The following is a 63,014-nucleotide window of genomic DNA, read 5'->3' on the forward strand; positions in this document are numbered from 1 at the left end:
GAATCAACAGGATTTTAACCCTTTATCCTCTGTGTGCTTTGTACTTGGGAAGGAGTACTCAGGAACCAGAGCATGGCTCACACTCAGCTCTGTGCTTGTCTGGTCTTTGTTTGGATGTCAGGCTCCAGATGTTATAAAATATGCTTGCTGACAGCTCACTGCATCTTCACACTGAACTGGAGCCTCTAATTTAAGTCCTTGCCATGCTGACCTCCCTCTGAAATCAGAAACAGGCACTGTCAGCATTCACATCAGTTGCATGTTTAAAATAAGCTAAACTGAGTTGTCTTTACTGAATGCAGGAACTGCAGTGTTTTTATTGTGAATTGTAACTCTGAGTTACCTTTACCACTATGCCTACACTGTATACTGTACTCTTATTAAAGACTGGCTACCAAAAAGCCATCCACGTTTATCTACTTCTTGGCTTATCACATCTGCACTAGCATGCTGTGCCAGTGATGGCTGCTTGTTATTTTTGCTGAAAACTTTTTAATGGATCTGTGGTAACACGAACACGTCCCTTTTTTGATTTGGAGAATTCCAGTTTCACATCAACCCTGAAACACTTGGGACAGCAAGGATCTGGAAGGTCACAGACTTGTCTGAAGTAATATGTAAGGGTCTCACCTTTCCCAATAGAAACATAAACCCCAAGGTCTTTAATTTGACATAAATTCTTACTTTGTGCACAATTGTTCACTAGCTGAACAGGCAGACCAGGGAACAGAGTAGAGCTAGATGCAATAAAGTCTTTAGGCACCTGTAAGGTGGATTACATGCTGTCCCATACCATTTCTCCATGCATGCCTAGGGAGACCCCTGGGATAAACACGAGGGCAGCCAGAGCGATGCTTGGGGAGAACAAGAAAACAAAGCAGCAGGTTGATTGCAGTGACTCAGTTCTGGAAAGGTAGATCTTCAGCACAGCCTAGTTCTGACTTTCAGAGCCTGTGCTGATGCCTCAGATTTCTCTACTCAATCTGGTTTTGTTCCTGCAGTGCGTTCCTGGGTGCCAGCTCTCTGTGGAAGCAGAGGGCAACCTTTGCATGCAACACCTTCCACACAACACCTTAGTGGCCAGGGTGCCATCTGAGATGTCACCAGGAACTTTCTGGTTCTCCTTTTGGAGCTGAGCCATGTGAAATACATAGTTTTTGGGGGTGATACATAGGGCGTTGTAGTGTGTCAGCAAGAGCAGGGAAAGGCAAACTCTCTGCAGCAGAGACGGTGTTGCAGCCAGCTGTGCCAGGTACTGTCTGCACGCAGCTCAACCTGGCTTCTTCAAAAAATTTGCATGCCAGGTTTGTCTTTGTGTTGAAACCAGTCCATGATGGGTTTTTATTGAAAGTTTAAAAATTATACATGGTCCCTGATATCCTCCCAGCAGTGAGACTGTGGATCACAAAAAAGCTATATATAACAGTAATCTTGGATACAACTACAGATCCTTTTCAAGTATCTTCACAATCTTTGCTGCCAGTAGTATTTTCCACAGTATTCAACTATTTTGCAGAGTTTAAATTACTTCTGTTAGTTTCATAAGAAACTAATGTGCTACAATTATGTTAGGTGTCTAAGCCTCTAAATACACTTTTAGGTATTTCTGAAAGCTTCTAAGTATTAAATGTCTAGTTGGTGACACACAATGTAATTGGAGACATTTAAGTAATGACAAAATTACTTCATTAACATACAGCATAAATAATTTAGAGTCAACTTTGTACATTACATCTCCTACAGTGACAACTTTTGTCTCAGTGTGTCACATCCTCCTGTGTGTTCAGTGCCCTTGGATGTTAAATGAGTATCTTCTTGGCTAGTTTTGCTAAACCTGTCAGTAAGTCTTTAGTAGTTCTTCTGGCCAAGGGCTCTTGCAGATCTGTCACCTGGTGTAATTTGGCTCCTGAGCGACTTTGTGCCATGCCATGCTGTACTTACTGCTGGCGCTAAACTTGCTGCTAAAAAATACCCCACTGCTTAGCACAAAATCTAGTGCATCAGAATAAAAGGGATTTCTTTTTCCTGTGGACCACACCTGCTGGTACACAAGAGAACATAAGTGTCTTTGTTAGGTTTTTCTGGTTTCTTTTAGTGGTTCTTTGGTAATCTGTTTTTCCACACTACATAGTGGACTATTTTATCATCACTTCTGGTCTATATCAAATCCAGACAGTGTTCTTATTCCTCAGAGAATCAGCCAGAAGGGTTAGGATGTTTTGATTCCAGCAAGAGTTGACGTTGCCCTCAGAGGAAGGACAATTCTGGTTTCAGGAGGAAGTTCAAGCTTACATATTTAGGCAAGGGCAATGACAGCACTTCCATGGTCCTTTTCCTTTTTGGTACATCCCAGTTTGAATAGGCAGGACAGCTAGATGTGGTTAAGTATCCCACCCGGGAAATCTGCACTCAGCGTCCCTCCTGCAATGCCTCAAACAGCAACATTCAGAGTTCTCTTCAAAGACAGCAATTTTTATTCAAAAAAGTGCTATATTTTTACCCTCAAATGATTTCCAGCTCAGGTACTCACAGGTATTTCTGCAGTGTCTGCTTGTGGTCAGAATAATTAAACTCTATTTTATTTTTTCAATCTTTTCTGTCACAGCCAAAATATTGAGGAAGGATTTCCTACCCTCTTGTGGAGCCCACAGGCAAAAGCAGCTTTAACAAAAAGGGTCAGCAACACCTTATATTAAGACAGGGGTAAAAAACCCAAGAAACCCCTAAATCCTTGAGTTGCAAAAATACCATCTTAAAACTTCAAGAAATAGATTGGTTTACTTCTGTAAGCTCTGTGTTGATTTTGATTTTACACCTTAATACTGCAGGGCACTTAACAAATATTTTGCATAAAGTTTCAAAATGAATTCATCAAGATTTAAATTTAAAATTTTTGTTTACAGGCATTAATTTTTCCACTCAAAACTAAAATATGCCAAGAGAAGTCTGATAAGTTCAGGTAAATTAGTGCTTAATAGCATCCATTTTTCAGCTACACTGTTTTTTAACAAAAAACCCTACAACATTTTAATCAGCTTTAGTGAAAATTAGGTAAAAGAAAATAACTGTTTCAAGAAATTCCTGACAAAAGGCCATATACCGCTATGAGAGTAATATATTACAGTAATTTATTTATTCTCCTGTTTACAGAACCTAATCAAATTATCTTCCTTCCAGATCAGTTGTGTGTCAGCTTTCATGTCTGCACCAGCAACAGAGCATTGATGAAGCATTACAGCAAACACTGACGTTAAAAAGGATGTGCAGTTTCTCAAAAGATAGTCATGAATCTTTTTAGCTGTATATAAACCAAGAACATTCCAGTTTTTCCTGTAAGAAAGGAGGAATGTTTTCACTTTTATTTTTAATTAACCACTTCCATCAAAATGCAGGATGGAGAAAAAAGACTCAAAGAAGGGATTATGTACTAAAGGACATCTTTTTTCCTAGAAAACTTTCCCTAACAGACCTTTTCCTTCAATGTGTAAGTAATTTTAAAATCTGGTTTTCTTCCTCAGGACTGACTGTGCTGCAATACTTTGTTGAATATCTCAAGCTACCAAATCATGACTCTATCCAGGCTCTGAAGCTCACAGCTGTTGTAGTATTGGTCTGACTTTGTTAAGATTTCAGGGCCTAGAAATGCAAAGCATGTGCTTTGCCCCTGTGCTACGTGCCCATACAGGTGTGGAACTATCCTGTGTAAAACGCAGATGGGAAATATGTCTGTGAGTTCTTCCATCCATCATCTCCAGAAATTCGCTCTCCCAACAACTTTCTGGTCTGCTCCATCGTCAAAACTGACTTTTCCCCAGTGTCATGCCATGGCTGACAGCACATCTAGCTCCATGAAATTCTGCCAGTACCTTGGGGCTCCCTCCTACAAACCCTGCACATCCTGTAATGCAGTCGTGTGCAGCACCTCACCTTCCTCTTGGATTTCTCTCTCTTGACTCTAATTATGTCATCTTTCACCCATTCCCTAGATCACCAAAACCACCATCCCTGTGAAAGAAGATATTTTCTTAAACAGCTTTTCAATTTTATTCTTGTTCACCTTTAGTTTGGTTTTCTTAGTATTAAATAGTAGCTGGTTTGTATAGTTTTGGTTTGGCTTTTTTGCTGTTGTTGTTGGCTTCTTGGTAGGTTTTTTGGTTGTTCTTGACCACCTTTCTCCAATAGTTGATATTTTTACTAACTTTTCAGCACCTAAGGAGTGACACCTTCTGGATGAATTATTTCACCTCTGCTGCAGGTATATAATTTAGGCTTTATCATTTGATTATAAAACACTTTGAAAATAGTCATTGCAGTTGCAATACTCAGACTGCTATTTTCAGTGTTGTCAACTGCTTTCCTGTTCTATTCTTTATAAATCAATTATTAGCTCCTGGAATTCCTTTCAGAAAACTTTGCAAATATTTATATAGGTTCCGTTATCTTTTCAGTATTTGCATTTACTATCAGATATAGTAACAGGTAACATCTGAGTGGACTTAGATACAGCAAGATAATACAATAACCTAAGAAATCGAACACTGAAACATGTACAGGATACATTATCCAGATTCTCTGATGTGTGTGCAGAGTCACAAGTTACATGGCTAAGACACTGAAGAACCATTGTATCCATGAGACAGTGGAAGCACTCATGCTTAAAACACTGGAGGTAGTTATTAAGATATCATTGTCTGAAAATCAGGACCCTAGTTACACCAATCTTTCCAAATGAGCTAGGGGATGAGAATGGAACCAAAACTTTTTCCAGCTGAAAACACTCTCATCTTCTTTGCCTACTCACAGGACTGCAGACATGGTAAACCAAACTCAACTGCTTTTATAAATATAATTTTTCATTATGTAGCTGAAAAATATTTTAAATGTGGGTTGATTTGCAGTATGATGGTCTACTTTTTGGAAAAACTTCCTGTCTTTCCATGTGCTATTCTGCATTCCTTATGAAAATAATTTATCTTTTAGGAAAGTGGGTACATTCCCTCAGAGAAATTAAAGGTTAGATTTTCAAATAAGGAATAAATGAAAAATAAATAAAAACCCTATCATATTTGTCAAAGGCTGCATGGGCAAATCATCAGCTCTGTCAGTGGTTGCTGCACTGTACCCCTTTTCCACAGAGAGGACACCAAAGTGATGGCTGGGTGCTGCTATGCAGCTATTTTAGTGTGTGATGCAAGACCTTCTGGTGCATCTGGCTTTTCTAATATAATGGGCTAATAATTCTTTTTATCAGCCCATAATAATAGCGATTTTTATTTCTTGCTGTGACAATTTATCAGAAATCAATATCTCATTCAGTGACCAGCAGTTCACTGTTCATGGTTCACTGCTGGGAGGAAGAAAATGTTTCTACAGAGTTTGAAAATTATGTTTAAAATCTGTGGAGCAGCCCTGGAGCAGAATATCACCTCTAATCCCCCAGATCACCCCTAGCCAAGCAAGGAAGGAATTGCAGGCTATTATATTGGCCATTTCCACTTCCTTTGGTGGGAATTGCAGGGAGTGGTATCTGCACAGCCTGGGACCAGAGGTCTGGCTACAGGTCAGGGCTGCACAGATGCCTGGAACCAGCAGAATTTGGGATGGGGAGGTCAGATTCAACCTGCCTTGCTCTCTTCTACCCCTTGTCTATGCCAGTTCAGCCACATCTGCCCTTTTTGTAACACTAAAATATTGCTCAGTGTAAAAAGGCAGCTTTGCTTGGGCCATATCCAGGTGGCTGAAGGCCATCTAGTCTGATGGCCAAATGGCTGAAGGCCATTTTCCACAGGCTGGACCACTTGGTGGCTTGTATTTCAGTGTATTAATTCTTCATTTATTTTGTTCTGCCACTGCCAAGAAGCAACTCACCCCACCTTCCCCTCTTCCTTCATTTTCTATCAGCTTAAAACAGCCTAATTTTCTAATGCTTCTTCTGAAATGTGAATTAACACCTCTGTTAACACCTTACTTGTTTTGGTTAGATTATTCCCACCTGACTTGTGTTTTGCTCACTGCAAACAACAGCAAAGGGAATTGGGGACTCTGGAGAAGGGCTGTATTGGTTGCATCTGCAGAACTCTTGTGCAGTTTAGGGATTATTTTTAACACGTGTTATCGATTAATTCTTCTGCAGGGAACTATTGATCCAAAACCTGTCACGTTCAACTATTCAACTCTTTTCTGTGTGTATTTAAATGTTTTCTCTCAATATTTTGCAATTCCTCGACTTCATCAATAATCACAAAAAACCTGTACTTTGGGATTACAATCAGAAAAACTTTTGGACAGAAAAAAGTATGAAATAGAATGTTTTGAACATGAAGAGCTATTAGTATTTTTCACTTTATTATGAGATTAACATCTTCAAATTTTTCATGAATTAAAGAAGAGACAAAGGATAACAAGATAATGAAATTGAAAGAAAGAATATTTTCTTTTGTATTAAGACAATCCTAGAGTGAAGTAAATATACAAGGGTTAATTTCAAAGATAAGAGACAAAATATCTGAATTTCTTCTTTTCAGTGACTTTCTGAACTAAATTTTCCCTTTTTTAATCCTTCTCTCTTCAGCTGACTAATTTGGACAAAGATGCTACAGTTGGGGAAGGCAGTGGTTTATTTTCTCTCTATGCTCACTTTTAACATGGTTTAAGTTGTGACAGTTAACCTACAGAGGTACCACTTCTAAAGCTGATCATATAGGTGTGTCCTACATGACCAGTTGAATAGATGGAAGACAGATCAATATAACTAAAAGCAGGAAAACATAAAAGCAAAAGTTACACAGAAATAGGATGCAGCTGGTGGAGGAATTTATTGCAAGTCTTTAGACTAGAATTTTCCATCTACAAAGCTTAAGGTCAAATCTTTACATTTGTGCAAGAAATATGAAGAAAAATTACACACCATATCCTATGGAGACCCCCTGTCTAGGAGGTGAGTGCTACACTTAGAAGGATCTTAGAAGAACTGAGAGAGTATTTACCCTACAAACATTCCCACAGCTCTGCATTAACGATAAAACACTCAACCAACTTCCTCAGAGGTGGTCACTGCTCACTATTAAGGGAGAGCAAAAGCCAGCACTATGGGCTGTAATATTCGTGATGGAAGATTTGAGATATGAGTGTTCTAGCTCTGTGTAGGTCATTTTAGTAAGCCTATAGCCTTCTCAAGCTATTATATCCTATTTAAAGATCACAGACTGGCTCTTTTAGTAGCTGTGAGGAAAAAAATTCACAGCAAAGGGGCATAGATGATGGCCCTTTTAGAAAATCAATAATCCTCTGAAATTGTCTTGTTCTATTTTAAGGGACTCAGATTCAGAGGTTACTTAGAGGTATTTAGATCTTAGATGTTGTGTGCAGCAGTTTCAATAAAAAAAGATGTTGGTTGTGCATGACTTCACTGCAGATTGAACCATATCAGATAGCACACTTATCCTATTTTTTGGGTTTTCCTGTGGATTGTTGGGCTGCATAGCACATTCAACAAAAGTTCAGTTTGAGATTTGTTTGAAAAAGGGAGGGTAAAGAGAAGGAACAGCATGATGGGCATTTTAAAATTTTGTGATAGCATTCTTAACATTATAAGTTAATGTATGATAAAAATATCTTCTTGTTCCAAAGTAGGAAGACATAAATTTTCATTATTTGAACCTTCTCTTAATTGTGAACGGATGTCTTTTTCCATGATCAAATGAGAAGAGAGGGGGAAAAAATACAAAAACTAGAAGAAAAAGCAGCTGTAGGAAGCATGCAGCTAAGAGCAGCAAGAGACCAGCAGATGCCTGACAGCCTGTTGAAAAGTGGTTTTTCATAACATGCAGCAGGCAATTGAATCAGGCCCTACATGTGTAAGAACTAGAAAAAGGAATGGCACAGTAGATAATCTGTCAGACATCAGTGCAATACAGTAATTATTGTAGCTGCTACATATTTTAATAAAAAGATAAGTAAGATAGTAAGATAAACGGTAAAACTCTTTCCCCTCTGTTTTATCTTTATTTTTTTTAACGTCAAGAAGAGTTTCCTTTCCTAGTACAAATTAGTCCCAACTTTGAGATGATGTAATCTGTTTTGACATCTGTTTATTTCAAATCCTTTTTTGTTTTGTCCATAAGGTTAAAACTCTGGTCAGAGAAAAAATATTGGTATTCAAAACATTTGAAATTAGAGCAAATATCTGGAGGAAAGAGACAAGAAAGAGGGCTTATTTTATATTTTTGGGATTTCCTGAATAGAGAGTGATCACAAAATTTTCGTGGTTTTAAACTGCAACTTTTAGGAAGCCCTGTGCTTGCAGTTGGAGTTTAATTCAATCCTTCTTCATTCTCCACAACTGTCCTCCCAGTTTGCTAGATTAATATTCATTGTTTCTTGGAACAGAAGCCAAAGCTGCTTCTACTGTCTATTCATGCTGCAGCAGAAGGTAAAAACCTGTCCCATACTGCATATAGTTGCAGATTTTCTATAATAAGGTTACCAAACCCACAGGATCAGGCTGAAGAGTAAAGCGCAGAATAGAATTCTTATAGAAGTTCTTGTGCCGAATTACCACAGAAATACATAGGAAAGCTGTGGTACACACTGGAAGACCTAGACTGTGGGATGAGTTTTGAGCTTAATACTCTTAAATTTATAAGTAGGGATTTGTAATTCTGGTAAGTGTCTAAGTTCTGATTAGGTACAGTTGGAATGGCTGTTAAAGTTCCAGCTGTAGTGGTCAGTGGCTATTCAGAAAATTTGAATCATTTGCCAAATGCCACCTAAGGTGTAATAAGGAACCTGAGATGCCTACACAGGTGAGACACATCTGGGCATCTAAAATGATACTAAACGTTTCTCTGTGGGACATCAGTCTTAAGAAAGGCACATAACAGAAGTTTTGACATTTAGCTGTACAGAAATCTGCAAGCCTCAAACTGAGTCATGTCCTAGGGGCAGCTTAACATCATTGACACATTTTTTAACATGTACACCTTTTGCTCTGAACTCACTGCAGCCAAGGCTATTGAGAAAGGGAACATCCACAAAGTTACTAATCGTTTTTTGAGATGCTTTATACCGGTCATCAACAGATTACAGAGGATATATGCCATGGATGCAGTCCATTAGTCACTTTTTTTTCCTTTTTTTTTTTTTTTTGAGTCCCTTTGCATAATCTGCTTTTATAAGTTTCTTCTGTGGAAGTGGATGAGCTTTAGTCGTCCCTCGGTGGGTGACCACCATCTATGCTGCTATGTGAGAACTGTGCCATAATATTGATTGTTGCTAGATCTCTTTTTTTGACTAAACTGCAGGCTGGAATGGTGGAGAAAGGCAAAAGCAGAACCCAGAGTACTGATGCATACAGTAGCAATGGCAGAGCAGGTAAGTGAGGAGGAAATACTGCTAAAATTCTGGGAGTAGCCAAGATTTCCTGATTTTCTGACACTGCATTTTGGAAATATCATTAAACAACATTTTCCTCACTTTTATAGCTCTGCTGTGTGTCCTCTTACCTTTGATGTCTGTTTGGTTTACTTAGACAAATTCTGTCAGGATCCCTTTGTGTGAGTTTCTTCTTTTATTTTGCATGGTTGCAGAAAAAATTAAGGTGATTATGAATTGAAAATTAAGAGGAGAACACAGATGATGGTGAGCTGTAAAATAATGAGCATTAATTGCTTAACAATGATGTGATTTTCCAAATGAAGACCTATTGGGTTCTATCAGAGCTAGTTGCTGAACTTGTTGAACTTGCATAGATTCTTTTAATTTTAATATTTTTTTCTTCTGTAGGCTTGTATTTCTATATCTGAACAAAATAATGATGTTTCATTTTATGCCTTTTATAAATGTTCATTGTTTCAAAGTGGTCTGTCTGAAGTTAGAGAAATTACGTATTTTCAGGTACTACTTAATTAAACATTGGCCTCTGAAATAATAATGTCAGCTCATTTCACTACTGCAGAGGAAAGTATAATATGTCTGAAAATTAGACTGTTAGGCCAAGAAAGATTTGAAAATAAGTTGATAGTGAAATTTTTTCTCTTTTTTTTTTTTTTTTTGTAGGAAACATTATCAATATCGGGAATAACTGTGAGCAAGTGCCAGCCTAAATAGCATGCAATTGGTCAATGCTTTTTTTTTTTTTTTTTTTTTTTTTTTAATAAAGAGTTTTTACAGGTTCTGCAGTATAACCCATAAATATGTTCAAGCTGGAAACCATCATCCATCATAATTATGTACAGGACTGGGTATAAGAACTTAATCTCATTTCAGGCTTTGGAATGGATATTTTGATCAAATTAGCAAACAGAGATGACAACGATAATAACAGGAATTCTTGCTGATGGTGGAATGCATCAGTAATGACTGTCTGGGAAGCTCTGCCAGACTCTGCCAAATACTGAAAACATTACTCTTCCTCTGTAAAGCTAGAGGTACGCAAGTGAGATGTGATAGCAGAGAATGAAATTGGCCCATATGGTAAATAACGCATAGCTTACGCACTACTCATGCCTTGGAAAAGGACACTCATCAAGAACATGAGGCCAGGGCTGGGCTGCTCCCCTTCATTTCATCATGCACTGTGCTGGCCCAGGGAGATGCATGGAAATAAGTTCCTCGTTTCTGCGTCACTGGTGGCCCTGGAGCTTGTGCCACCCATGCTGCTGGGTGTGTGTCTGCTCATTAGGGCCCAGGGCAGGAGCAGGAAGTGGGAGGCAGAAATACAGTCAGGAAGGTGAGTCCTGATTTGGATACTGGGCTAGGAAGAAGGTGCTGTTTTTCAAAATCACACTATGTTAGTGTGGCTTAACTTCCAACTCTTTCATAAGTTATACAACATACTGGGCATGGATCCCCAAACAGGACATACTTTCATTTCAGTTTTACACATATGACAAGAATATAAATGGTAAACACTCTGACCTTCAGTCAGTAAATATCCAGAGCATCCTCCATGGTACGCAGTGACTGTGCATAGTGGGGGCTCAACATTCCCCCTTTTCTTTGCCCAGAGCTTTCCCCATTTAATTCAGTCATTCGAAATCTGATTATGTTCCACAAGAAACAGGATAGGTAGGTAGGTGAATAACGATTCTTCACTCAATCCCCAGGTAATGCTGGTGTGAGAGCTCTAGAAAGAAGCCAATGGAATGCATTTAGAGGCACAAACGGATCAGCATCACAGATAACACTTAGACATGGCTTCTTTACAATGTCCATGCACCATTGCTAGAATAGGAAACTGAAGGAATCTTCCTATTTTATTCAAAAGGGTGAAACACGGCATGTTCTCCCAGTTAATAGTTTTTCTGTAGGAGTTAACAAAAATATTCTCAGGACATACTGTGCTCTTAGCAGTTCTGATCAATAAATACGATCAATAATCTAATAACTGTACATTCATAATTATTTTATGATTCTATTACAAAGGCTATTAAGGTATTTTTATAGTACAGATATTTTATTGAAAAGCTTGTTTTATAATCCATTTTTCCCTCTCAGACTTTCATATTATTCTTCAACTGGTTACTTTAAATAATCATATGACTTTGAGACATTTAACAGTAAAAGGTGGGTACTTATGATAAGTGAGCTAACAGCAAGCGTGGAGCAGGATTTTCTTCATAAGCACAGAGCTTCAATAGGAAAGCATTTGGACACCTTGTTTCCGTAGAATGAGAATGAGCATAGATCGGCCATGACTGGGTTTTACCTAAGCCTAAAACAAAAGTGACTGGGTTGTGATCTGCAGCAAAAGTATTCTCACTGATGAAGGGTCCTTTTTTTAAAGAGAAATACATTTTTGAAATCGTATAGCGAAAGATGTAGCGTTTTCTGGAGGAAAACTGACAGTGATCTCTGCTGAAGTTTCATAAAGCTGGAGTGACAGAGATAATCAAGGCAGGCCCTTAATTTGGAAGGGATGTGCATTATACTCTCATTAGTGCACCACCTAGTGGGATCATGGGGGAAACACCCGCACACGTAGCAATGCCAAAATCATCACTAATAAAAATAGCCTGGTAAAAATAGATTGACTATGTATACAGCATTCCTGCAGCAAAAAGGCATATCAGAATGGCTTTTTTCCTCAGTAACTTCAATTCATGAAAGTTAGAAAATGACAGTTCCAACCATCAATTAACACAAGAACTCTGTGTAGGCATACAAGTCTCGGAGTCTATGTTGTCTCTCCTTTCAGCATGCTTTGAGACCCCGCAAGAAGCATGCATGTAAGGTAAAGGGTAGTCTTGCCTGTTTCAGACCTTTAATATAACACTCCATTGTGTTTGCAGTTTATTAGACTTCTCTGTTATTGGGTTAGGATCCTAGTAAGTTTTCCACTGCTTTAGCTATTTCTAGATCTTAGCAACTACCAAGATCTATGATGATGCAGAATTAAACCTGCACTTCCTAGTTCAGTTCTTCCTCAGGCGAGGCTGGGCTGTGTGGAGGAGGCGGCATTCCCAGCAACCGGAATTCAATGCGCACGGGGGCATTCTGCAGACGACGCAGCTCAGCCCCGGGGCTCTGGGGAGCGTTCGACCCTGTCATTGTCCCTTTGAAGAAGTGGGGAGGATGCAGGAATGCTTCACATGCTGTGCAGGCAGGCTGGAGGCTTGGCTGTCACTTCTCAGGCAGCTGGGCCAGGAGCAGCCCTCGTGCTGTGGCTACCGCATCCTCCCTGTCCTCCCGAGCCCGGTAGCGGTGCCATGTCAATGGATCCTTCATTTTTCGCGCTCGTGGCATCGCTTGCCCCTTCTCCCAGCTGTATATTGTGTATTTCTGCATTCAAAGGCACCTCTAAAGAGATCTACAACTTCCCACTCACTCTCTTTGAATTGTGCATTCCCCTTTAGAGAAGAAATGACACATGCTGGCAAAGCAGCCTATTAACATAGTAACGTCAATAATATTGTATCCTTGCCCATGTTTTCTCCCTGCTTCCGGATGCAATAGCATCTTTTCGCTAGATGACACTCTCCCCACCCCTCATCCTCACTTTTTTCATTCTATAGGGCTGCGGCTGCGGGGGTGCCCCGTTCCCCTGGGCAGCCCCTGGGGCCCGTCAGCAGCACGCTTCCCCCGCAGGCCCGGGCGGAGCCGCCCGTCAGGGACCGCCCGGCCCCGCTCTCGCAGCCTCCTCCCGCCTCTCCCGTCACGGCGGGGCGGGCAGGCCCCGGCCCGGCCCGCCCTTCCACGCCCTGCACCGCCGCCGCCCCCCGCCGCACCCCTGGGAGCAGGTTCGCCGGGGCCGGGTAAGAGCCGCGGCAGCTCCGCTGGGGCGCCGGGGGTGCCGTCTGCCGCAGGCTGGGGGGACAGGGCGGTGTCCGGCCGGCCGGGAAGGGGCTGTCAGGCGGGGGAGGGCCTGCCTGGGGCCGGGGCCGCGCCCCCGTGCCCGGCCGTGGGGCGGCAGGGCGGCTGTGGGTGAGGCGGGGGTGGCGGGGCCGGGGCCGTGAGGGGAGCGTGGTGCTGGAGCGCGGTCGGTCGTGTCAGCCTCAGCTCCTTTCCCCGCACCCTTCCCTGTGGCACCCACGGTACCGGGGCTGTGGGCTTGGCGATGCTCTCGGGGGAGGGTCGGGGCCTACAGCCGGTGTTTTATAGTAGCTGGTGGGGAACTAGAGGGTAGGACGGGCACTCCCGGCTTGTGGAAATGCTCCCCTTGCTGTTCCCGGTCCGAGGTGAGCATGTCAGCGGGAGGAGGGGACATTATAAAAGTGAATGTAAAGCCGATGTAAACAGTGAGCCGGGCCTGGCGCGCCGGCCCCCGGCCCGGCGTTATCGCTGTTTGCCTGGTGAATCACTCGCCGCTGCATCGGGAATGGGCGCTTCTTGGAACTCAGCAGTTCCGTGGAAGGTTTCACTCCGCTTTGCATGCAGTGCAGGGCACCACATCCTAGTCGAAGAAGCCCAGTGATAAAATCTCAGGATACTTGGCCAGAAGCAATGTGCTCCTGTGCTGCGATCCCCTCCGCAAGCTGCTCAAAGGCAGAGGGCTGTGCCAGCAGAGTGAGTGGAGCCCTCCTGACGGGTCTTTATACAGGCTTGTGCTTTGCCGGCAGTGCAGCCCTTCTGCTTGGAGCCTGGGGATTGTGCAATTGCTCTTAATGGAAAAGAAAGAGAAGGGGACCAAAAAAAAGAGTTAAAATATGTCAAAATTAGAAGAAAGTGGTGCTGAATGGTGACATCATTATAACCTGTGTCTGTGTTTGCTTCATGAAGATGCCTTTTGTAGTCCTCAGAAGAATATGAGGTAGCACTCTTCTTGCTGGCTTACACTGGAGTGAAACTCTTGAGAGAGGAGAAGAAAAGAGACCATGAGCTATATGTAGTCATTAGCACCCTGGTAGGCCTCAGAGACACTCGGCATGCGTTGCAATCAGATTTTGTGCAAAAGTAACTTCTCCTTTAGTGCTAGATCTGAGCACTTGGCTCAATGTGAACAAGGTACCATGTGAGAACAAACAACACACCAGATATACCGGGCTTCTCATCCATCTTCTTATTTCTATGAGATGTTGTTTGCCTACCAGCTGCACAAGAAACTAGACACATTGAAGTGGTCGTCTCAGGTCCGTTTTCAGACTTCCTATTCCCTCTCTTCCCCCACATTTCCAGTCCCCAGTGTTCATTTTCCTATTTCTTACTTCATCATAAAGCCTTTAAATGCATTGTGCGCTCCTAGGAAACACAATTCTCTTACTTAAGGCATTTTGCCAAGCACTAATATGTTCTCTTAGGCTTGTGAAAACTATGTGCTTCCTTCACCTAGTTCATCATAAATATCAGTGTGGATGAATCAGACAACTGCAAGCATGTTAATTTTTATCCATATATGCTAAGTGTTGGTGATGCATTAGGCCTAATAGAATTTCAGGCTTCTGTAATCTAGTTTTTCATGCTGAGCAGTTTAAATACCACTGCTTTAAATTGCATCTTTGTTCAACAGAATAATTTTTAGGAAAAATGACTGAAACACTGACCAGTGGCACAATCTAATAATTATTTCAGAAAACCCCAAACATAGAGCTGTTAGATGATACAAGCTTGGTTTTGATGGGTTTCACATGGCAAGGCTAAGGGAATTGTGCAGAGTAGGTAGGAAGTTACCTTTTGACATCTCTTCTATTAGTGTTGATGCAGTTTTAGATAAACTTTGTTTTTTCCTACCATATGTGGATTTAAGTTTGACTTCTACCTGAAACTATAGGATAAAAAAAATCTAGAAACTTTTCTTTTAAGAAGGCAAGAATAATTTAATTTTACTGCCACTTTGCATATTTGTTATGCTCCACAGTTGTTTTTTTGTTATGGGGGCCTACAGGTTGCCTGTGGACCAGGATTTCAGCACATTAGGAACTGTAAAAAGAGAAACTGGGAAATGTAATGTCAGTCTCTAAATATTTTAGCTAAAGTATAAAGGAAAAAATATGTATATCCGGGAAAAAATTAAACCTCCCTCATCCCCTAGCAAAAATAATGACAGATTTAATGCTCACCTGTATCTTACTCAATTGCTGTGAGTCACTTACGAGAATCCCTGAGGTGCTGTAGCAGGAGGTCCTTATCTTTTCTGTAGCTAACACTGTGACTTGCTGAAATTTTTCCCCAAGTTTTTCAGCAGTTCTTCACCTTTGCCTGTGTTTTCATCCTGCTTGAAGAATTTTGCACCTCTTTTTTTGGGGGGAGAGGTAGTTTGTAAAGGAAAGAGCATATTGTTTAGGAGCGACTTTGTTACTGTGACCTTTATTTAAGAAAAATACATCCCATAAGGAAAGCCCCATGACTTGTTTCTGGATACTTAAAGGCATAAAATCAGATTTAAATTCAGATCAGATTTAAATTTTCAAGTGTTCTATGGAATTCAGTATGTACTTTTTGCTTTCTGAAGGTTAAGGGTCCATGTAAATATTGCTAGGTCCTATTGCTATAATATTACTCAAACAGTAAAACTATTGCTTAAGGGTTTTTATCCTAATGTATCTGGGCTAGATTTCGGGGAGAAGGAGGATTCTTCAAATATCTAAATTACAAAATACAAAATAGATTAGGTGCTGATTAACTGTAGCTGACTGGAGTCTTCAAAATATTTGCGTGACTGCTGTGGAATCTGACGTGTAGTGCTTGTCATGTTGTTTCCTTTTATCCTGATAGAACTTTCAGGAATGATACTGGGGAGCTGCTTAGATGTGCAGACTTTCTTGTCTCTAAATTCATTTTTTTCTCATGCCTGACAAACACCTTTCAAGAAAGTTTGTTGATACTAAGGTTCATTTTTTTGTTTTGGTACAGAGTGACCATGTGATACAGGAAGTAGTTACTGCAGAAATTATGAAAAATATATTCAGTCCTTTGAATTCTTTAAACCCTCAATGTACAGTGAGGTCCTGTCTCAGTTAGTGTTAACTAATATTTAACCTTTCTGATTTTTTCATTTCATTTGTGCCTGTAGATTCAGTTCCTTGGACTTTCTACAGTAGCTTGACGAGCTGAATTGGCACTAGTATACTCCCATTCAGAGGCAGAGTTGTTGAACAGAAGATAAAATGTACAATCAGAAACTCACACCTGACTGAAACTTTTAGAGGAATTGAAGACTACCACAAGTGCAGCTGTGTTCCAGTTTGAAGGCGAAGTGTACTTCCTGAAACTGCAGCAGGCTTTTAACTTCCCTGTTTTGTAAGTTGTGCAGCCAGTCATACCAAACTATATCACAACAGAGTAGTTAAATGCTGTGAAAGTGAAAAGGGGTGATGTCTTTGGAAATTCAGTGTCTTGATGAATGCTCCTATCACCCTGGATGGAGGGAAGTGCTTGGTGCATGCCTGTTTTGTTTCCTGGTTGAAACCCTGACCTTGTCTAGGTCATTAGCAGTTGTCCTTCCAAGGGCTCAGCTTATCTGTTATTTTCAGAGGAATTTGAGTAACTCAGCACTAACAAGTGAAGGGGTTGTGAGTGCAAGTAGGGTGTGCATCTGGTTCAGATGCCTGTGTTCCTGTGAGAACTAGGGGGAGAAAGTGGTGAAGACTGGGAGGTGATTACAGCTGATGGCTGTCCTCTTACCTCTTTCTGTCTGTTCCCCAGACCTTACTCTGTCACCAACCTGTATTACTGAAATACTCAGGAATAGTTCTGTTAGCAGAAGAATGAGCATGGAGTAAACCAGCTGTGCTTTACTGGTTTACATGGTTTACAACCATGGCTATCCTACAAATTTACTATACATCTCAGTTCTTAAGTATGTGAATTGATAAAAAGAATTGTGTCAACAGTCAGAGATCTGCATGTGCAGATGAAAACCTGAACTACATCCTGTGGACTTTGCAGTCCGTCATCTGGACATTTTGCTATCTGTTGTGTTTGTCTGTAGTAGAAAGTTGAAAAACCCTTATACGTTGAGCAATCTGTACATTTGTTAGTGTAGTGGAGTGTAACTTCTTTAAAGATACAGTTAGCTGTAGCAATTTGCAAGACAAAGAAAAGCAGTAACTGTTTTTGTCAAGACTTGGATGAAATATTCAGTGTATCTCTCTTGATTGTAAAGGTATTCCTGAGAACAGTGTTACAGGCAGCTGTTTGGTGAATACAAACGTGAAAGAAGAAAAACCAATCATGAAAACCTATTTCAGTTTCTACACAAGATAACTTGGTCTTTTTGGACTTTTGCCATCTCTTCTCCTTACCGGTGGCATTTTAACATTACCATTAAACATATGATTAACTTTTAACATTAACTATAATATTTAACTAAAATATTTTTCAGTCAGTAGCACTGTAGTTAGCATTCTACTAAGGTATCTAGAAATAGTCGTAACTTTAAAAAAAACAGTCTGCAGTTCTGAGAAATCTTTTTCAAACTTAGTTTTAAGGTTTCTTTGGTTTTTATGCCAATGATTGTATTTTTTACTGAATTGGTAGATTTCCTTACTTAGTCAATACACCAAGGTGTAGAACCATTTATTTGCTGTAAAGTTTGAGTGGGTTTGGTTGTACACTACAAGTTCAGTGCAATGTTGCCTGGAGTTTCCAAAAAGATCAAGGGTTGTAATGCCAGCCTTGGCCCAGATAAGTGAGATTTAGGCTGGCTGGCTGGCTGACTCCAGACTTAAGTCAAAACAACTTGAATCTGCATGTGGTACAGACAAAGACAGGCAACAACACTGCAGACAGCTGTCATGACTCTAGGGCAATAGTGCAGCAAGTAGAAGAGTGAAAATACACACCCTGTCGCCTCTTCTGCAGTCAGGTTGTCCATTAATAGGGGATACCTCAGGGCTGGAGATTCCAAACAGGGTTTGGGATTGAAGTGAAGCAGCCATTTTGAAATCACGCAGAGTTTGTCTTCATGGTAGCAGCGGCTTTTTCATGAGGCACAGATGATGTTACCTGCCGGGCAGCAGGACTGGACTGATCACTGTAGTTACATCCCTGGTGAAGTTTTGATGGGATGTACAATGTCAGGACCAGCACAGTGTCTTGGCTTCACTAGAGATCACTTCATGTTATGAAACCAGTCAAGTTTTAAAACAGCCAGGGTATTGCTGCCTGTGTTAATACAGGCATTTCCAAAGGTGAAAGGAAATATTTGGCAACAAGGACTGTTAATTACTTGTATTTAATAAAAAGTTTGAGGGCTTGCCTTTCCAAATTGTAGCACAGCTGCTGTGATACTTGACAAATCAGTTGGCCTTTTCATTTCCTTCTTTCCACACAGTATGTGCTTTCTTTTTCTCTATACATGAAACTGAGTTTTAGCCATGTCTCTTAACCAGAAGCTGATGGGCCAAGAGAAGAGGACATTGCTTGGAAGGCAAGTGATTTGGATTGAACAGTGGAAATGCAGGGAAGTGGTGAAGTTAAAATGTTCAACCTGTGAAGGTGATGTGCAGGAGAGTTAACCTGGATGAAATTGTGGGATTGTGTTGGATATGTATGCTCTTGATTATTCTGCATTCTTACTGTAGAATAGATAAACTGCCAGTTTTGATTTGCACAGATATGGTAATCTACGTCTTGTTAATTACAATTTAGGATATGAGCTTGTGCTGGAATTTGGTCTGCATGGATGGAAAAACACCCCTAAAAATGTGTTTGGATACCCAGGTTATTGGAAGATGAATTCATATTGACAAATACAGCAGCTGAAACAGGATAAAGTGCTAATTCATAGAACTTAGGTAGCACTGAGTTAAACTATAACTGAAGTTGATGCAAATGATTGTTGTTTAGAGGAAACTGGGTGCTGTCTTTTTTCTGATGTCTTGTGTGATATCTGCTGAGGTTTTTTTTCCAATGATTACTTATACTGAATTATACTGGTGGGATGGGTGATATATGTTATGGTTTGGGATGTAATTCTTCAGAGTGTTTGGCATTTTCAGATTAAACATGCATCTTTTTTTTCTGGAATGGCAAGAAATGAAAATTACACTCTGATTACAGTGGAGAAAATACAGAAGAAGTTTGACAAAGAATAAACTCTGTCTTCGAAATACAGTGCTTTCAGAGAGGATAAGCATTCGTGTATAGAGTCTTCTTTAATCTTCTCCCCTGTATTCATTTAGAAGATGAGGAACCTTTATAAACCAATGACCAAAACATAGCTGTTGTTTTCTGTAGGTGGAGAGTATCTATCATTTTCCTGTTGTGGATGACTGTGACAGCAGATCTACTCAGCCATGTCGTACGGACCAGGTTTTGGGGATCCCAATCAACTAGCCCAACGCATAACTTCTAACATCCAGAAGATCACACAATGCTGTAAGTTGCATTTGTGCATGTTTTGTGTAAAATTTTAGTAATGGTGGTCCCCCCATTCAAGGCGAATTTCTCAGATTCCTTCATGGAAATTAACTCCAACTCTGCCTATTCATTTGGCACGTTTGTGGCAGCCCACAGAGCTTGTCCTTTCCTTTCTTCATGTGTATGGTTAGCAGTGATATGCCATGGCAAGTGCAGATAGTATCACTCTGTATTCACCAGTTTTGCCCTGACAGTTAAAGGGCACTTTAAGATGGTGGTTTGAGGTGTTTGCTGAGCAAGGATTGCATCAAGTATTCACTGAAGCTTGAATTTTTTAACAGGGACAGAAGCTGTGGCCTTGCAGCTTCCCCTTGTCCCTTGTACATCTTATATATGTAAATAAGATTCTGTAAGTATTAATGTACCAGTGCTTAGTTTCAGGCTACTTAATATTTTTTAGCTGCCTAACTGAGGTATTCAAGCTAGAGGTTACTTAGGCTGTTGGTATATTCAATCCTTTTTCCCTTTTCGACCATTTTCCATTTTCTTTTTAATGTGTGTGTATACGAAGCAAATACAACTTGATTCACAAATTATGTAAAGACCATGGTTCATCAGAAGGGAGGTAGTCATGAACAACACATGGCTAGTTTTGGTGCATGTGTTTTATGTTGTGCAGAGTGCATGCAGAAGTGAGTATTTTAATGTTAAAACTTCAGATGAATTTTGGACAGTAAAGTATGTCAGTTTTTATTAAAATTTTGATCTTTGTTTCACAAGACGAGTTCTGGAAGTTGGTATTTGTAGCACAGGTTAGTGGCACAGATTGGTTTTTTCCTATTTTTTCAGTTACATTTTGTATTTTCTTCCAGAAAGAATTTAAGATCACAACAGACAGGAACAAAAATTGCAATTTTGCGTTATTGAAAAGTTTTTGTACTTCAGGGTTGTATTTCCACAATCTAAAGTTAACGAAACAACTCTATAAAAAATCTATGTATAATTTATTTCCTAAAGTCTACTCAGTGAATTAATTCAGTGTGATGGCTTCTAACTTGGTCTCCCAGAGGCAGCTGCCAACTTGTGAAAGACACTGAGGCTCCAAGATATTTAGATGTTCTGTCAGGTGAAAACATAAAGCCAGTGATTGAAATTGAAGTATTGTGAAAGTTGCTAAACATAATGAACCATCTTGTGCTGGACTCAGTGATTCCTTAATCTCATTTTCTCCCTTCTATCCCTTCTTTTCCTTCTGTGTTTCTTCCCCAGGGCATGCTAACAGCAAGCTGCCCATGTGTAGATAGAAGATACTCCAGAAGAGTTATCTGCAGTCCTGCTGTCTTTTGTATTTTGAAATTTAGATGGCTAAAGTCTGAGCAATAGATAGGTGCTACTGCCATGCCAAGACCCAACTCCAAATGTCTCCTAACCCCACAGCTGCATGGCTTCAGAAACAGGAGCATTGCTCTGAAAAATTTCAGCCACGCACTTTTCTAGTTCTGATAGGGACACAGCTGGATTCCATCCCTTGCTCTTCTGTAGATCTGACTGAACTGTAACCACTCAGTTACTCTTGCAGTCCGTTCTGTTAGTTTTTATGAGGGTCTGGATCCTATGGACATCATGAATGTGCTTCCTGAACTGAGGCCTCTAAAGACTTAGGAATTCTTTTCTAGCTTTTTTTTCCCCCATGTGTAATACCTGTCCAGCTTTCTATTGGAATATGTGAGCTGCAGGAACTTCCAGGTCAGATGGGAAGAAACCTGCAAGCTTAGGCACCTATAGGGCCAGTGAGATGCTGAACATGTCTCTTAGACTGCAATTTATCATCTTGGTTAAGAAGAAAAGGGGAGAGACACAGGAATCTTGACCCTAAATGCATGGGTTTCCATCTCAGCAATTGACTTTGTTCTTCACTTCTGCCCAGAAATGCTAAGCATTTGTGAGAGGTGTCAACACACTTGCATTTTTGGTTAACCTGGAGGTGTGTAGATACTCTGGTTTTCAAAGTGAAATTAATAGAGGAAGAGAATTTCATTTCAGATCACCAGGCTACTTCAGGAAGTACCTCAAAACTAGTTCACACTTCTGCTAACATGCAAGCAAAGTGGGAATACTGCTACAGAGATGGAGATGAGATACAGATTAGTTGAAAGGAAACTGGCTCTTCCAGCTACAAGCTGGCCCTTTAACTTGGAGAAATACAGAACTATATTAGCGCAGCCAAGATTTCATAATACACCAGAGTTTATAGGAAGTAGCATGGGTGCAAACAATCTTTAGTATTTCTTCAAGGTTCACTTATTACATACTCATCTTTCAGGTAATAAATCTGATTTCTTTCAAGATAAAATATGTATAGTAAATACCTAATGCTTCATAATGCATGGGCAGGATGCTGCTGTTCTATTAATACCCTTGTTCTTTCCTAGTTCATCTAGCCCACTGTTACTGATTGATTGGGAAAGTTCCTCTCTATGCTGGTTTAACACACTACTTCAATGATTATATCAGTTGCAAGATAGTGTTCTTTCCAGTTTGGTTTGTTCTCTGGTGTGTTCTTTCTACATTTGTGTTTGGTAACATCTTGGTTAGCCTTTTTACTTTAAAGAACAGATTTTTTTACCTGTTGATCCAATCATGCCATTGATTGTTTTGTTGAGGACATGTAGAGAGGTGTGAATTACTTCTGCCTTGTACAAACCTTTGTTCAACTACTGTAATAAATGCTGTTTATAAACTGTTTGAGTTTCTTCGGAGGAGAGGGTGTTGGTGAGTCCTTTTTAGGACCTTGAAGATTGAAATTGAACTAGCTAATGGGAAAGCAGCATATGCTGCTGTCTGTACTGTGGATTCTCTTACAGCTGCCTGTGTTTGAGGTCCCCAACCCCAGAACATTCTCTGTATAGAAACTTCTCAACTGGTGCTTTGTTTCACATTTCCAACACTTCTGCAGAAATAAGTGATTATGACATTACTTAATCACATCTAGAGAACAGTCTGCTTTCCTCAGCCTGAAACTCACGTTTTATCAGTGACATCTCCGAGCTGAGATTTAGGGAACTAGTTTGTGGGGTATTTCTCTATTACTTTTGTTACAACTGTTTCATTGAGAAGCTGGAGTTGCAAAATTTAAGGCTGCTCTTGACATCTGAAGAGCCTCAAGCAGGAGAGAGAGACGTAGGCTCTCAGAACCCACTCTTGGAGTTTTTAAGAGTATCCATGTGACTGAGCAGTGCTCTGAAGTCTGGGGAATCTGAATCACATGTGCTCAAATGAGCTGCAGTGTTGTATGCTGAACCTCGCTGAGGTCAGCGATGCCTGCAAACCATGTCTTGCTGGTTTGGTTTCGGGTCTGTTAATAGTGATGAGAAGCAGATCTGCAAACAGCTAAGGGAACTTTGGATTTAAATAATAAAGCCAAAGAAGTGTATAATGAGCTAGACTTGGGCAGCTGCTGAATTTATGTCTTACTAGAATGCAACTGATGGTTAAGGTTTGATGGTCTGTCTGGATTCCAGTCCAAAGTAACTGTTTCTCATTCCAGGCCTATATTGTATCAGTTTATAAAATCTGGGTGACCTACATTTCATATTTTAAAAGTCCAGTGCATTTGAAGGTGGTTGAGGTTTGTCCCTAACTTTCTGAATATGAAGAACAAGAATATGGAGGAGAGAATATGTGGAAGAATGTATGTAGGATGTAAAGCTCCAGCCTGTCTGGCCTTTGCAGAGAGAACCTATTATCAAGATGGTTTAATCATTATTTACTGAAGGAGCAGTTGTTCTAGAACTGGGTTTCACAAGTAGCACTCTCACTTATTTGGCAGCTTAATGGCAGTGCTGTTAACTTGAGACAAAACTAAATGCCTTCTTTCAATATTTCCTTGAAATATTTCCTCTTGATTGCTTGTTTACAGCAGCTGGATAGTCCAGGAATGAGTGTGATACACAGATACAAGATGAGCTATCAAAATATATTTCTCTGTGACAAAACAAATTCTACCTGCTTACAAAACTGTATTTCTACCAGGCACGTTCATTTACCCTACTGAGATATGCCTGGGAGGATGAGTGCATTGAATATATATGTGATTGTTCGGGGGGGGGTTTTTTGATTTTTTTTTTTTTCCCCCTCGCTTTTGGAAGGGCATACAATTGTATAAATCTGATCTTCCAACAAGAAGACAGATGAAAGTAGATTAAACAAAACAAACAAAAAGCCTAATTTAAAGGCTTTAAAATATATAACTTTCAGACTTCTTAGGACTGAGGATGAGCAGTTCTTTGAAGTCTGACAGTTTTCTGTGCTTTAAAGAACTGATTCTCTTTGTGTGGTTAAAAGAGGTAAATAATTTTATTTTAAAATATACTCCCAAGAGGGAGAAAAATGGGAGTTGCATTCCTCTACAGGAGCAATTCCACGGTTACAAATGTAGGAAGGACGCAGTTAGAGGAGTAGGTGTCTCTTCTGCTCAGCTGGAAAGATTTGACTTGTCTCTCTGACAGGAACTGTGCAAGAAATAGCCAGCCATGCTTTTTCCTCCCCCACATACTTAAATAACTCTGCTGTGTGTGGGTAATTGAGGAAGCAGGCTAGTATGCCTTTGTTTTGCTTTGTATTTGGTATTTTATTTGTAGCTACCAAACATGCTACTTGAAGCAGTTCCTGAAGAAAAGCAGGAACGTGTGGGCTAGATATGTTGCTATCAAGTCTCCACTGGCATCTTGAGCTGGGCTTTGGGAGCCATTTAGAAGCAGTTTAGAATGCTGCCTTTTGCTTGGGAGCACAGAAGAAAGTCTAATATTGGTAAAATATACCCAGTCTTTGGATTTTAAAACACTTCTTTTAAAACACTTTGTTTTGTTTTTTGTTTGCTAACAGTAATCAAGCAGCTAAAGAACCTGCACTAACTGTAGTAATGCATTCATATTCCTTCCCTACCCTTCCTTTGCTTCCCAACTCCAGGTGGTGTCAGCACTTTGTGCAGAGTTGGTTGCAAAGCCTAATAATGGTATAGTCTACCCTTGCTCAGTACTGGCGCGGTGGGTCACTGATAGAGTATTTGACTTGTTCATTCACACTGGAGATCAGCCCAGCTCAACAAACACATTCTCTGCATGCTGCAAAGTAATAGAAATAAAATAAAATAAAATAGAGTAGCCACAATCCACATATGGTAGCAGGGAGTCTGCCTGACTTTGAGAGATACTTTCTCATAGGTTCTTCTGCTTTCTGCTGACTTCTTTTGCTGTTTGTTAAGGCAGCATAAGCATCAATTCATATAGAGCACATTCCTGAAAGGTCAGCTTAAGCTAGCAGAGTTCCCCTCCATCATGTGATACCTGTCCTGTGGCAACAATTTTGTTCAATGACTTTTACATCTCAAGTTTTGTATAAGCTACTATTCTCACTGAATGTTGTTAAAATGGGAGTCAGATTAATCATTTGGCTTTGCCTGTAACTTTATCCAACTGTAGAAAATCATAAATGTGGATTAAACCCTGAAAAATGTTAAGATTTTTGATAGATGCCTTTATGTTGTGGTTTAAGCCTGGTAGGTAGTTAAAATGTTCTTCTGAAAAGCCTGAAACATTCACGAGAACTGTATCTGTCTCTATGTTTGAAACACCAGCAGGTTTGCATGATTGCTCTTGGCTGAAAAAGAGCACAGATGGGCACATGAAAAGTAAATGAGATCGCTGAGGTGTTGAAATCAAAGCCTGTATGAAAACAAAATTCTATTTTGTCTATATATAAAGTGTGGTTTTGTACAGGTGTGGTTCTAAAGAAAACAGGCTCTCAGTAAAGCTTGTTAAGACTTTTAACAGTGGTATTGTCAGAAATTTCCAATTAGGTGCAGTTAACCAGATTTAACTTTGTGGGAACACATCAGGTGGAACCATTTCTATATTATTATTGTTGCTGTTGTCCAGAAGGTTTCTTGGATTTAGAATAAAGTTTCTATAAAATCAGGAAAAGGCTGGTTGTTTAGGGATTTTAAGCACCATTATGTCCTTCTACATTTAATGTTGTGGACTTCTTCCAAGACTGAGAAACTAAGGAGAAAGTTACTTAATTTGGGTTTTTCTAAATGTTTGTCTTTGCAATGAGGTGAAGTTATAGACCTCACAGTTCTTGTAGAAATAACCTATTTCTGAAAACCTCAAGCCTGAATTGTTTTCATGCAGTTCTTAAAGGCTTTTTTCTATGTAAAATAGTATATACATTTAAGGAGGTATGCCTCACAGATTTGTCTATGAATCTGGAAGGTTTTTTAATATTTTTCTGTGTTTTGTCTTGTTTGTCAGATGACATTACACAAGAGGGACAGGGATTTATTTATGCTAGCAGCAGAATAAAGTGAAAAAATGGGTCTTCCATCTATGCCCCAGCACACTGTGTCAATATGTGCAAAAAAGGCAGAATTTTTCTTTGACTGACATTGTATTGCATTAGAATTATTATAAATAGTAAGGTGTCCAGTGAAAACAGCCGCAATTTTACTTCAACTGTTGCTTTTGTTGATGGAGCAAGTATAAATGGACTCACCTTGACAAGACAGCTTTTGCAAAACAACCTGCATTTGCAGCAGAGGAGAAGGGATGTGGCCAGGGTCCTCATGTTTCTTCCTGTCTCTAGAGAACTGTATTTCAGATCCTCTCTAAGGTACCTAAAGTGCCTGTTTGCAGCTCAGTTTTGTTGGATTTTCCTCCTTGTGGGCAGGAGATTGCATAGCAGCTTGATAATACAGAGAGCCCTCTATCAGATCTCCTATAAAACTGCTGTGCTGGGGGCTGGACAGCTGTCAAGGCTTAGAATAAACCCATGCCAGTGATCGATTGTGAGTGACTCCATAGTAGCAGCTGCTTGCTTGTGTTGACCAGTCTGTGGTGTGTTGTGTCTCCTTCCATGTCAGCTCCTGAGATAGCTGCAGTAATGACCTGGCCTCTTAAAAACCAGGCTTCCTTCAAGTAAATGGGTTGGGTTATGGTGTTTGTGCAGTTACTGTTTACAGCAGAACTATGCTTCATTTTCATACTTTAATAAGCTATTCCTTAGAGAAATGTTCCAACTTCCCAGTGCCAGGAAGTTACCAGGGATGCTTTAGGATGAGAATATAAAGTGATTGATTTAATTATTTCCCCTTGACTGAGCTGTAATAATTGATTGCATGATCAATTATTCTGCACTTAAACAATGTGTGTTTAGTGTGTTCTACGCCCACATTAGAAGAACAGCCAAAACTTCAATCCCACTTCACTGTGTCCTTGAAAGACCATTATAGATGGGAGTACACTAGAATGAAATAATTACAACAGCACTGAAAAAACTGAGGGCAGATCCTGAACTCGATACATTGGTGCTGGTGTTCCTGGTCACTCTGGGGCATGATTCTATTTAGAAATACCAGAACCTGTAACAAAATTTAAAGAAAAGCTTACAGGACTGGATGTTTTCCCACTCTTTCATGCTTACTGAGTCTTTAGTCCTTAGAGCTCAGAGGATAATCTTCTGGCCCATCCTCATTTAATTTTCTCCTTCCCACACATATATCAGTTACTGTTTATCTGTGCTGATGCATTCTCCTGTTCTGTACTGATGCATTCTCCTGTTTTAGAATAATGTGTTACACAAAGAGTTAAGACAGAATAAAACAAATTACTTAAAACAAATTACTGAAGTTTTTAGATATATGATTCCAATTAGGTTAGTTCATGGGGATGCTTTTTAGTGTAAGCTGGTATCTTTTGGCTGGTGTACTGGATTTGATTCCTCTGAAAAACTGTCACTCTTGGTTAAAGCAGGCTAGCAAGACAGCACAGTGGTGGTGTGATTTATGTTAAATTTGAGGGAGTATGAACTAGACTAATAGCCGTAAAGAGGGTCTTACGCAGAAAACTTTCATCTGATGGAACTATTGCAACTGAATCAGAATCACCGAATCATAGAAGAGCTTGGGTTGAAAGGGACCTTAGAGATCATCTAATTTCAAGCCCCGGCCGTGTGCAGGGATGCCATCCACTATATCATGTTGCTCAAAGTCCCATCTAACCTGGTTGTGAAGATTTCCAGAGATGGGGAATCCACAGCTTCTCTGGGCAACCTGTTCCAGTACATCATCACCCTCATAATAGAGATTTTTTTCCCTAAACCTATTCTCTTTCAGATTGAAGTAGTTCTGCCTTGTTCTGTCACTAGGTGCCCTTGTAAAAGGTCTGTCTCTTAATTTTCCTTGATCCAGGAATGTTTTCTGCAGCATCTCCTCATCTTTACTCAAGTACCCTCAGCTGAAATGCAGAAGCAAAACGCATTGAATTGGATTTGAATAAATTGAGGAAGTCTGTTGTCCCTAGGCAAAAGCAGTTTGAACTGGTGTAATCTTAACAAATAATTCTTTTGTTCCAATAGTCTGCTCTGAAGGGACTCTGAAGTTTATTAGATTCCACACAGATTAATCTGTAACTGGATGTGCTGTTTGTTGACTCACTTGTTCAGCTGGAAAGAAGTAGGAGATTTCTTCATAGTTACCCAGCCGGTCGCAGCACATGTGAGGTATTTGACAAAGCATTTCTGCAAGGTGACTGTGCTGGTGCTGTAGTCACTGTTTATTTGCCTTGTGAAGCCATAGCTGGAGCATAAGGCTCACATGGAGCAAATCAAATGTTGCGTTAGATGTACACAAAGGAACATTTCACTGATTCTGTTTATTCTCCTTGGGCTCAGGAGGAAGGAAAATTATAATTTTAAATTAATGTCTTAATAATGAATAAGCAGTGTCTTTGAATACCTGTTGTTTTAGCCCTGTGAACCTCAGACAGTTCCTAAAACCCTGTTTGTCCCTTTTTAAGTATAGGATGGTGACATAGGTGAGGCCATTACAATTAACATTTAGGAGGAGCCCTTCTGCTCCTTCTTCCTGTGAGGTCCTAGTCCTTGCTGTTTTGTAAGGTTGGTTTCATTGTGCTTGCTCTGCCTGCTTGTCTGGTTCTTGTCCTCTGCAGTGCAGATCCTCAGTGTTTGTTGCTCATGTTGCTGTTGCTGTTTGTTCCATGCACACCCAGTGAGTACCACATTTTCTCAGCCCTGCCAGAGAAGGTGTGTGACTTCCACTCTGTTCTTAATTTCCATTCTCTTAGTTGGTGCATTGCCTTTCAAACATTAGGATTTTACTGAAAGATTTGAGTGGGCCTTTTTTACCTTTTCTACTGAAGCAATGCTGTGGTGTTACAGCTTCTACAGTGATTACTAATTCACAGTTTGGGGTTAATATTATTTACACCCACGATCTTGGAGGAAGTGAGTTGTTTACGTTTTGGTCTTCATTAATTTATTTGTGCCTTTATTTTAGGTTTTAAACTTCCTATACCACCTTTAAGTGTTCTCATTTCAGGGACCAGAAGCAGCTATTATGTCAACATGGATTTACTTGTAGTAATGAGACACCTTTGCAAATCTGGCTGAAAAACAAGACAAGATGAGGAGGAAGGAGAGGAACCATTCTTCTTAGGGAGTCAGCTCTAAAGCAAGGGTGTGATCTAGTATGTGAAACATGGTTTTATTTATGAAAAAAATTATACATATTACAGTTCAGTCAGGAACATGTTTCTCAAATACTCCTACCTGTTAAACGTGTAAATATTTCCCCTGCAACTATCTCTAGTTCCTTGACTCTTGTAGAGAAATGAAGGTCTTTGATATCAGAGACTACTACTTTCCTTTTTGTGTCCTCCTTAACTGGAGGAAGAGCCTTCCATTGACTAGAAATGGAACCACTGTTTGGCTTAGTAAAAATAAACATGAGCTGACTCTTGAATAATTTTCTCTGTAGGAATTCAGGTTAGGTCTTAATTGTTCCTCTGGCTCATCATTAACCATGTCTGACCTGTTCCTGAGCATGTGACCAGCCTTAGAAAAGCTGAGTAGCTTTTATCAGCTAATAGTTGTGTATTCTGAGATCTAGATCAGGGATGTTGCAAAGACAAATGAAAAGTCTTCTTAATGTTAAGGTATTGCTTCTTTGTAAGGCAAGGCTAATGTTGTGGTATTGCTTCTTTCTAAGACAAGTCTAATTTTCAGGTTAAAAAAATGAGTTTCCTTTGCATGTAAGATACCAGTTTCTTGGGAAAAAATGCATTTTACTTGCATGGTGTCATGTATCCTGCTTCCTGCTTTGCTCAGTTTCCAAAGTGGACTTGCCTTCTTTTGTTGCCAGCCCACAGCTGGCAAGGTGCTGTTCCTACTGTTGTAGTGTGAGCCCTGACAGAGCTGTTGGTTTTCGTTGTATGCAAACATCTATCCTGATGTGCAGTGTGAAGTGGCTGCAGAAGTTTGCAGCCTATGATGCAGGCTGCTACCATACCCTGTGACTTTGGTAAAGAATACCTGCGTGCACACGTGGTTTGTGCCCTTGTGCAGCTCCTGAGCAAAGTCCAGCAGCCATCTATGCATGCCCAAGGAGCCTAAGTGCTCACGTGAGCTAGTATCTGACTTTGCACTGAAATGAATTAAGATCATGCACAGCATCCAGTCAGTCTCTGTGACAGGATTGGTAACATCCGGGAAAGGAGGGACCTTAGATTATTCCTGTCTTTTGGAACTCCTTGGGTTGTTCAGAGAATTGGGGAAGTGGGAAAGGGAAAACCATAGAGAGTGAAGTAGCCTAGGAGCCTGTCAAAGCTGTGCTGTGATCTTGGGTCCCTGACTGTTACCAGTATGTTTGCAGTGCAGGGCTAGGACTTTGTAAGCTAGGCCTAAGCCTTTGACTCTCTGGGACACTTGAGTGTTACTGATGGATTGAGGGGATCAGAGCAGATACTGTGTGCTGTGGTCTGCCAGCCTGAAAAGGGCTGAATAACTGGTTAAATGAAAGAGGCAGTACCCTTATAAATACAAGCACCAGCAGTGAAACCAGGAATTTGGGAACCTCTGTTTTCCAAAGAGTAGTCCCAGGTTTTCAGCAATTTTGCTCTTCATTGCCTGCTTGGTTCTTCTCCCTGCTTGTTTCACAAATGGAGCAGTGGAAGGAGCAAGCGGGGGTATTTCTGCAGCCTAGCCTTCAGTAGGAGGCGCTAAGGCTACCCTGCTTTTCCCTTGAGGAAAGGAAGGGATACTGTCTTATGATCTAAGAAGTTGCAAAGCTGGTTCTTGCTTTTAATCAGATTCTGTGAGACCTGTGTGTGCATGTGAGGGAGGAAGACTCTTTCCCTCTGTGATCCCCGGGGTTATATCTTTAATCCTGCTACATAAACTTGTTTATGTGACTATAAACTGAGTGTCTATAGTTTAGGTGGCTTTGTGATTAGATGTATAATATTATATCAAATATTTTAAATTAGAAGTAGCTACAGTGAGAAATCAGTAAATACAAACCAAAACAATAAAGTTATAAGACTATAAAGAATGTTTTTTTTAGTCTGTATACACTCTAGCATATTTTTATTAGTACAAGGTACTGGATTTCTTTAACTCATCAATCTATAGGTGTATACTGTAAATCAAGATTTCAGGAAAGTCAGCTTCTCCTCTTCCTTTGTTATGCTGGTCCTACCAATTTGTTTTTTGGCTTTTTTTCTGAAGCATCTTCTGGAGTTCTGCTGAAGACTGTTGCCCAAAATTTCCTTTTTCTGCTCTGCCTTTTTTTTTTTAATTTACTGACTTGAATAAGCATTTTCATTTTTCTATGTGGTATACTTCATATAAACAAATAATTGAATTTTTTCAATAATACCAAGGCTAAGGTAGAAAATAGTGAATTACAAGAAGCATAAAAAAAATGCTATTATTTCAGTCCTTAGGAATTTTTTTTTCTCTAATTTTTCCCCTTATGAGTTGAAGTCCTATTAGAAATTTGCTGTTTTTAAGCATACTTACAGACTTCATGGTAAAATGTGTTTTAAGTTGTGCTAAATTTTTGAATCACAAGACTTGATCTGCCAGGAGCTCTGCCTCTGAAATTGTACACCTGACCAATTTTGCAGTGCTGGCTTTTAATTTTCTTTCAGTTTTCTACTTGTGTTCGTCTTTAGAAGTAGGATAAATATGCAATTAGCTTGGAATGCAAATATTTTACGTATAGGCCATGTTTCATGGAATTTTTATTTAAAACGCAAACCTGCATTTTCTTTACTTGCAGTTAAATAATGCACCTCTAGGTGGCGGTAGGACACACCGGGACTTTTTCTGTCTGTTTTGATTTTGTTTTTTTACTCTCCCTTTTGAAAGTACATACGGAATTACCGAGCTCCTCGGGTCTGGAGTCAGAAGGGGGCGCTCCTTAGAACAAATGCAGGATAATTATCGTTCATTTTTATAGATACTAAAACTCTGTGTTCTTGAAGATAATGCCAGCCATTCTTTTTGTTTGCTTTAAAACAATGCATTACACTGACCATAAGAAAGGAAGCTTAATTACCCCAAGCTCATGTTAGTCCGTGTATGTGAGCAGCTGCAGCTGCCCAGAAGTGCAGGTAGACAGACACAGCCTCACCCAGCAGGCAGGAGGCAGGGAAGGGCTGGTCCTTAGTAACCAGTGGTGACTGTAGCCAAAATAAAAAATCTTCACTCATGTTTTGCTGGTTTTCAGCTCAGTTAAAATACAAGCTGCATGAAACCCATCTTACAGTGCTATTCCCCATAGAAATTTTGTTGGTAGTTTATGCCATTTAGTTCTCTCAAAAACACTTGCCTTAAGTATTTGATTTTTTACCTCATGTAAATCTGACTTTTCCATTTTGATGTATTCATTATCTAGGTGTGCACACAAAATATTGGCTATAGCAGTTGTCAGCATTAGGATGTTTCGTAAAGTAGTGTAGATAATCCAGTATCATCTACACAGCATTCACTGGAGACTTGTTATGAAGCAAAAATCAGAATTAATATTATTACTAAAAATGTGAAGAATTGCAGTTTTATCTAACTGGTTAACATAAGTCATAGTTTATTTTCTTATTTTACGTGAAGTTCTGTCTCCTACAGATTGCTGCTATAGCAAATGGAAAAGTACTCTCTTTTTAAAATATGTTTTCTTCCTTATGTAGAGTTGTCAGTTACATCATTTTTAGCTGTGTTTAGGGGAAAAAAATAGATAGTGAGCTAATAAAGTGGGGATCCCACATAATATCTTACTGTATCTGTCTGTTTGGTACATCAGTCTGCCTGGGGAGTGCCACAGAAATACAGGGAAGACAGATCTACTCCTAGCTGAAGTCAAGCAAAATGAATTATTCTGAATGTTTATTGTTCTGTTTAGAACTGCGGTTGTTAAACGGAGATAAAACATCTTGAAGCTATAACTTTTGCAGTGTGAAAAACTACCTATCCTTTAAGTTTCTGTACATTTTCTCCTTGCTTTCTCATGTGACAGTAAAATATATTGGGCTGAAAATAAGGCTCAGACAATACATCAGTTCAAAACTAATATTTAATAAAACTATGTTTTATTAAATGCACTCAAAAATTACTGACAGTTTGTATCCCAGACTTAGAATCATAAGAATCTCAAAACTGCAATTTAAACCTGGACACATGAGTTTTATTTCCTCTTTGATGTACTGTGAGCCCATGAATGCTTTGTTGCTGTCACTTCATTGATGCATGGATTCTGAAATTTTTGTGTAAGATAACGTTACAGAAGTCTTCTATATGGTTTTCCAAAATGATATGCATAAAATAATAAGAATGGTGTTGTTTATTTAAAAAAAAATCATAGCCCCCCTGATTTAGACTTACTATAATGAAATTTTTGGCTAATCTTTAAATTGCCTGTTTCTACCTAAAGATATGAATACATTCTCATCCTTCATAAGAAACCTCAGGCTTTGTCTTTGACTTGGTAAAAATCATTCAGTAGTTGTTCTGGGGCTTACAAATGAGATCTTTGTAGTAGGTTGAAAAAGTCCTGCATATCCATTTCTGTCAATTTATTTATATGGCTTTAGACTTGTCAAGCAAAAATGCATAAAACTGAGTAGCAATTGTCTCTGCCCCATTCAAATTCTTCTTCCTCTTCACAAACAGCTGCTGAAATACAAAGAATACTACATCAACTTGGAACACCACAGGACACGCCTGAGTTGAGGCAACAGCTGTGAGTACTTCACATGAAAACACTTAAATTTCATTGCCTCGTAAACAATCTCCTCTTAGGTGATGAGGTGGATTTCTGTTAGGCAGAGTGCTTGATTTCCCTGAGAAAGGTGAGCACAGAGAAATATTTGGAACTTAGATGTTCAGATGTGCTTTTTAAAAGTAGGATAGTCTGTAAGCTCACATCAGCTGATTTGCCCCTGCACATTGCCTGCAGAATCCGTGCATCTATCTATGCAGCTGTTTGTTAGCAAAGTGGCACAACCAGAAAGCAATATCGCTGCTCGAAAACATACCCCCACATCCCTCCACTCCAGTCAACACTTCCAATCTGCCTGTAGGAGTGTCATAAGGTAAAGAACATATTGGGGGTAGGTTTTTTGTGAAGTGGGATGCTGGGAGAGGAAGGAGAATGTTGTTTTTAGTGATGAAAGCTACAGTGAGGGATGACATTATCAAATAAATAAGTACCAGGAATAGTAACAGAACAGAAGTGAAATCAGACTCCAAGGCAGATGCTCTGTTGGAGTTCAGTCACCTTAAGGTGGACTTTCACTAATATGCCTCTAGCAGACACAGCAGCTGTTCTCTACTTCTCTGCATGGTCTAATGAACCAGTATGATTTTTTTCGTTAAACTCCTTTACCACATTAATCTCATAATCACAAATGCATGTAAGCAAATGTTGTGCTCATCCTGGCATTTTTTGTGTTTCATGCTGTGTTATGGCCATTAATTAGTAGGAGGAGGTATGTGTTGGACCAAAGTTATGATGTTTATTTTGTGTGAACAGCCAAATTTCTTCATAATGGCCTGAGTTCAGGGCACGTAACATTAGCCAGGTACAATCCACAGGGGATATTCTACTGGAGACTGGGAACAGGTGAAGAGCACCATACACAGTTTATGCAATAACCCAGCGGGATCTAGGCATAAATTCACACCTGAACAGTGCAGAAACTGTTATTAAGGACATGCTTCAGACTCTTATTGGGATAATTTATGTGTAGTAAGCTTGCTTGAGTTTTTTTGTGTTTCACACTTGTCTGAATATTTGGCCTTTCCAAGAGTTATTTGATTAGTTTAAATATTGATGCTGATAGCTTGATAATAGCTTTTAAGGTAAAATCTTTTTTATAGAGTGGGCGGGGAGGATGTCGAAGCAGGTAAAGAATTTGAGTTGCTTCAGAAAAAAAAAAGGGAATATTGGTAAAGGATTGTGTGATAATATCAGAAATATATTTATGTGTTCATAATGACTACAAATGTGTTGCTGCACATTAATAAAATAGAAAAAACCTAAGGGGGAAAAAACTAGTAAGTAATAATTATACTGTCACACTGAGGAACACACCTTCTTCAATACCTGTCCTGCCTGGAATCCATGATTTCGTGCCTTTACGGCAAAGAAGAGAATAAAGATGGCTTTGTGTGCTTCAGGGAAGCTTTTAGTATTGATGTTTTTCTGAGAATCAGTAAAATTCACCAAAGTAACCCATTAGTCTCTAATGAAAATTTGCATTTGGTTTTAGGCAACAGAAGCAGCAATACACCAACCAACTTGCCAAAGAAACTGACAAATACATTAAAGAGTTTGGATCTTTGCCTGCCACAAGTGAACAGGTATAAAAACCAAAAAGCATGGTTTGTTTGACTATTATGTTGGCTCATGTAAAGTATTTGAGTCACTTCACTTCTTTATTCCAGTTTTCAAAGCACTGTTTAGTTAGTCAACACATTTGCACAATGCGGGAATACTTAAAATGTAAGAATACTTTGTTGCTGTCCAGACTTGTGCCAAAGTTGTTTTTATGTATCAGGAATGAAGAAGGGTGACTGAAGTGGTGGGAATCAAGGCAGTGTGCTATGCCTTTCTTCTTTTTCAGGTAGCTGGACACTTTGTACTCCATTGCAGGATGCTGTATCTGATTCTGCCAGCGCTCTGACTAACTCCAGGTTCAAGGAATGAATAGTGTGCCAAAGCACTGTTCACCCACTGTCTGAATAATTTGACTATCACAGTATGTCTGTTCTGCATCACTCAGATCAGCATATATGATATGCTGATCAAAAAGCACAGGCTTTTCCTTTCTTAAGAGGACTAGACTAGACAGCAGCTGTTACTGAATCAGCCTTCTTTCTGAGGTCTGTGTAAAATCTTTCCATCAGAAACATGTGAAGTTGTGGTTAGCACACTCCTCTCTGCCCTCCTGTGGTTTCTTATCCTAGCAAAATCTGTCACTTAAATAAGGGGAGAACAGCAGGATCCTAGAAAACATGAATTCCAGTTATTGTCACTTAAACAACTTGCCTGGTCTGTGGGTAGTTACTAAGGAGCCTTTGGGAAAGTAAATAGTCTTGAAATACTGAGTTCAAATGGCAGGCCATGATCCATGTGTGCTCATCCTGTCAAGCTGTAAACTTCTAACAGCAGTGTTAAAATCTGGTCTTGGTATATAACCTCTAATTCAGCCAAAGTGTCTTTAGTTTATTGGGGTTTTTTCTGTTTGCTTATCTTGGAGTTGAAAAGTTCACAGTGAAATGTTTTACTGTTTAATTTTACCCTTTTATCAAATCTGTTTCTTAATGAAATGCATGAATAACAGATTCATGAATGGCAAATGACAACCTTTCAGATATTTGTAGGGGTTGATGTATGCATGTATTTAGGAAAATGTGGTGGAGGCTTTCCTGAGTGCCCAATATTTCCTTTCCCATCACTGCATCTTAAAAAAACACCAAACCTGGAAGGTTAGAACAAGTATTTCTGGATCTGTTGTAAAGCACTTAAGGGGGTATGCAAACCCACTCCTGGATTCAGTTCAATATGTATTTCTAGCATTTATGTAAAATACATACGAAGTGCTCTGTTCTTTCTTTTCTGCACCCTTCCTCCCCTCTATGTTCAGACACCTCTGCATATTTTAGCATTCCTGGTGTCAAAATATTTCACACCAAAGCAGAAGATTTTACAGTCAGTAGCTAATAAGGAAGGTAGAACCTTTCTTATCGCTGCTCATTTCTCATTTCCAGCTGTCAGATGAAAATAAATATATTGATTTCCTCTTCAAATGCCTTAAATTGTGTGCTTATGTGATCCCAGAAAGAAAGAAGGTTTGTCCATGGAATTGCAAATGGTTTTGTTGACAGCCTTTCCTTACACCAATTTAGAAGAAAAAAATATATATGCCTTGTTACTTAGCAGACTGGAAATAGTAAAGCCTTAAAAAGCCTGAGCTCATTTGACTTGGTAAAACTTTTTACTCCTACAGCGTCAAAGAAAAATACAGAAGGACCGTCTTGTGGGGGAGTTTACCACAGCACTGACAAATTTCCAAAGACTTCAAAGGCAAGCTGCTGAGAAGGAAAAGGACTTTGTAGCCAGAGTAAGAGCCAGCTCAAGGGTGTCTGTAAGTATCAGAAAATGTGCCACTGTATTCTTTGCATTGGTGTTAGTGGTGTTCTGTGTCAGATTTGCCTCCAAAGTGCTACTTAGCTTATAGCTGAGTCTAAATCCTGCAGAACATGCTGCTGTATGATTTTATGGTAAAGGCTACATTAAACTGTAATAACCACCCTGGACAACTGTTACATTTCCCTTGCCTTTTTCACACAAAGGAATGAACTGCCTCTGTGTTCATGCTGTAATCCTGCAAAAGCAACTTCTAGTAGATTTTGGTTTTATATCTACATTTAGATATCAACAGATTTTTCCCTTTGGGAAAGAATGATTTGCCAGATTTCAGTGGAGAATTAAGGTGGAGATGTGTTGAGTAACTTCAGATGTTGAGCTTTTCCTTGTCAGTATACCAATTTTAACTTTTTGCTCCTTGCTAAATACATGTTCTGTACTTGTAAGTTGTAGCAGGCAGTTACTGAGCTGAATGCTTTTGCTTCTATTTCAGCCTTATGCATGCTTAAAGCAAAATCAGGATGGGAATGTGTTGAATCATGTTTCAGTTTGGCTTACTCGAAATCTTCTAGTATTGACTTTTTATAGAAATGCTGCCAGTGCTTTTTTCAGGGCTATAATGTTTTATTTATATTTTTAAACACTGATCATGTAGGGTGGGGCTCCAGAAGATAGCTACAAAGAGGGAACACTTGTCTCTTGGGACAGGTAGGTTGAATTACTTAATACACCTTAACCTAACTCTGAATAATAAACAACCTGCAGGGAAGCAAGCTGCCCATGATATATTTTTTGTTTTTAACGTAAAGAATGTACTTTGATGGCATACATGGGGAAAAAAAAGAAGCAGTTCACATCATGTCTCTCCTTTTTTCCTAATGCTTCAACTGCAACCATGTCCTTAAGCTCCCCTAAGCTGCATTTGGGTTTTCCTGGACCCATACCTGGGGAAGAAGAGTCCAATTTGAGTGAAGTAAAGCTGTTGTGATAAGGGCCCAGTGTTTTACTGGGAACTCCCATTACTTCCATACTCTAAGAACTGTTTCTTAAGCTCAGATTCTTTTTTGTTGCTCAGATAGATGTAAACTCTGCAGTTGATAATTCAGAAGGAACTTTGATCTTGTATTCATACTTACAATTTCCAGTCAGCCACCTGCTCTGTGCAGCACTGTTCCAGCAGCATTGCTGCACCAAAGCTGTGGTGGTTATACCATTTCTGTTAGCCAGGTTCAGACAAGTGTAAAAGCACACATTTTATTAACTGATAATGTAAAATGTGCTATGTACTTAACTGTAGTTTTATCCTTCTGCATAATTTCTCATTGTGTTTTTTCAATTCTGCATGGGATTTGTCTTTGTTTTTTTTGTCTGATAGTCAACCACAAGCACAAGTGCAAGATGAAGAAATTACAGAAGATGACCTCCGTCTTATTGAGGAGAGGGAATCTTCCATTAGGCAGCTTGAAGTAAGTACAAGTGGTTCTACAGCAGAATATGCTTCTGATATTCCACAGAAATAGCATTTTAAAGGAGCATGGGCATTAATTGGATGCATAAATCGTGAGGAGTTTGGATTTGTCTGTGGGTGTGGTTTTTCCCTTCAAAACTGCAAAATTGTCTTTAGAGGTGAAATACATTTGAAATCTACTGTATGACAGCCATGTTTTGATATATTGCGTTTAACTTCAGTGGTTCTGCTATGGAGTAAGAGTGCTCATGTGATTGCAAGAAAAATTACATGGTTTTTTTCCCAATATGGTTGTATTATAGAACCATTTTAAACAGTGAATATAAATGTAGTGAAATTATACCTCTTGTCAGATGTATTCCCAATGTTTTGTTCAACATGCTCATTTTTAAGTGGATTTTTTTGAACATTTCTGGAAGTACAGTGATTTTCTGATTGATTGAAACTTCTGTAAGTAAGGGCTTCATAAACTCAATCTCAAAGTATTGGAAAAACCTTAAAAATAAGAACATTAAGTTTTTGGGGTTTTTTATCCTGTAGTATAAAGAGTCATGGATGCATACCCTGGAGGGGAAGGAACAGTATTTATATCTAAACACACAAAGATGCTAAAATGTATGATGTACATTAATGATTTAATTTTGCAGGCCGATATTATGGATATCAACGAAATTTTCAAAGATCTAGGAATGATGATTCATGAACAAGGTGATGTCATAGGTAAGTCCAGTTCAAATATTACCTGAAATTTTTTTATTCAGTTTCTCTGGTAAGCTGCAGTGTAGAACTTCCTTTTGCTGGAAAAATTCCTCTAATTACACTATCAATGCTAAAGCAAATCAGATACAACCTAATAGTGGGTAGACTGGTTGAGATGACAGTAGAAAGAGTGCTTAAAATCTGGTTTAAAACATGTACTTTTTCATGTGTATAAAATGTCTTTGAAGTAGTTTTTTGAACTGTTTGTACATAAAATTGGAGTTTGTGGGACATTTGACTGTATTTGTTAATGGACCTAAGTGTGCAGATTCAGCAAAGATTCATGCTTTGCCCTTCATGCAAGCAGGTTTATTGTTTTAACAAAATTTGACTGGAGAATCTACTTTTTGCATCAAATGCTAAGCCATACTCTTGTCTATGTCTAGAATATATTTTCAGGGGTTTTTTTACTATCTTGACCCATAATCAGTTCATGTTTTTCTACTGAAAAAAAATCTAATCTGATATCAATACGAAAAACTAGAATCATGACTCTTGGGGTATTGTTTGGTCCGTTGCCTCTGTTTCATAAACCTTAGGACTTCTTTTAATCTGAGCACAGAGTAGTCAGTAGCAAGTTGGAAGACAAGTAAAAGGTAAATTAGAAACAAAACAAAAAGGTAGAAAATTTCTGCCCTGGTTGGTATCTAAGTTTTAGCCCTGCATGCAGAACAGGAGAGCTGTTACCTGACATGAATTCAGCTAGTCATTGCCTGAGCAGTTCTGGAATGAACTCTGGTGTAAGTGTATGATGGGTCGAGCTTTCAAAATACAATGTACATTGATGAATACTGATGAAGACATCAGCATTTTGGGGCAGCTGTTGTATATGCTCTCAAGTGTGTTTCAGCATTCCATACCTTTGTCTGGGTTATGACTTACCAAAATTTGAATTCTTTCTTTTCAAAACAAAGACAGCATAGAAGCCAATGTGGAAAATGCCGATGTACATGTGCAGCAAGCAAACCAGCAGCTGTCAAGAGCAGCGAACTACCAGGTATTGCCAGTTGTGTGGAACTGTCCTGCAGTAGTCCTGGCTTAGGCTTTCTTATGTATTGGGAAATTATGAGAGACAGGACTATTGAGAGATATTGTAAAAGATGGTTTATTGCTTTATTACATTGTAAGTCTCCTGGAAGGGTGAGACATTAAAGGTGTGAGACCCAACACCATAACATCAGAAGCCAACCTAATTCTCAGTTACAATGCCTTATATTAGTTTTTTTAGCCAATCAAATACTTCTACAAAGTTCACTAACGTGTTTTTACACCAATCATTAATTGCTTTGTCTTTCATGGCTTTACTGCAGTGCATCATTTTTCAACCAATCATATCACACTTCATAAACTTACATTGATACATCTTAAACTTCTAACTATATACAGGTTCTATTGCTAAACTTTAAAATCTTTTACTATCTTACTTAACATACTGCTTTGCTTACATAATACATATTTCTCTTTGGTTAAAACATATTTTTACTTAAACTACAAACCTATATTCTTGTTTCATGTCTGTTTCACTTCAATACTCTAATTCTCCAAGCCTTCTCCAAGGTCTTAGGTCAAATGTTGTATCCATCTCTATCTCTGAGGCCTTGGGCTGCGTATGCCTGCATTTCCCACACTTGCGCACTTTGGATTTTGCCTAGCAAGTTCCTCAAGGCTTGAAGACTTAAAAGGTTTATGTTATACTACAGTGGTATTTTATATCAATATAAAATAAAAGTCAGTGACTTCAGAAAGCTTTGGGTTTCTTGTGAGACTATTTCCAACTAGACTATTTCAGAGCCTTCTGAGATTTCATGAGAGCACCTGGAGTTACACCTTTACTTAAAACAAACAAATAAAAATCCCAAAACCAACAGAAAAACCTTACACAGACCCCTACTGCTATAATTCAAGAAGTTAAAGGTTCCTGTATATGGGAGAGCAAACCTTTGGAGATCACTGGAGGAGTAGGGAGGATAGGCAAGAAAATCTTCTGAAGATGTGGCCAGTTAGCACCAATTTTTGCTGTCTGAAATCTTCCTGAAGCTGTATATATCCTGAAGACATATTTCAAACTGTCAGACCTTTTTGAAAAGCCTTTTAATACCTTTATATGCCACTTCTTTATAATATTTTTGGAACTTCTTAGAAATAATCTTCCCCTTTAAGTTACAGTTAGTCCTTAGACTTTTTTTTTTTTTTTTAATCCTCTTATGTGTATTAGTAGTAGCTAGGAGAGTAAATGAGTGACAGAATGTCTGAAAGACTGCCTGCTGATTTCAGAAGTGGGAGAGTCAGGATCCTTGAACTGTATTCTCAGTGGGATTACAGTAGTTTCACGAATACAAGCCGCACGGATTATAAGCCGCACCCCCGGTGCCTCGACAATGTTGCTGTCTTTGTCAATAGATAAGCCGCACCCCGAATATTAGCCGCACTTTCGTTCGTCGCGAGAATCCGTGCGCAGCTTTCACAAATTGGCCAATTAGTAAGAGGATCGCGGCATAGCGGGCTTTACTGACTCGGGGCGGGGCCAGGAAGGCTCGGCCCGCTCATGGTTGCCGACGGGGCCGGGTGGCCCAGCTCAGCGCCACGGCTCGGCGGGGCTGGCCGGGTGGTGCTGCCGCCGCCGCCGGGCTCGCTGGCCCCCCTCTCCCGTCAGCACCGCCCCGCTGCCGTGTTCGCTCGCCCGGCTGGCAGGGCTGCCGCCGCCGGGCTCGCCAGCCGCCCCGCTGCCGCTTTCGCTCGCCCCGCGCCGCGCCTCGCGAGCGCCGCGCCCGCGCCGCGCCCGCCCCGCCCCGCGGCGCTTTCGCGAGCGGCGCTTCTTTCGCGAGCGGCGCTTCTTTCGCGAGCGGCGCTTCGGCTCGCCGAGCGGCGCTTCTTTCGCGAGCGGCGCTTCAGCTCGCCGAGCGGCGCTTCTTTCGCGAGCGCCGCTTTCGCTCGCCGAGCGCCGCTTTCGCTCGCCCCGCCGGCAGGGCTGCCGCCGCCGCCACCAGGCTCGCCGGCCGCCCCCTCCCGTCTGCACCGCCGCCGCGTTTCCTCGCCCTGGCCGGCACTGCAGGCCCCCGCACCGCCGGGCTCCCCCACGCTGCTGGCCCCGATTCTGCTGGGCTTCCCCCGCTGCCAGGCAGCCCCACCCGCCGGCCTTCCTGCTTCTGCCATGCTCCCCTGCACTGCTAGCCCCAGTTCTCCCGGGCTCCCCCGCCATGCTGGCTCAGGCTCTGCCGCCCGCCCCCCACACTGCTGGCCCCGCCTCTGCCAGGCTTTCCCACCTCTGCCGGGGCCGGCCGGGCTCCAGCTTGGCTTGGGGCTGCCGCGGGCTCTCACTTCCGTGTTGGCAGCTTTTAGAATTTTGTTAATAGATTAGCCGCCCCGGAATATTAGCCGCACTTCCAGGTTTCCACCAAAATTTTGGTCAAATTGGTGCGGCTTGTATTCGTGAAATTACTGTAATTGGCATGTTAAGTATGTTTGAGGACTCCTATTTTGATACTTTAAAAATTCAGGAAAAAAAGTGTCAGGCAAAAATTTTAGTGTAAGGTAAAAGTTTTCTGGTTGAAATTTAAAATTAAAAGCTTCATGATTTATTTTGAGGAGGAAAGGATCTTCCCATCTCAAAGGAAGGTTATCAAGACTTGACAAGCTTCTGTTCAGTGCATCTTGCAGGAGGCGCCAAGGACTGCCAAGTATTGCTCTGTATTTGGATGAAAGGACTGTGTAGCTTGCTTTGGATTTGAATTTTCCTTTACTTGAAAACTTATCCTTGTTCCAAGGTGCTGAAAAATTTCAGCAACTATTATATCTGGCCTGACCCCCTCAAGGAAGAGTTAGCGGTTCAATGTGCTGGGAGGGACAAGGCTGTTGATACCCCTGCAGCTCCTGTTTGTGGCTGGATGAGCTGTGTCACTTATCTGCCCTGTGGAGTGCATTCACACAGCAGAGCAATATGGGCAAAACCAGGCTGCTTCAGCACTTGTAGAAATGATGATCAATCACATGTTGAAATAAGTTTGCCATGCCTTACTTAAGTAGTTTTACAGGGGAAATGTTTGACTTCAATGCATTTCTGGTAAGAGGGGGTCAGCAGGATGCAGAAGGAAGAGACTGTGAGTGTAAGGAGATTAATGGATGCAGAAGGAAGGTATTCCAGCAAACTGATTGAGTTCTAGCAAGTAAAACAATGAAATTAAGAAATCTTACCCTGATGGTGAGAGAAGTGGCAATGACACAATAAAACTAGAAGAAGAGAATTGCTATGAAATTTGGTGGTTTGGGTAGTACTGGGCAGAGAACTGACAACTTCAATGAAGAACTGACACAGATGTTGTTCCTCAGAGAGGAAAATTTAAAAAACCCCAAAACATCAAAACCACCCAGGCAGAAGAACTTTTGCCAAGTACAGCACAGACTGGCTTTACTTCTGGGGCTATGGCCTAGAATCCCAAGATCCAAATGTTGTTATTCCTTGGCTGTCAGCAAGAGCCTGAGAAACTCATTGGTAAATTTCTTTCATACTGTGAAGGAAGCCTTCAGATTCCATACCCTTCAGGTAAAGGATGACAGACTGCTACTGATCTTGAGTGCTTTGTTATCTCAAGTTACAGACCAGTAAGGGAAATGTGAAAGTTCTCAACACGCTCATAATTTAGACTTTATTGTAGTGACATCTGTATAAATGGGTCACTAGTCATGTCTCTTTGGTTTGGGTTTTTTTATTGTTTGTTTTCTTTAAGAGCAAGTTCTACCTAAGAAACTTGGCAAAAACACCTTTAAAATAACTGTGAATGGATACACAACAGTCTGAAATTGTAGTCCATTGCTGCCTTCTGTGTATACTGAGTCTTTTTTTTTTCTAGCAGACCATTTCTGCCTCCTCTCTTGTGCAACTGATTATCCATTTTCCTCTCTTATGCTGTCACCTGTTCTTATGTTACTTCCTCCAGAGTTCTAATTATATCCATTCATTACCTTACTGTGTTTTCTTTCATTAATTTATTATGTGTACCAGAAAATGCCACTGAAATAATTCTGTTGAATAATATAGCCATAAAGTAAGGTAGATAACATTGCTTTTTTTGTTTTTTCCTTGAATATGTTTAAATGAGTTGGCCATCTTTGTATGTGAGGACACAATTTAGTTAGATTGCACAAGCAGTAGGACCATAAAAGCATCTGAATAGTTTTCTGATGTTCTGATGTGGTACAGTTTTCAGTCAACTTGGTTTTCTCTCTGTTGGCAGCAACGATCCCGAAAGAAGATGTGCATACTCATTGTTATACTTGCTGTTGGAGCATTTCTTATTGGAATCATCATATGGTTCACTACAAGATAAGTCTCTGGAGAAAGCTTTGTAATTTGTATTTAAATTAGGAAAGGAGATTCATAGTCATGGTTTGCACATTGTGAAGCTGAGTCAAACAGTGGTTCTGTACTTCATCACTCTTACTTTTTTTATAAGACTTTTTCTTTTAACCTGAGAAATAATGTTCTCAGTACTGCCATCAGTATAACTGCCTGTGCTCTCAGATTTGGGTGCTGTCTTAGCAGAAAAAAAACCAGTCAAGATCATAAACTGTTCTGTTAACTTGAACATAAAACATCTTAAGGTTTAGGGGGGTAATCAAAGCAATGATAATTTGTGTTGACAGGGTGGGTAATTATCTTTTGGGATATTGCTAAATGTTGCTGCCAAAACAAACTCCTGAATTGTTGCTTGAGGCAATAAATTCACATCTCAGAATTTATTTTTAAGTTAGAAATATATTTCTTCTCTCTTGCTCTTCCATCGCATTCACCTACCCATTTGATATGGGTGGTTCAAAAATAAAATGTAAGTTGCTGAAATTGATGTGTTCTCTCTTTTATACCTTTAGCCTGTGAATTAAGGGTTTAGTTTGCTTGAAATCTTTTAAATGTTCCATTTATCTCTATATCTGACATCAAGTATGGTTATGTCTGGAAGCCCCCTGCAAAGGTGGGGAGGTTGAATGATGTAATTATGTGAATTTTTTCCAGTCCTTGCATTAAGAAATACTGTGTTTTATTGCACACATCTGGTATCTTTGCATATGAAGTGTGCATGAGTGGGTTTGGCTAGATGAAAATTTGCTCATCTGTGACTTCATAGACTTACTGGGAAGAACAGAAATTCCCAGCTTCCTAGCTGCACTTGAATGTCACTGTTCTGAAACTGCCGTGATTTAGTTTCCATGAACAGGTCTGAAGTTGTATGTGATGTCTTTCACACAACTTAAGAAGATTATGAGTTTGATTACAAGTTCAACACTGGCATTTGAAATTAAGTTAAAATCAGTTGAACTGACTGAAAGCATTTTAAAAGTTTGATGCTTATAGCCTTTAAAATGACCGTTTTTTCCTTTTGTGCCATTTTGTACTAATATATTAAAAATGTAAAAACACTTTTTTGCCGATTAATCTATTTGCCTTTTTACTTAATCCTGATGAACTAATCTGAAAAGTGTACAGATAAAAAACTCACTTTATCTGTATTTTATAAAGTTCTTCCCATACCAGACTGATAGAGAATGCACTGTGTACATGGTGAGCTATGAAATATTACTTGGTAGCAATCTAACTGTAAACATAAATTAATTGTAACCATACAATCAAAATAAAGGTCTTTTAAAGAGTACACTTTTCTAGTAGTTGCTTTTTTTTCAGAATCCATCTTTAAAAGCACAGCTGTCATCTGAACAACTCCACAGAATTTTAGCTCAGCTGGTGAAGTGGCCCCAGGGAAACTCTCTTCCTTCCCATGGTTAATGAAAATGCTCCTGCATCTTGCATTCTCAGCTAGTGTTGCTAATGCCCTGGGATTTTTGTTTTCAGACTACACTAGCCTAAACTAGAGCAGCAGTCAGCATTTTAGCCAGGTAGCTTTCTTACCAGTGAACTGTCTGAAACTGAATTTAGAAATTTCCTGACTTTAATGTTTAACAAACTCTTTGCACTAGTGCAAACAGGCACAGAAGGATGACCAGATCCTATTTGCCCAGGACAATCTTTTCCCTGTTGCAATACCTCATACCTACCTCTGTCAGTGACAGATTCCACTGTCATGCTGAGGAATGAAAAGAGCTCTTTGGCAGCAGAACTTCAGCTCTGACTCCTGACAGATCAGAAATTCTGTCTATGCTTGATACTTTTTACATTGCATGGGTCTTCTTGTTTGATTTTCTGCTAGGAGGATTCTCTACTAAAATGCGTACCACCTTGAAGAATAGTGTTCTTGGGAAGAGATGGTATACTTATGGCTTGTTTACCTTATAAAGAGATGAATACCCTCTTTACTCAGTTTGTCCAGTAGTAACTGTAGGGTGGGATAACCAGTACATAAAAGCTTCCACTGTGAGGAGCTGGTGAGAGTCAGGCTGGGGCAATAGCACCAAATAACTTGGAAATTCTGCAGGTTGCACAGCATTGCATTTTCCAAACCCCTGCTGCAACTTGCGGTCTCTGCTCTTCTGTGTCTGATTTGTGTGCATGTCTCCATTTCCCACATGGAATTTTCTCTTTATTTTCAGAGTCATGTGCCTGTTCATCTGCTCTCTGTTGTTAGTGGTTGGGGCACTCTGAGGGAGAAGAATGCTGCCGAGAGTCTCTGTGGGTGCCTTGCCTGCTTTCATTAATGATTTATTGAAATAAAACCTTGCTTATGGTGTAGGGGTGCCTCCCCAATATGTTCTCAGATGAAAGAATTCTTCCTGGAATCCCAGTGGAGGTGGGACGCTGGAGCCCTTTACCTCTGGATGAGACAAAGGGCCATCTCTCAAAAGTCACAGAGATGGTTCTGGAAGGTGTGGTGGCTGCTGCTGCTGCAGCCACCCAGTCTGTGAGGCAGGGACTGGTGGGCAAGCCGGTGCTGGAGTGTTTACACACAAGCTTTTGTACCTGTTGGGGAGACCAGCCTGCTAGGCCCTAATTGCACATTAAGCATCTTGGTGCTGATGATTTCCAAACTTGATTAGGCAGAAACAAAGTGCTGGGAGGGGTTGTATTTAAAGTGTCCATGTTGGGGGGCATAAATACTCCTTTCTAAGCTGCTCTTAATGGAGCTTCTCTCTATCATTTCCCTCCCCTACATCATACACTTAAATGTATGAAATGCAACTTCCAAGTATTTAAAGGAAGCTTTGATATCTGTTAAGAACCCAATAAAACATCTGGGTGTAAATGTATGAGTCAATGTTTTTAGAACAAAGATTTTGGCTGTTCTGAATTAACCATCAATGTCTGTCAGATTAGGAAGGCCAAAAAATGCAATCAAAGCACCCTTCATTTTACTGAAGGAACCTGCTAGGAATAGTTCCTTTGTAGTTATCTTAACCACACACCAGGGATGCTTTTGTGTTCTTTCTTACTTTTTCAAAGAGTTGAAAATCACAGGGGCACACAGCTTTTTAAGGGTTTTTCTATTTTTTTCCCTGCACCTCCCCCCTTTTAAATTGTTCTGATATTCAGCAGGGTATGCAATACCCCCAAGCTAACTTCGTACCTAGGAGCCTTCTTAAGTCACCCACCCACACACAGTGTGTGTATTGCCAGCAATATGTTTGGTGTCAGAGGTGTGGGCTAGATTTTAGACATCAATAGTTTGAAACCATGAAAAAAAGATGGAGTAAGGGGTCTGAAGGTGGGGGGGAGGGAGAGAATGACATAATCTGTTAGTGAAGTTGAGCCAATACCCTTGCAGTTGATCACTGGGTGGGATGTTTCAAGCACTGTGTTGTTGGGTATCACATTTGAAAGAGATTAATTTTTTTGCTTTTGTTTAATTCTGATTGAATCTTGTTGATGATTTCAAGAGCACCAGTGAGAAGGGAAAGTGCATAGATCTCCTTGCTGCTGGATATAAAAGCTGATGACTTTCTGTTTCATATGGTACCTGTGGTGCAAAGTGGTGCTAAGTGGGTACCGAAGCTTTCCCTTTCAGTTTGCAATTAAGTCCAGAGCTCTCACCCAAAGCTGTTGTGGAGTGACACTAATTATCCTTTGATGAGGTGCCTGTAAAGCCATTCTAGATGCTATTGCAATATAAGGGTTGCAAGAATAAATATCTGAAAGCAGTTTCCAGGCATTTTCATCTTTGCAGGGGTCTCTGAGGGTGCCCCCGATGCTGCAGAGGTTTCTGTAGCTTAAGAATGCAAAAAACAGCATTTATGTAGCTTTGTGTATGCTGATACATTATATCCTTCTGTGGTAAAGGGAGTCATGTTTGCATAATACTAAAGAACTCCGCAAACACGGGAATAACCAGAAAAAGTAGCAAAATCTTAGTTTTTTAGAGTCAGAGAGCAACAAATGATGCTGTAACTTACTTCTTAATGCAACGCATTCTCAACTTTTCCTGTTGTCTGTATTGAATGTCTAGTCTTGAACACAGCCACAGTGATTTGGTTTGGTCACTATTTCAAATATCAGAAAGGTACTCGGGGTAAGGGAATGCATCACACTCGTGGGTATAGTGCAGGTAGAGAGGAGGTCCACAAAATGGCTGGAGCACCTCTTTTTTGAGGTCTGAGAGAGTTGAGTTTGTTCAGCCTAGAGAAGAGAACATTCCAGGGAGACTTAATTGTGGCCTTCCTGTACTTGAAGTCCTCCAAGAGAACTGGAGAGGGACTTTTTACAAGGATGTGTAGTGATAGGACAAGGGGGAATGGTTTTAAACTGAAAATGGGTAGGTTTAGATAAGATTCAAGGAAGAAATTATTTACAATAAGGTTGATGAAATGCTGGCATAGGTTGCCCAGAGCAATGGTGAATGACCAAGCCCTGGGAACATTCAAGACCAGACTGAACTGGGCTCTGAATAACCTGATCTAGTTGAAGATGTCACTGTACATTTCAGGAGGGCTGGACTAGGTAACTTTTTAAAAGTCCTTCCAATCCAAACTATTCTATGATTTTGTATTTGCAAGAATATCCTAAGAAGAAATACTCAGTATATGTGTCTGGTCTTTAATAGTCATGTCTCTATATATGAACACAACACTTCTTTGCTACTGCTGATAAAATATATTTTTCTGATTTAAGACAAAACCAACCTAGATTAAAATGCTTGTTAGCACAAGAAAATTAATATTTTTCAAGTTTTTTCTTTTTATTACTGTTGCAGTTTAAAATATGTCTTGCATATTTAAAAAAAAAAAAGTAAAAGAAAAAAAGTAAAAATAAACACAAAGAAAATTGGAAGTCACTGTTCACCCTTCCTTCCCCCTTCAAAATTCATCCTGGACTGAGTTGTAATTGTGTTTTTCCTTTATTTAATGTTTATGCAGAAAATGCTTGGTCTCTGGCAGTACAGTTTGAAGAGGTAATAAGGGTGGGAAGGAATAGGCATGCTGCGTAATCCAGGCAGTATAAATGATAATCTACCTTCCCACCTTTACTCATAAAAGCTGCTGGAGCTCACTGTAGCTGCCAGTTTTGCATCTTAAAAGGAAGGGCTCCAAGACCCACAGGGAATTCCTCAGCAACAGCTTTGGCTGCTCCCAAGTCCTGCAGGCTGGATGGACCTTTATCTAAAGAAGGTAAGCAGGGACACGGAGAGAATATTTTCTCCTCCAAAGGAGAACATCAGCCAGCAACCTGGGGAGAGGGCAGATAAATGTACTCCCTGCCGTTTGCACCATGTTTGCTCCCTTCCCACCCACCCCCTCTCCCCTCCTCAATCTCCCCTCTCATAGTTACAGATGTTCTCAATGCAGAGGAAACTGAAACCCCACAATTGGGTCCTTTGTATCTTGTCTTCAAGAAATTCTCTGCTACAGTATTACTGAAACAGGGAGATGCCTCATTGTCTAATATGCTGTTCCCCAATAGCTTTACTTAAACTAGATAAAGAATAACTATTATCTTGGAGACTAGCCACGGTGTTATCAGGGAGAACTAGGCTGAAGAAGTTTGGGGGATCAGAAATGCTTATTAAAAAGTAGATTTATACTGTCTTTGTAAGATGACAGAGGCTTTATTGTTTATCAGCCATAGTTTTGAAGTCTTTGGAAAATCATTATTTAAAATAATCAGAGAACTTTAGAGAAGCAAAGTAGACTATTAGTCCCTGATTTGTATTGTGTCTGTTAGTTTACAAACTAGTAATTCCCAAGTAGGGACTGCGAGTCTTGAAGCTCTAGGGGAGAGGAGATGTCTGCAGCAGTGAGCCACTATCTTTCATCTACTGTAACCCCACAGTGTCATCCCTGGAAAGGGCAATCTGGCACATGAGTGGCCACACGCTCCCCCGAGCTGAGCGGGAGCAGGAGAGTTTTGGGGTGTCTGCGGAGTTTTGACTCAGTTGTAAAGGAGGCGGCTATCATGTCTTAGAAGGGGTCATAAACCATCAAAGACCCAAAAACTCATTCCTGAAGCCTTCCACCAGAGATCTGCTGCCTGCAGAGGAGGTGCTTGGGCATTCCTGTATATACCTGAACATATAATAATCCTTTGAACTCTGTGTTTCCTGGGACCCCCACCACAGGGAGCAGGGTGAAGAGAATGGCACTGGATCCGTGGGGCTGGTGACTATCTTCCTAGCTAATCTGTTTCTCACTCTCTCCTCTCTTCTATTTCTCTGTCTCTACCTGACATTTGCTGTTAAATAAAATCTACTATTGCCTTTGGCACATGATCTCACCAGGCAGAGGCATCTCTTTGATAGGCGAAATTATCAGATCTTAACACTGTGTCAATTCACCCAAAAAGGAAGTTATTTTTTTTAAAGCAACACTTCATGACTTGTACTGGCAACTTTTCCTCTGCTCCAACCTTTGCCTGGCACCCTGTACAGCTCTGCTTTAAAGCTCACCCACCCCACTGTGACAACTTTCTTTCTGCAAGGAAGGTCAGTTAGGTTGGCTACATGATTGCTGTGCAAGTCAGTAGTTCTAGGCTGGGAACAAACATTTTGTTAGCTCACTGTCAAAGGCATTCAGTGATGAAGCAATTTGACATCATCAATTCAGAAACTTCCATGAACTTCTCAATCAGTTATAGCCTTGATCTTAGCATACTCTTCCCAGTAAAGAGAAAAATTCAGATTGTTTGTTCTGGCAGACACTGGAGTGAGAATGTTTTGTTATTTAATCGCTGCAGTTCTAATTTTATGATGGAACTGCACCTGAAAAAAGGCAAGTGCCCAGCGAGCCAAGCATTTCCTTGCAAGTCAAGCCTCCTGTCATCTCTCCCTGCCCCCAATCCCAAATTTGATTCCGAACATTGCCGGGACCGCAGAAGTTTGACCTCAGGTTTCTTTCCCCTCAGGCATAAGATATCCATAAACACTTTAGCAAAACTGCAACTCCTCTGCATTTTAGGTAGAAATTATTTCTCAAAAAAAAAAAAAATTATGAGGTTTATGATCCATCCATTTGCAAACACAACCCTACAAAAAAAAAGCTAAAGGGATATTTTGTAAACCATGCACATAGACTAGAAGAGTTCTTAAAACCCAGAAATATTACAAAAAGACCACAAGACTAAATGAAATTAAGAAAAATATTTGAGAGGAGAGGATGAGGTAGGGGAGACAGAAAAGGATCTTTCTATAGCTTGTGCTACAGAGAAGGGCAGAAACAAATATAGCAGCTGTAGGTCTAAGAAACCGGAGGTGACTGTGGAGGGTTGTACTGAATAACACTGTGCAACATGTTCTGGGCAATAAATGGTGGCTGTCACCCTGTACAGATGTCTCAAATTTTGGAAATTACTCTTCTATGAATAGCCTTCTGAAGCTGGCCTTCTCTACAGCCAGAAAAACCATCTTTGCCGTGGTTGTTTTACAGCTTTGGGAGGGGAAAAACAGGAGCTGTTCTGCATGTTGTGTTTCATTTGATTCCTGAGAATTCAGTAGTTTGGTGGAGTCATTTTGGCTATGATTCTAGGGAAGTGGTCAATTCCCTGAACTTTTATTGACTTGCCAGTTATTTTCTTGTTTTCTGGGAGGGCTGCATTTGGTGTAAAAATACAAGGAGGGCTGAAGCAGAAGCAGGATGTGTTAGGAAAGTTTGCAAAAGGATTAAGAAGACCAAAGTAATGGCATCATAGTAATATGAACAAATTGAGATATACAGCCATAATTCAGTTTGGCTGTGCATGAGATGTTAGGAGACAAATGTATGTCAGTCTCAAAAACTTGAGCACTTAACAAGTCAAGTATTTTATTAAATTGTATTCAAAATTTCAAGAAGACATCAATATTTTTGGCTTGAAAATATCCTTGAGGTTGGAAAGTCGGAGGGTGTTGTATTTTAATTACTTTTTGTTCTTCATTGCTTTTGTGCCTCATCCCTGCCATTCTGCCAGGAAGGTGCTGTTGAAATATGAGATGTTCCCTATGCAAGTTTGTTCATTTGTGCTTTTCAACATGATTCCTTTGTACCAAAATCATATCTCCAACATTCCTGTTCCATTCTGTTGGGATGCTTCTAACAAGATCTCTGCCCCAAGCTGTGTTCTCTTGTACGCAGCAATTCCAATCCCCAAAGGAATGTGAGGACAAGACTCTTCAAGACTGATATAATTTGAAAGGTGTGTACAAAATACTATGGAAGAGGTAGTAAGATCTTATGTTACTCTGACTTGCAGCTCTTTGATACTAAGGACACCTTGAATATTTTCATCTGGCAGCTAAATCTTTTTTTTTTTTGAGACACAAATTTGGGCTGGCCTTCAGAAATTGTTTCTAGAGGGAAAAGAGAGGAGGTTCCTCAGCTAAGTGCTATGTCTTTCCTCATTAGGTTTTGCCACATAGGTCCACAGAGGATCTTTTGATGAAGTTCTTAACAAAATCAGACCAAAAGCATTTAAGGAAGGTGAAAAGTAAAACATTCTCAAATGCTTTACCAGGAAACTATTTGTCTGATAAAATTTTCATTATCTGACTGATAAAGAAAAAAAGACATATGGAGTTTGTAAATCAAAATAAGAAAGGAGAATGCAAATTGTTTTAAAAATCGTTTAACCCAGTGCTAACACTAGCTCCTTTTAGGAGTTGCTTGCTTTGTTTTTTCTACTTATGCAGGGTTGCAAAATTTTCCATGGATACTCATTACAGAATACTTCCCACTGTGCTGAGTAGTGCCTAATGACTATTACTCATTATGGTGCTAATAGCACTGATTTGCTTTTAATGGGTGCCAAGGTAACTTGAGTGTTTATTCCGTGAAAGATGCTGAGGGCAAGGCGATGAAGAAGACTTAACAGGATGGCACAGGACTGGGGCTAGTCTGAGCTGCTGCATGGGAGTCATCTTGGATGAGAACAAGTGTGTGACACCTGCACCTCTGAGCTGTGCTTCTTCTGAGGTAGTGATGGGGAAATAATTCATTTTAAAAATCCAACAAACTAACAAGACAAATGAACAAACCCAAAGTGTGGCTTGAAACTCAGGCAACAGCCTAGCAGTAGAGTCTGAAGCCTGAGATGCTACTTAGGCTGTCTTCTCCATCAAAAAGGATCAGAACAACCTCGACAATCTCCACACCAATCACTCTGTTCACAGCTTTGTTTCCCACCAGATGTAAGAGCAAGGTTTGGTGATGTTCTGTGCAAGATCTGCCCAAGATCTGCAGATGTTATCTGTAAAACCCTCAAAATCTTTTGTTTTAAATTATTAGCCCAGATGCAGGTTTTCTGGAAGAAGAAACAGGTGACTGTGGATATCCCTTGAGCTGGCAGCAATGTACTTCACTGAGAAATCTCTGACAAGAGGCTGTGAGCAGTAAACCAGTAATTTGCAGGGAAGTCTGGTTTTGGACTGCAACCTCACATCCTACCATGGATAACAAGAGTATGGTGCTAAAATAACACAGATGCTCCTGAAAATGCTGAGGAGTCAGACTCTGGTCTATACTTAGCACTGTGAAATTGCAGTACAGCATCAACAAACTAAAATTCATCACATGTAGACCTTCTATTTAATTGAAAACTGAGAGTTTGGCTATGGCAATGTCGGGCTTGTAAGAATAGAGAGAGATGAATGAAGTTAAACAACAACAAAAAAGTCACTATGATTTAAAGTCTGTGAAATGCCACTACTTACTGAAAATGACACATTGTGTATCTAGGTTGGTATCAAATGAGCCTTCTGAGGTTGTGACCACAGATGGATGTGTACTGTGACTGCCTTCTCAGGCCTCCAGAGGTCTGGGAAAGATGCTGAATTCACTTTTTTCATTGAGGAGGTCTGTTTCTAAAGCAGAACCATTATGGGTCCAGATATGTGACCTCCAGAGTGTTATGTTGCCAGAAGAAAATGTTGATCTCACTATGGTGGTATTTTTCTCCTATTGATTGAAGGAAAAAGGAAAAAAAGAAGAAGAAGGGGAAAAAAGCTTATTTTCCTGATAGAGCAGCATATGAAAACATCACTTGTCTTCAAAATGCTGTATCATAAAGAAATCATGGAAGAATTTTCTGTTTACAAGGTGCTTCACAGACTCCATAGTCACACAGCAATGCCCATGTCAGCTGCTTGAAATCTTGGCACCAGCACAGAGCATCTAAGGCAAAACCCCCCAGTCCTTTGCAAAAATGCAGTATGGGGACGCCTTTGACTTCTCTTGGGAGGGACATTTGAGAAGGATGTTTATGCACATGTATTCACATATCTGGGTTGCACAAAATCCACTGCCCTTATATTTTTGTTGTTAATGGTTTGTATGTGAAATTGCTGCTGAAGTTTGCTTTGAATACACCAGAGCCACTGGCTTTGCCAAAGGAGCACCCCTGCTAATTTACAGCTTGTAGATTAGATCTGCCCCCACAGTCCTGCAGGAATAGGGGAGAGCTGTTTTCCTACCTTTAAGGGTTTTTTTGTCACAGAAATCTTTCCTCTTTGGCACTGGGAAGAGACAACACCTGATCTGGTGTTTCTATAGAGGAGTATGAGTGGAATACAGGGGCTCCCTTTCTTTTTGTGCAACCTCTCTCCTTTCTTCTACCCCAATCACAAGATAATCACAGAATCTGAGCTGGAGTAAATTTAGGAATCAAATGATCATTCTTGATCCTCATATTCAAAGCAAGTGTTTATATAAACAAAAAATAACATTTAAGATATTTTGAGGGGGGTTTATCACATTTTCATATTAAAGAGCTGCAGCTCCTTGGAGTTCAAAGCCAATTTGGTCACCTGAAGAGGGAGTTTCTTTTCCACAGCCCATCAATGTTTTGTCAAAATGGGATTATCTATGTATTTTGTTAATACCATGATATGTGGCTAATACAAAAGGAATTAAAACTTTGGGTAGAACAAAAGCCCCCGAACATGCAGATGCTTCTGCATTATGTTTGTTCTCCCCTCTCACCCATGCACCTTAGTATGGGTACATATGACTGCTTATAAAGCAAGCAAGGAACCAAACTGATATCACCTGCAGAAAGTGTTAACTACAACTCCTTCCAGGAGTCCCCACAAATAGTCCATGGTTATAGAGTTCAGCTGGTACAGTCACATGTACAAAGGTTGCTTATATAAGTCTGAGTTTAAGGCTACAGTCTTGTGGGTATATTAACCAACTTGTCATCACCAAAAATTGAAATAACATGTATTCATGCTTTGGACTGGCACTGTGTGCTCCACGCAATGATTTGTTTAGTTATGTTTGGAATACTCCAACTTTGGTGAAATGAGCCCTAATTTGAGAAAAAAATTGTGCCTAGGAAAGTTAGACAGCTGCAAATCTGTCCTATAGTGCTTGTATGAGAACATCAGGGAGCTGCTTTTCTCCTGAGATTTAGAAGAAAAAAATCTACTGTAGTCTGGAATTCAACTTTTTCAAAAACTCTAGGAATCTGTCTATCACACCTACTGTTTTTCTGCAGGACTTACATAGCGTCTATGAAAAAATGTCAGTGATTTGTAAAATAATATGTATTGGTAACACTGTATCCTCAATACAACTGTTTTATAAAAAAGAATAAGAACAAAAATGTACAAATAATTCTATTAAGAGTAACTCTTAAATAACCAAACTGAGTGTCAAACTGCCTTTTCAGTGTTTGGATCCTGGCAGAGGGGACACAGTGCAGCAATGCTTGTCTTCTTCCCTGGTGGCAGAGCCAGTTCTGCTTTGTCTCATTGTTTCACACTGGAAGTTCCTGCCCAGTAGATTTTTTATCAAGGGTCAATCTCTTTAAAACAAGGGTCAATCTCTTTCAGGATCACAGCTTTCAGGCTACTTTTTCTATCATATACCTGTGGCTTAATTTTTTACACTTGATCTTGTGTTCCTGCATTTTCTATTCTTTCTTCAAGGCTGTTTTATCCCTGGATGTTATTGATCCATTGATGACAATGTCAATAGGTGATGTAATATGTTAATTTTAGGGATTTTAATTTAATTACTTTTTGTCATATTACTTTCATAGTAAGAGTGCTTGTTATTCTAGGTTGTAAACTTGACAGAAATATCCATGACTATGACAAGCAACTCAACAAATTGAGGAGAAATGTCCAGACACTTTCATGATGGTCATGTTGAACAACATCTCTTGGAAATCTTACATTAGACTTGCTGTTGAATCAGCAGGCAAGAATCTCATTCCTCAACCTGTGTACACTTTATATGCACACACTTTATTTATAAACTCCACTTTTCGACAGAATTTTCTTTGCTTCAATACAAGTCATCTTGTATGTGTATAAGTGCCTGGGGGCAGGGATGGGAATGTTATATATGCAGGAGCAAAACGTATTGAATTAGTTCAAAGTAAAAAAAACCTCATCAAAAAGCTCAAAAGTTTTAGAGATGGGTATTTTTTCCCACTGAAAAATGTCTTCCTTCTCAAAAGAAAGGTTACTTCTCCTGTTTGCACTAGGAATTTACCAGTGACTTCAGTTAAAATAGGTTTGGGTTCAATATTTTGCCGTGTCAAAAACCTCTAGAGACATTTTCGTTAGAGGGAGTAACTGCAAGCTAATCCTAATTTGTGGGAAAGACGGATGTTACTGTGGTTGTCCAGAAGATGCAGACATTTGGCACACTCTTACTGCTACATTTTTGAGTTTTGTGTGCATCTACAGCCTTGACTGGCTGTCGAGGCTCTTTGCACAGAGGGTAGTGTGTGGGGATGCTCTTCCTTTCTTCAGAGCAACACATGTCCCCAAAGGCACCAAGTTCCCCCTCCTGCTCTCCTTCTGTTTTGTGTTTGTTCTGCTAATTTTAACATTATGAATAAGAGGGGGAGACTAAACCCAGAGGTCAATTATTCTCTCTGAATCCATCTGTCCAATTAGGAAAAAAAGTAGAGATTGATCATCTGGATTTAGTATACTAGATGCCTATTGAGCTTTGTGGAGGCTGCACAGGAGGGATACTCTTAATTTTGTTATAAAAATCCCACAGGCTGAAAACCTACATCCAGCAGCTGCTTTCTGAATAAGATCAAGACAGAAAACAAGGCAGTGAGAGGTAGGGACCAGGAAGTGCCTTCCTCTCCTCCAAACACAGTCGTGTTGGCTTCCACACAGCCAAATAAATACATAAGGTGAAGAGCAACAGTTATGGGCCTAAAAACTGCTGCTTCCAAGATCAGCCAACTAACATAGCTTTCTAACAGGAAGAATGATGATGGATCAGAGTTGATTCTACCCAAGGGGAGAAGAAGAAAGGAGAAGTGAAAAAAATTGAACTGATAGACATCATAATTGGAAGGCTAGACAGACACCTCTCAGGTCTGACACAAGAAAAAGGTGATCCCATTCATGAGTCAGGGTTTGCCTTAGGTGGGCTCAGAAAGTTAATTGTCACCTGGAAAGTGCATTACTCAGATAAAGACTTTTGATGAGTTCTGGAAATGGGAGATGCATTTGGCTTCCTGGTTTTACCTTACTGAGGATGCTCCAGATGTTGAAAAGAGCTGAGGAGCAAACAGCAAAGATCATAGAATCACAGAATGCCTAGAGTTGGAAGGGACTATAAAGACCATCAAGTTTCAACCCCCTGTCATGGGCAGGGACACCTACCACTAGACCAGTTTGCTCAGAGCCCCATCCAACCTGGACTTGAGCACTTCCAGGGAAAGGGCATCCACTACTCCAGGCAACCTGTTCCAGTGCTTTGGCACACACAGGAAATAATTTTTTCCTAGCATGTAAGTATTATATATCTATATCTGTATATCTACTATCTAATGCCAAAAAGCATTTAAACTGTCTATGTCCTGTGTGACAGATAGATGGACAGACAGCTAGAATTGTAATTCACTTAGCAAAGATATATATGAAGCATAAGCAACCATTTTAAAATTGTACTTATCCTTAAAAGTACATGTGTTAAAAGCTATTCCTCTTCACAGAACACAAGCACCAGAGCAGGTATACTCAGATTTTACTGAAAAGTAAAAAAACTAAATTAGGTTAAATTCAAATGAAAGGGAATTCATTCTTCCCCAAACCTGAGGAGACATGACTGTGTAGAAATGCCATTGCTGAGGTATCCCCTTGTGGGACTGAATCAGTGCCCAGGATTACACTGCACCTAAGTACCTCCTTTTACAGAGGTGCTCGTAAAAGAGGGGAAAAGACAACAACCACAACCAAGGGAAATGAGAAACGCTTTGCTGTAAAGCCTTCTGGCTTTTCTAACTGGTCTAATAAAACTCTTGCCCTCCAGTTTTCTCTCCCAAGAAAAGTAAGAATTTTTAATGAACTTAAGTCAAGGTATTTGGAAATTTGGCACCATCTACAGAAACCAGCCTGCTGATGAGGAAAAGAAAGCTAAATCATTCTGCTTTTGCCCTAAGCTCAGGGCTGGATAAATATTCTTTTTGTAACAATGATTTTATTTTTGTATCCTCAGGCAAGTAATTTAAAACGTCAACAGACATGAGTCCAAATCATAATAGCTGAAAGCATACTAGTCTTTATTTATATTAGTGTGAGATTAACAGAACTTTTGAAATGTAGATTGTAGGTAATACAGCAGAGCTCCAAAAGTATCCTAACTTGAGCCAAAGTCAGGCTGAGTCAAGAAAGAAAGGTAGAAATGGCTCACCTCTGTACTCACTAGTCCCAAACTTCGCTTCCAGCTCTGGTGATTAATGTGTATTATTTCATAAGAAGAATTTGCATCTCCTTAGTATGCCTATCTGGAAGCAAAACCAACCATGTCTTCTTCTCTGTTACTCCCTGCAAAAGAAAAGAAAAATTCAAAACAAGGACATAAAATACACAAAATGAGAATTAAAAATTTCTAAAAACCTTCTAACAGTTACTCTGTTTACAGTGATCACTTAAATTGTAGGCATTTCCCCCTTTGAAATGTAAAAATAATTTTCAAGTATTTGGGAAATTGAGTGAAGGAAGAAAAAGTGGAATAAAGCTTTAAAAACCAATTCACAACTTCTGCTACGTTCACATGGCTATATTGCTGTTCTCCCCACTGCCTTTTTAATGAACATTAATAAAATAAGCAGTGCTTTGTCCTCTCACCTTGGTTAAAGAGGTTAAGACCAAAACCAAAATTTGAAGCTTTTTTTCTTTAAGATATATACTTTAAAACATGTTTAAGAGCAGCCAGGTTATCATGTGTGCCCGAGGAAATATTTGATGTTTACAGAGGCCTGGGTGGAATGATCCACCTTGCTCTTCTTGAAACAAGGGACTTGGATCAAGACAGAAATGTTTCCGAACTCCTTCTACCTGTGCTGGCAACAGTGTTCCCTAGGCACCCATCCAAAGGGTTCCAAAGACAATATCCAGTTCAACCCAAAACCTTTCCTGCTCTCAGCTCCCTATCCACATTGAACACAAACTGGATTGTCAGTGAAGCTGGTTTTATTCTGCATAGGCATTGCTGCACTGTAAAAAGCTTCCAGCTGGATCTGCAAGATGCTTCTCTACCCATTTTGCATTGCATTGATGTCAAAATCTGGATTCGTGGAGGTAATTTCAATTATAAAAATCATTACATTGAAAAGGTGAATAAAAGGTGATTAACTTACGTTTCACAGGTGAGAGCAGAATTCTTGCCCTCTGTTAGAAAGATGGTGTAGCTACTGGCTAATTTACAAAAAGTTTATATAAGATTTTGCATTAATTATTAGTATAAAATCAATGTTCAGTATTCATTAATTTCCTCTATGGAAGCATTAAGATAAAAGCCAGCAGGCAACTAACTGAAAGCATGCCACAGAATACAGGGTATATTAGAAATAGGCTGAAACCAAACTTTTTATGCCTCTGAGAAATCCTGCTGCCTGCAAATGGACAGGGGACACAACTCTTGCTGGGCTCCTCTCTAGCACGAACACCTCAATGCCAGAATACACCAGCAGGGATAAACCAGGAGTTAGGTCACTACCCATGATCAGGCCAAATCTTCATAATTAATTGACTCCTTAAGGAACAGTAGAGAAGCACACACTTGAAAAACAGGATGCCATCCAGAGGGATCTGAGCAAGTTTAAGTGGGCTCAAGGGAATCTCTTTAACAATTCCAAGTGCAGGATGATGTATCTGGCTCGAGGCAGCACCAGGTATCAACACAGTTTGGGGGATGAACAGATTGAGAGCTGCCCTGCTGAGAAGGACTTGGGGTGCTGGTGGATGAGAGGCTGGACATGACCCAGTAATGAGCACTAGCAGCCCAGAAATCCGGTTGTGACCTGGGCTGTCTCAAAAGCTGCATGGCAAGCGGGGAGAGGGAGGGGATTCTGCCCCTCTACTCTGCTCTGGTGAGACCACACCTGCAGTGCTGCATCCAGCTCTGGAGTCCCAGCACAGAAAGGACATCAATCTGTTCAAGCCAGTCCAGAGCAGGCCACCAAGTTGATTCAAGTGAGGGAGAACCTCTCCTATGAGAAAAAAGCTGAGAAAATTGAGATTGTTCAGCCTGGAGAAGAGACATCTTAGGATAACCTAATTATGGCCTACAAGGGAGCCTACAAGGAAGAAGAAGAGAGACCTGTTACAAGGATACGTAGTGACAGGACAAGGGAGAATGGCTTCAGTCTGAAAGAGTAGGTTTAGATTAAGCATTAGGAAAAAATTCTTCCCTGTGATGGTGGTGAGGCACTGGAACAGCTTTCCCAGAGAAGCTGTGAATGCCCCATCTGTGATAGTGTTCCAGGCCAGGTTGGATGGGGCTTTGAGGAACCTGGTTTAGTGGAAGGTGTCCCTACCCATGGCGGGGGAATTAGAACTAGCCAATCTTTATCACAGACCAGTATATGATTCTACAACTTTTAATCAGTACTTCAGTATGTGAACCATGCAATGCAATGGTGTGAGAGAGCAATTACTGATATTTAGTAATGGTAGTAAGAGTTTTCAAAAAAGAAAATGCTGATTTTCTCTGGTCTTGGTTAGGTGACTGTCTTCCTCCAGAAGAGAAGTAGTGAAAATCTCTCAGTTAAGAGAGACTCTCTCCCTCTGCTCCTGCCAGCAGCATTACTTATAGGCCAAGATCAGATTTAGACTGATTTAGACTGCATTTTCTTCATATGTTTGGTCTCCTAATGATGAAAAAAAATTCTGGTGAAGTTGTCAAAGTCTCTTAATGTGAGTTTTGGGAATTGTGTAGTTCTGCCCACAAAGTGCCTCTTCTGCTAGGAAAGTTTTATTACATGAGTATTGTTCTTGGGATTATAAATAGCAGCAAGTTGAAAAAGGTTGGTTTTGTCACAGATCAAGTGTGCAGCTCTGTAAAACTCTTTGGATGATTTATTTTAATGGAAAAATATTTGCTGGAAATTGGAAAGCAGTAGGACTGCTATTCCTGCACTTCTAACATTGCCATCATGATGGAGTGAGCAGTGCTGCTGAATGTGGTATATTGCTGGAAGACAGGATAACATCACCCCCAGGTTTGGGTAGAAAGTCACAAGGATTTAGGATGCACAGACTTCAGAGCTGCAGAGAAGCAGCAGATTTGAGCTCTGCAAGACAAAATAATTTGGTCCCACAGGAGATTTCAAGAATTCAAGTTTTATTTCCATTCCAACTCTCAGCCTCCAAAAAAGCCAGTTTTCTCCTCATAGGCAAAGTAAAGCTCAGGAACAATCTGGTGCTGCCTCCAAGCCATGGAATAGGGATGTCCTGGCCACTGGTTCTGCTGGCACAGGACTCCCATGCTGGGCTGAGGGGAACTGTCTCCCCTCCACGGCCACTGCAGCTCACCAGAAATAGCACAGCTGTTTCCATGAGTGCTACCACTTCTACCAGACCCGCTGTAATAAAACTGGCTTGCCTGAGATAGCGCAGTGTGTCCAAGGCACTAGATGGTCCTGTAACACCTGTCACACCTTTGGCCTTGAAAGGGTCTATCACACACTTGCAATTGCTCCTTAAATTAATCCATATCGACTTGCAGGTGTTAACAATTTTGTAGAAGACAATCTAAACACTCAGCATCTCACAATTTTCTGTCTTGTCAGTAATCTGAGTCTATACCTTTGAAGTTACTGCTATAATTGGAAGAAAGGTCACACTACTCTATTCCCTCTAAAGGTTGCTTTCATTTAACCAGTATCTAATTATTTTTTTCTCTCATTTCTTATGATGCCTTAGGTAAAAGTAATTTTTGGTGCTTATC

The 63,014-nt window shown here is 40.1% G+C and overlaps 1 protein-coding gene across 2 annotated transcripts; it reads left to right on the plus strand.

The window, feature by feature from the left end:
• The first annotated feature begins 13,167 nt into the window (after positions 1-13,167).
• STX7 (syntaxin 7) lies at positions 13,168-46,111 on the plus strand. Of its 2 annotated transcripts, XM_033055593.2 has the most exons (11): positions 13,169-13,253; positions 16,448-16,674; positions 19,615-19,755; positions 33,760-33,829; positions 35,361-35,451; positions 37,101-37,238; positions 37,896-37,948; positions 38,616-38,706; positions 39,356-39,428; positions 40,382-40,464; positions 44,699-46,111. In XM_033055593.2, exons 3-11 carry the CDS (start codon positions 19,674-19,676, stop codon positions 44,789-44,791), a joined length of 774 nt encoding a protein of 257 aa, XP_032911484.1. In that variant the 5' UTR covers positions 13,169-13,253; positions 16,448-16,674; positions 19,615-19,673; the 3' UTR covers positions 44,792-46,111. The 2 variants fall into 2 exon arrangements, with proteins under 2 accessions (XP_032911483.1, XP_032911484.1); XM_033055592.2 differs by lacking the exon at positions 16,448-16,674 and having other exon boundaries at positions 13,168-13,253.
• The last annotated feature ends 16,903 nt before the right edge of the window (positions 46,112-63,014 follow it).

Source organism: Catharus ustulatus, chromosome 3, assembly GCF_009819885.2.
Source record: "Catharus ustulatus isolate bCatUst1 chromosome 3, bCatUst1.pri.v2, whole genome shotgun sequence".
Lineage (NCBI taxonomy): Eukaryota > Metazoa > Chordata > Aves > Passeriformes > Turdidae > Catharus > Catharus ustulatus.

Bases quoted from the DNA above. Each gene is read 5' to 3' on its own strand.
- STX7 (XM_033055592.2), top strand. From the start codon at position 19,674: ATGTCGTACGGACCAGGTTTTGGGGATCCCAATCAACTAGCCCAACGC. The intron at 38,707-39,355 runs GTAAGTACAAGT...TTAATTTTGCAG, and splicing joins CTTCCATTAGGCAGCTTGAA to GCCGATATTATGGATATCAA. The intron at 39,429-40,381 runs GTAAGTCCAGTT...TTCAAAACAAAG, and splicing joins TGAACAAGGTGATGTCATAG to ACAGCATAGAAGCCAATGTG.